This window comes from Euleptes europaea, chromosome 2, assembly GCF_029931775.1.
Source record: "Euleptes europaea isolate rEulEur1 chromosome 2, rEulEur1.hap1, whole genome shotgun sequence".
NCBI lineage: Eukaryota > Metazoa > Chordata > Lepidosauria > Squamata > Sphaerodactylidae > Euleptes > Euleptes europaea.
Window position 1 is genome coordinate 74,902,273 of NC_079313.1, and position 60,948 is coordinate 74,963,220.

The 60,948-nt window shown below is 42.3% G+C and overlaps 2 protein-coding genes across 2 annotated transcripts; both read left to right on the plus strand.

Annotated features, from left to right (window-relative positions):
- Nucleotides 1-14,670: 14,670 nt before the first annotated feature.
- On the plus strand, nucleotides 14,671-31,321 carry LOC130473598 (cytochrome P450 4A11-like). The gene is made up of 12 exons (XM_056845157.1): nucleotides 14,671-14,856; nucleotides 15,610-15,754; nucleotides 17,003-17,051; nucleotides 18,194-18,317; nucleotides 20,439-20,569; nucleotides 20,660-20,814; nucleotides 23,243-23,349; nucleotides 24,859-25,049; nucleotides 26,731-26,864; nucleotides 27,943-28,007; nucleotides 29,423-29,505; nucleotides 31,153-31,321. The coding sequence occupies exons 1-12, from the start codon at nucleotides 14,671-14,673 to the stop codon at nucleotides 31,319-31,321; spliced, it is 1,539 nt and encodes a 512-aa protein (XP_056701135.1).
- Nucleotides 31,322-39,486: 8,165 nt separating this feature from the next.
- Nucleotides 39,487-60,741, plus strand: LOC130473968 (cytochrome P450 4A25-like). Its single transcript, XM_056845628.1, has 12 exons — nucleotides 39,487-39,672; nucleotides 42,076-42,217; nucleotides 46,641-46,685; nucleotides 47,956-48,083; nucleotides 48,770-48,900; nucleotides 49,001-49,155; nucleotides 53,594-53,700; nucleotides 54,141-54,331; nucleotides 55,550-55,683; nucleotides 56,908-56,972; nucleotides 59,571-59,653; nucleotides 60,561-60,741. Exons 1-12 carry the CDS (start codon nucleotides 39,487-39,489, stop codon nucleotides 60,733-60,735), a joined length of 1,542 nt encoding a protein of 513 aa, XP_056701606.1. The 3' UTR covers nucleotides 60,736-60,741.
- The last annotated feature ends 207 nt before the right edge of the window (nucleotides 60,742-60,948 follow it).

Consider the following 60,948-nt stretch of genomic DNA (forward strand, 5'->3'; position numbering starts at 1 on the left):
GTCTCATCTCCTCCTCTTGCTTAAAATCTTATTTTTTATTCTCTTCTTTGTTTCTCAGTGTTGGATGACACAAAGAACTTGAATAGAAATCAGACAGCTGAGAATGTTTATTTATCCTTTCCTATGATTGTACTACTAATTGCTGTAGTACTACTTGTTGATAGCACTAATACTGCTCCACATATTACTGAGAAGAGCCTAAAGAAGTGAAAATATTTGCAGTTCCTCTTTTTGTCTCAGTAACATGCTGAGGAGAAACCTGTGCATCTCCCTGGCAGATTTGTGTACCCCAATGCAAGGATTATGAGCAAGATGAAAAAAGGTTCTCCTTCAAGAAAGTGCAGAAAACAGAAGTGCTTCAAAAGTGATGACAACAGCTTGTTGCTAATGTTCATCTAAAGAAGTACTTCAACTTGAATAAATAGTTCCCTACCATATCTACCTTCAAATATACCCACAGAAGCCTACCACCATTCATTACATTATTTTAATTACTTCAAAGTCTCTGGTGCCTTTTTGACACAAGATATTGATGGAGAGATGAGAATGGCATTGACGTTCATAGGGCATTTGATACATAGAGTGGTCAAGATAATCAGAGGCAGCTTCAAGATAATCAGAGGCAGCTTCAAAGCACTACTGCACACAGGAAGATCTAGTGATTGTGCATGAATGCAGATCTACCCCTGAAATGTTGACAACACAGCAGGACTGAAGTTGGACAACGAAACCCTTTGTCATTGTCAAGTGTAAAGACCTGTTGGTTTTTAAGACCAGTTCTTCAAATTACCAATATTTACTACTTTGCCAATTTTTGGCATATCCTTGGAAGCCCATTATTGTAATCACCGTACTTTTTATGAAAAAAGGCCAAGAATTGGGTAGACTAATGGAATTCTGATTTGTTTACTTGAATAGGAAACAACTGTGTATTATTACAAATAACTATCAAAAAACCCCACCCTTTTGACAGTGGTTGGCGGTGGGGTCAATCACAGTCCCCAAAGTGTGAAGAATTAGATGCACAACACTAACCATCCTCTATTCCCCCCCATTGTCTTTTTAGACTTTCTGATTGCAATCAACATTCACAGTCTTCACAGAAACCCAGCTATATGGCAAGACCCTGAGGTAACTACTTTCTCTTAAGTAAGGGGAGAGGTGCTCTCATATAACTTAACTGAAGGATTTCTCTATAACTTCTATATATGTTAAAGTTCTATATGGCTTCAATGTGTACATGGACCTCTGAGTGATAGGAGAATACTCCATTTGCTTTAATTTACAAAAATGCTGGTGGATGCAACAGAGCTATCTAAACTGGAAACTTGACCCATTACATTGAAAATGATGTTTCTTTTTATTGTTTCTACAGGATGCTAGATATTGTTTAGCTCATCTATGACCACCTTGGTGACCCTTATGAGGGCAGAAAGATGGGATACAAAATTTGTAAATAATAATACATAATGAAATAATAACCCAGTGACACAATTTTCAAAGTTTGGATTTTAAAGCAGCAGAGCTCAGGAATGAATAAATACTGATATTCCAATACTTGAGGAAAATAGTATAAGCTATTACTACATCTGGCGAGCCCTGTGGCGCAGAGTGGTAAGCTGCAGTACTGCAGTCAAAAGCTCTGCTCACGACCTGTGTTCGATCCCGACGGAAGTTGGTTTCAGGTAGCCGGCTCAAGGTTGACTCAGCCTTCCATTCTTCCGAGGTCGGTAAGATGAGTACCCAGCTTGCTGGAGATAAAGGGAAGATGACTGGGGAAGGCACTGGCAAACCACCCTGTAAACAAAGTCTGCCTTGGAAACGTCGGGATGTGATGTCACCCCATGGGTCAGGAATGACCTGATGCTTGCACAGGGGACCTTTACCTTTTATTACTACATCTTACTGTTAATTACTACTAATGCTGTTTACTGGTATTAAATAACACTGCCAGCTATTATTAATTATGTATATACCCATGAACTCTCTTACTTCAGGTTTTTGATCCTACACGGTTTTCAGCAGAGAACTCATCCCAAAGGCATCCTCATGCATTCATTCCATTTGCAGCTGGATCAAGGTGACTATGTTAGTTTTTAAAAAGAAAGATTCAGGCAAGATGTTGCTGGTCTCTTTTCAGCATTCATTTCATAGTCCTGTGAAACAGTAGGAGCAAAAGGGAAGGAAATTCCACGAGCAACAAGTTTCTCTGTCCAAACAATCCCAGAAAAACGTGCCATTAACACACAGCTTCCTATGGTAGGTAGAAGGCCGAGTTTCAGTACACAGGGTCATGCACTAGTCAATGCTTAACTGAGCTATTTATTCATGGCCTAAACATGGAAGCACAAGGTACAGATCTCTGTGAACAAAGGTTTATTTAACAGTTGGAGGAAACATGCTGACACTTTAAAACACATCCACAAATCCCTTGGCTTATTGATAATATAGTTAATATGTAACAAACAGTTCATATTCACCTATTTTGGACAACATCACATGTCCAGAGAATATCAAAATAGTTCATTTTCCTTAGTGTCATGAAGAGTAAGGAGCTAAAAGTCACGGCAGCACTGTGGCAATTGCTTTGCTTCTCAACTCATGTCACTCTTCCAGAGTTTTCCTGCAGGACACCCTGTCACGGCTCAATGTCATTAAAGGGTCTACACTCTTAGAATGTACCACTTACTAAGAAGTGGAGCTATCTTATTCAGCGAGACCTCACAGACAGGAGTCAATGATAATTCCTACGACCGTAGGCTTTCTACTGAAGAGTGCCAGAAAATTTATGAACAAGGGACTTCCTTTAAATAACATTTATTTCACATAAAATATATATGCATGTGAATATTTACACTCTCAAAACATGTCATAAAATACATTATGATATATTCAAGCAGTTTCATACCATCTTTATAAGCAATTTCTCTATGTAAGGTTTTCTAACCTTAAACCTGTAATGCACTCTATTCAGGAATAAATCATTTTACAGAAAGCCTGTCAAAATATGATTAGCATAAGGAGAGAAATTCATAGTTAAAAACATCTTACAACCTTAGATTATTTCTAAACTTCCCCTAGCTTATATTCAGTATATTGCAAACCTTTTCTGTAAGAACATAGGATCTTTTCTCAAAATATGATTAATATAATGGGAGAGAAGATATGATTAGTAAAAACATCTTAAAATCATTTCAGGTATTATGGCATTATTTCAGGACAAAAGACATGCTTTTACCTTGTCATGTCATCTGTAAATCATCTTAACTTTATAGGTACTGAATTTATATTCAGGATATTCATATATCTCAATATGTGTTAGCTTACCCAATGCTGTGTGCAGAGGATGGGATATTATAAGCTTTGTATTTAATCTATTCTATGTTTATGGACTTCTGATCATTGTTAAGATCAGGAATGCTACATACATATGCTGAAAGTATGTATGCAGAGCTTATGTTATTTATATATATATATATATAATAGTTATATATATATATATATAGTTATATATATAGTTATATATATAGTTATATAGTTATATATAATTCATTATGTGTAAGCTTAAGGCTGTATTAGTGTTCTTATGGAAGACTCAGTTATTCTCTGGCTTTGCCAATCTCAGATAATATGTTTACTTGATTAAGAGTCTCCATGAATAAGCCTGATAGGTTTTGTATATGTTTTATGTAAGCATTGCTTTATATGTGCCTTAAGCTTCATTACAGAGAACAGAGATTCTCCTTTCCCCCCAGGAACATCTCTGGCATCTTACCCTGAGTGTAGAAGCTTCCCCTGTTATGTTGGGGAAACGTCTGACTCTTTACCCTGAGAGAGTTCTCTGGTTGCTTAGAGGAATCTCTAAGAGTATCTAAGAATCCTGTTTCTGGTTCTGAGTACTGAAGAGACCAATTCTGTAACTTGGGTTTCACAATTTCCATGTTTCTCAAGGAAAGCCAAGTCAGACTGTTCAGATCATTCAGTGAGAACCCATCAGTTCCTGCTAGAATTAATGAGATGTCAGTGTTTCCAAACTGTTTAGACCCCACAGTAAGGTTAGTAGGAATTTTAAGAGCCTCCATTATATGGAATAGTCCACAAGCATTCATTTCAGACATCCAGCCTTAGCAGGTCATCTTGAAATGAATGTCTTTTAAGGAGAGTCCTTCCCATTCTCACAAAGAACTTGTGAAATGGTATAGTTCCATATCACGCAAGATATGAAATAATAGAATGAGCCATGGCCAGACATGCTGCCCTCCAGTAACTCATTTCTTATGTCTCACGCAAGAGATGGAGAAAGATATAGGAAGTGAGATCAGACAGCTTAAGCCATCTTCCGTCAACTCCCAGCTTTCCTAGTTTTACATCTTGGCGGATGTTTGGGAGGGCTAGTAGCCAGGCAGCTTTCAGCTGCCCTCTACTAACTCTCTACCTTCTGGCAGTTTGGTCCTGACTTATATTCTCTCAAACCAGTGGTTATCTGAGCTGAGAGGCCAGAAACTTCTTTGTCCTGGGCGGCTATGTTCCTGCAACTGGTCACTTATAGTGTTGTGTCATCTTTAATTGGTTTGTGAACAAAGGTACCACCATGTTCTTGGCATTAAGTCACTAGTTCACCAGTGCAAGGTCACCATCTGTCATACTGTTTGCAGACTTGTCTGAATCACTTAGATGACATTATCCCCTCCTCACGGCAGCTTATCAGAGGGGCTAAAACTCCGGGGCAGTTATGACCTTCTTGTTAGTGCCAAGAAAAGAGCCAAGCGCTTCGGATAAGTGATTCTGATATTATTCCAGACACAAACATTTAAGCTGGCAATATTGTATATCTTAACCTTGTAGCCGTGCAGTTTTATTTATCTTCCAGAATTGTTTTAACCAGCCAGCCAGCATGACCTTTACCCCACTTTACTACATCAATTCTATTCAGAGAAGCCTCAATATGCTTTCACTCAAATGGATTCATAGGGAAATCACATGTTCAGGCTTTATTTAATGCTCTGGCCGGCGACAACCCCCCCCCCACATTTTTCTCCCACTCCTCATTGGGGTGGGACATTGTCAGCTGCTGCAAATGGTAAGCCTAGTGGCCACACAAGGCCAACTCACCTTGGCTGCAAGGCCACAAATGCAGGGTTGCAAAGATTATGGCTGGTGCCAGGCCAGTGCATGATCTCCATCCTGTCCAAGGGAGCTTGTCAGGTGGTCGTGCATGGTCAAAGGGTCTAATTAAAATGCTCAGTTTAGGGCAGATGTAAGGAGAAGTTCTGAACCCATTTCCCCCAAAAAAGCAGAAGTCTTATAACAGTGGCCATATAAACACAGACTTCAGGCCCAACCACACTTCCTAAATTGGGCTTTTCTAAATCAGCCATATGGCTAAGGACAACTCTCACCTAAGGGAGATCAGCATTGGGGGTGGGGGATCCAGTTGCCATCCAGCTTGAATTTGGCACTATACGCTCCAACTAACCCACCCGTATCTTGGTAGCATAAAACTGTGCATGTACTAGCAGCACTTAAAATGGGAGAGGGAAACATACTGGTGCTTGGCATTTTAAATCCAGTGAGTTCGATATGATGGGCAGCTTGGCTGATGATCATGATAGGATTAAGGCCAGATGAGCTTTGGCCATTATGCCAGCCCCTCGTCCATCACCATTATCTATTCCTGGATCTGTGCTGACTTCTCCAGGTCTCTCCAAGGTAGAACGTTTGTGAAAGGGCTGACACTAAAAATCTTAGGATTGTATCTGAGTGAACAGGAATGCTTGACAATGCAAACTTCCATGGGTCTGCGATGTGATATAGTGGGAATTACTGAACAACCCATTTACTGTTTCCTTATGGCAGTTGCAGCCTGATTAATTATACTTGGTATAGCCACTTCCACCAGCCAGTGCCATCTCTCAGATGGTTCCATAGTACACTACATTTGTGAATCGCTGAGTTTAGCAAAAGAGAGTTTGGGGCTACACTTCAAATTCTCCAAGAACCATGTTGGGAAATTCCTGGAGGTTTGGAGATAGAGCATGGGGTGGGAAGAGTTTGGGAAAAGATCTCAGTGGCATATAATGCCATACAGCCTACCCTCCAAAGCAGCCATTTTCTTCAGGGGAGTGGATCTCTGGAGATCCACTGTAATTGTGGGAGATCTCCATGCCCCACCAGGAGGCTGGCAATCCTTGTGGCGAGCAGCATGCTCAAAAAAGCCATCAAGTTCATTTATATCACCACTCCTTAATTTTCTTGGGTGACATCTTATTGGGAATGACAAAGGGAAGGGAGAACCAACCAAGCTGCCACCTTAGGTGTAAAACAAAGTGAAAATTTTGCCATGAGCTTTGCCTAAATTCCTGCTTTCTTTTTTTGTGGGATCCAAACTCTCCCTCACTCCTGTTCCTTGCATGAGTGCTTCCTCCAGGGAAAAATCTAACCTGCTAGTTGACACTCTCTTTTCTGTCCTGGCTCTCTGCATCCCCACCTGCATAAGTGAAACAGGTGGTGACCAGATATAGGGATTTCTGGGTCATAGCACTTCACCATAGGAATGCCCTTCCCTTGAGACAAGCCTGATGCCTAATTTTCTGTAGGCATTTGGCCAACACATTTCTGCTTACCTAGGCTTTTAATTATTTAATCTCTGTTAGCTAACCTGCTTTATCAATATCAATATCAATTTATGTGGTGTTATGCCCTAGCTTGCTTTTCTAGCCTGATTGTATTAACTTGGGTTGATTTATTTATGTTGTTGACTTGGACTTAGGAGATGACAAAAGGAAACAAGTGCCCTGTGTAGCTAGGCAGCTCTTCCCCCAACAGGCACCCCCATAATTAAAATACCCAGGAGAATCCTCCTTGGTACTTTTATGGCTCACTCAGTACTCAAACCCAGAGCTCACAGAGCCCACACCCCAACCAAAGTCAATATGGGGTGGGACAAAATTATTATCTGTCTCTATACCTTCCTCAGGAATCCACTACTGTTTTCTGATGCAACTACGTACAACAATCAACATTAAGCTGTTTGGATATAAACAGAGGTTCCTTTTGCAATTACAAAAAACGATGATTTCCAATAACATCTTTCTTTCCCTTTCTTCATAGGAATTGCATTGGGCAGCAGTTTGCCATGAATGAGATGAAAATAGCTCTTGCTCTGATACTGCTTCACTTTGAAATCTTGCCTGACCCAGCAAATCTGCCCATTCCCATCCCTCAGCTTGTCCTGAAATCTGAAAATGGGATACACCTCTTCTTAAAGAAACTCAAATGATAAACAGAGAATTTTAAGTGAAGAAGGTCCTTTCAAAGTTGGGCACAAAAATATGACTGTTGGAATGTAATGCCCATCCCTGAAGAGAACTCTTGGACTTCTGCCTTTATTACTGCTGATAATTCTGCTGTATACTGAACATGTTTAGAGTGACAACCTGGCTACAAATGATTTTGTACCACTGACAGGGTAATTCTTACAGTCACTGGCATATAACCTACTAGAGATGTGAATTCAGAGATTTCTGGTCTGAAAATATATCTGAAAAATACCATACTAATATTTTTCAATATATTTGAGTCTCACAAATATATCCATGATTTTTTAAGATACCAAAAAATGGGTCCCAAAAAATTCCAGACATATTCGGTGTTGACCAGGAAAATTAAGAGTTGGTGTTTGCAGGCTCCCAGGACTGTTCTTTTTATTTCCCCTCACCCTACTGTGTTTCTGTGTCTCCCGGGGCTTGGTAGTGGTCTGCCACTTTTGGTAAGATTCTGTGTGCTTTTGTTTTTTGCTGGAGTTGGTTTTTGTTGGGTTCACAGGTTTTTGTGGATTCTTGCATTTTACTCTGAGATCTTTGTGCTTTACATAGGTCAAGATTTTCAGGTTTTACATTTTTCACAGGTTTTTTCCTCCATTGGAAACAATGGAAGATGGCTAGGGGCACCTTGTTCAGGGGCCCATAGAACTGGATTCCTGGGTCCAATTGACTTTAAATTTGGGGTTATTTGGAAGACAGGCACCAGTAGCTCCTTTGAAATTTTGATGCCAGTATTTTAAAAAACAGCCTCCTGGAAAGATTATAGGCAATAATGGAGCCAAAAATTATCAGAAACAAGGAAACCCCACAGACCCAAATACCAGTATGGGACCCAGGAAATGGAATACCGATATTTGTTGGCTCCAATATTTTTGGACCTCAAAATACTGATTTTTTCCCACCTGCACACCACTATAACTGACCACTCTGCTCAGAAAAGTCCAAAAGCCTTCCTCCAACATGTGACTCTTTTGCCAGAGAAAGAGCCGCATAAGCTGTAGGAAGGCTTCTTAGGCTGGAGGAGAGCTTCAGAGATTGCTGACTGGAGTGGTAGGTTACATACACATGACCAGATGTTGTCTTTTTGTCCTTGTAGTTATCTGGCCAATGGAAGTGTTCACCACAAACCAAAACCACAGTCTATCATGCCTTCATTCAGATTATTTTGGAAAGGCTAGCAGTGGCTTGCCATATGATATCCTGCACTCATGACAAAAAGATCAACCACAACACATGCTTTTCTATAGTAGCTCCCACTGTATGAAATGGCCCCCCTGAGGAAGTGAGCAGGGTGCCATATCTACAGGGTTTCAGGAGGAACTGCATAACCATTTGATTCAGAAAGACTTTTAATGGGCTATAAGCTGAAGGTGTTTACGGAGGAGGGTTAGTTGGGGTTTTATTGTACTTTGTAAGGTTATATTTGTAAACTGCCCTACAGAGACCCACAAAGGAAAAACAGGGTATGCAATAAATACACACACACATGTAGGACACACACACAAATATATACATTTATACATCTATATAGATCTCAATTATTATTAGAGACCATGTTGATCATTATGGTTGCAATGTGTAGATATCAATATTAGACAGTAGGTTGCATATTATTATACTGGTTGCAATGTATAGATACAGAGATTAGACAGTAGGTTGGATATGAAGAATTACTTGGTTTTAAAGCTGGTTTTAATGATAGCATAGAAACATTGTTTGTTAAGCTCAGCAATGGGCATCAATATTTTTATATGATCTATATTATTTATCTTATTTAAAATTATATTGTATTAAAAGGTTGTAGAACAAATGTTTATATTTTTGTCCAACTAAAGAATAAGGTATTTTTGTAGATTTAAAGAATAGCATCAGACTATATAGAATGTATTAGTTCCTCTCTATTGGAATTTCATGAGGATCTTGTAGACATGGAGTAGGAAGATTGTATGATGTATGTGAGTTGTATGTATTTTATTAAAAAGAAAACAAAGTTTTATTTAAAAAAGATATAATTAAAGTGATTTATTAAAATTGTGTAAGAATATTTCTAAAAGAACAGTGAGCAGTGCAGATTAAAATAACAAAGGCTAAATCAAAAGGACTAATTACACAGTAATAACATTAGTTCCGATTACTAGATGTTACCCTTCCAGCTGAAAGCCTCCAGCATTCAAGGTTCACTCTTCCCAAGGGTCAGCATGGGCAGACATCATGTCTGACCCATAAAGTAGGTATGAAATCAAAAGGTCCAAGGTTGGATCAAGGAGCCATGAATAAGGCAGCAAGAGCAAAACTTGACTGAAAATGCTTAACATTATAGTCAAGGATCTGAGTTGGCCTGGGCCCATTTGACCAATCAGATCCATAGCTGGTGATGTCAACTATGTGACACTGTTACTAGCCATGTGGCCCAGGGGGGTGTCAGAGTGAGATGAAATTGTGGGGCTTTCTGCAGCTAAGCCCTCCCTGTTCTCACAGGTATCGATGCTCATGATTTAATCCTCGCTAATTGGCTGGAATGTGGCTCCACTGTTCGTGGCCTTGGAGACTAGAGGAGAGTCAGGATAGAAACTGCCTCCTCCCAGCACCTGGATTCTTATCTCATTTGCAAAAGGTCACAGCTTGCTGAATCTCAAGCAACAGCACAGTTATTTCCCAACATAAACTTTTCTATTGTAGCCCTGAAGCTTAAACCAATGTGTAAGAGAACAAGAAATTGCACTAAGGGACTCAGTTTCTTGACAGTAACCTCATATTCTTACTGGAAGTTCTTACTGGAAGTGACAAACCCTGGCTCTAGGAATTCTGGTGATTCCTACGGCTACCCCCAGAATTGATAAAGTAAGATGAATAGGAACTTGCTCAAGTGCAAGTTGGCCATGGAGTCTTCTCTAGTTCTGTCAATATGTGAGCAGCTGCTCTGTACCCCGACACCTTACAGTGCCTTCTGGTACACCAGAAGAAAGTCCTAATACACTGCCTGGTCTATTGATGGATCATTTGGCCCAGTTTTGCAGATGAATCCAAATTTGCAGATGACCCCAAATTGGGAGGAGCAGTGAACACACCAGAAGATATAGAATTCAACGAGATCTGAACACACTGGAAAAGTGGGTGGATGTGATGAAGATGCAATTCAACAAGGATAAGTGCTGAGTTCTACATCTGGGTAACAAAAATAAGGAACATGCATACTGGATTGGAGATACACTTCTGGGTAGCAACGTGTGTGACAAGATCTTGGGGTAGAGATGGACCATAAGTTAAATATGGGCAGCCAGTGTAATGCAGCAACAAAAAAAGCTATTGCGATCTGGGGGTGCATCAAAGTTGCAAGATGTCATAGTTTCACTGTACACTGCATTGGTCAAGCCATGCCTAGAGTATTGTGTGCAGTTCTGGAGGCCTCACTTAAAAAGGATGTGGACAGAATGGAGCGGGTGCAAAAGAGAGCTACGAGGATGATCAGAGACCAAGTCCTATGAGGAAAGGCTGAGGGAGCTGGGAATGTTTAGTCTGGAGAGGAGGAGGTTGAGGGGGACATGATTGCTCTCTTTAAGTATTTAAAGGGCTGTTACTTAGAGGAGGGCAGGGAGCTGTTCCTGTTGGCAGTAGAGGATAGGACTTGCAATAATGGGTTTAAATTGCGGGCGGTTATTAGGAAAAGCTTTTTACAGTAAGAGTTGTTTGACAGTGGAATCACTGGCAGTCTTTAAGCAGAGGCTGGATAAACACTTGTCAGGACTCAGGGATGCTCTAAGTTGATCCTGCATTAAGCAGGGGGTTGGACTAGATGGCCTGTATGGCCCCTTCCAACCCTATTATTCTATCCTATGACATTGAGCTGGTGGCAACCTAGTGATGTTCTGGGTGAAGGTGGGGAGACCAGTGTTAGGCAGGGGGAGGGTGGTAGCAGAGCTACCACCAGGCTCTACTCCACACCAAGGTTCTCGATGTAGACAGAGGTAATACTGGTTGGAAAGGACATGCACGTGTTCTTCTGGTTCTATTTATTCTCTCGCACACATGCTCCTAGAGTGTCATTTTTATGAGGATCTAAGATCAAGTTATATTATTCCTCTTCTAACAGATTGTACTAATATCAGTGTCTGAGTTAATACTCTATTACCGTATTTTTCGCTCCATAAGAAGCACTTTTTTCCTTCTCAAAAGTGAGGGGAAATGTGGGTGCGTCTTATAGAGCGAATGTGCGCACAGAGCCGGCTGGGCGCGCTGGGAGGCAGCCGGGGAAAGCTGCCTCGCGCCGTTCCAGCGCGCCCAGCCGGCTCTGTGCGCCCGCCCAGCCCGCTCTGTGCGCTTGCTCGCCTCCCAGCTGGGAAGCAGAGGGGGGGCGGCTTGGCGCACCCGCCCGCCTCCTCCCCGCCCGCTCTGAGCGCTTGGCGCGCCTCTCCCGCCCGGCTCCTCCCAGCTCGCTCTGAGCTCTTGGAGCGCCTGCCCGCCTCCTCCCCGCCCGCTCTGAGCGCTTGGCGCGCCCGCGCGCCCGCTTCCTGCCTGCGTTTTTAGAGGAGGAAAACAAGATTTTTTCTTGTTTTCCTCCTCTAAAAACTAGGTGCGTCTTATGGAGCGGTGCGTCCTATGGAGCAAAAAATACGGTAAGTGACAGTGACCCTAAGGTTGCATTGGCAGTAGCAAAATTTATCTCAGTCATCTGTGTCTGAGTTAATACTCTATTAAGTGACAGTGATCCTAAGGTTGCATTGGCAGTAGCAAAATTTATCTCAGTCCTTATATCCCTTAAACACTAGGTTTAGAATCATGCTGCTCAAGACTGATGAATCAAGGAGCTTCTAAGGGAGAAAGAAAAGGAAAGGTTGGGAAGGTGGAAGTCTTGAAGGTCATTTTCTCCCAACTTTTGATGGAGGTCTACTGACCCTTGCTAAGTCAGTTAGAAGTCTTGGGGTTATACTGGAACCAGCTTTATTACTGGAGAAGCAAGTAAATGCAGCTGCAAAAAAAAAAAATTCTGACAAGTTAGCCTAGCTTGTAAGATGCCCCCTTACCTTGACATGGCTGACCTGGCCACCTGGATTCATACCACAGTAACATTGAGACAAGACTACTGTAATGCACTGTATGTTAGTCTTCCCTCAAAATCAGCTTGGAAAATCCCACTAGTCCAGACTGCCACAATTCAACTATGGGTGGGAGCATGCATATTACATCCAATCTGCAGAGACTCAGTTGAGTGCCCATTTGTTACTGAGCTCAGTTTAAGGTATTGGTTATCACATACAAAACTCTTCATAGTCTTGTTCCCTCTTATCTGCAGGACCCCCCCCCCCTCTCAACAACTGCCCAAACATATTCTCCGCTGCAACTATTAAAATATGTCATACTCTGGCAGGATAAGAGTAACAGAAATACTTTATTACTCAAAATATTAAGGGGGTCACACCAAGTTATACAATCTTTATGTAAATTTTATTCATACATGTAATATGTAATTTTTAGGCTTAGATTATTTGTAGTAGCAGTAGTAGCTGTTGTGGTTTTCTTATTATCTGTTGTGGCTGTTTTTTCTGCTGGTCAGTGACCATATTAATAAAATATTATTATTATTAACTGCCCAAATATGTGCTTTCTCTGTCGTGGCCCCCACTTTATGGCCCCCACCTGCCTGAGGAGGCCAGGAAGTGTTGGAAGTGAAGGACTTTGCTCCCAGCCTCAGACTCTAAAGGGGTCTATAGAGATACATAGATAGGTCAGAACCTGTGCATTCCTTCCTTTCTACTGCTCTGAAGCTATCCCTTTGATATGTAGACTGCTACTCTCAGGGTATCTTCCTTCCTTTGGGATACCTTCTCTCACACGGTCTATCTCTCCAGCTTGCTGCCATGAGAGCAGGACATGATGTGATGCCCTTTCTCACTCACTCAGTCCCTACCACCCTATACACCTTCTGTCACACAGGTTTAGGATTCCAGATAGGTCAAGCCGTCATAGTTCACCACCTGTCTTGCTTCTTTTAAAGTATAGAGAGAGACATGTCCATTTAAGACAGCCATTTAAGATATATAAAACTTCTTCAAGATTAAATTTTGGGACATGTGAAGAAACTAAGGGAAGCACAATATTCCATTTGATAAAAATGGCTCACTTTTTATGGGCACTGAGAAAATGCAGAAAGTGTAAATGAAGGATACCCAAGAGATTCATATACAAGAAAGCACACAAAATCATGAATATTTAATAAATAATATTAGTAAAAACTAATCTTGTGATCTTTTGGCCTATGATTCACAGTTAGGGGATGAATATGTGAGGAGTATGCAACAATACACAGTTTCATTCCTGCCTTCTTTAAAGGCCTAACGCACTAAGCATAAACAACGTTTAAACAAACGTCTTATCTTTGTCTGATCGCACTCTATGGTCCTGGAAATGATTTGAAAGAGCCAAACGTCCGTGCTTTCAACATATAGCACGATGTTTCCACTTCCTCCGTTTCAGGGTCGTTTCCCCCTGAGGAGCGTATACCTTTAAAACGCTGCATGTCTCTCCGCCCCTCTGTAGTCAGCTGTGTAGCCCTCCTCCCCTCCCAATCCCCCCACACAGCAATAAAGGGAATAAAATTGCGTTGCATTTAGCAGGGCTGCGTTTCCTAAAGTTGCACACACACGCTTCTCTACCCCACTCCTCTGAAGCTTTCCCTGGAATTAACACTTCGAGCTCAAAACAGCCACAGCAAACCCTGTGGTTTGGTCTGGGGAATTTCACCATTCACACACACGCCTGAGCCCAAGAACCGGCTGCCTTGGAGCCCTTTGAAATTGAGAAGGACTTCCCTCCCCCGGCTTTGTTAGCACAGCAAGAGAGAGAGAGAGAAATTCATGGGTAAAGGAAAGTATTGACACTCTAAAGCCGATCATGCTCCTGCCTCTCTCAAGGGAATGGGGAAGGGCGGAATGTTTTACAGCAACAATACAATGCTGGAATGCTGGCTCTTTGTACCAAGCACCCCTTTTCCTTGCGCAGGGTGGCCAAACCGTGCAGTTCGAGCATGGCGATAATGTGTAGTAGGTAAAAGGTGCGTTAAGGCTCTTAGTTAAATATTTGCTGGCAACCCTTTTATTTGAAATAGGGCATAGGTTGAATGGATGATAAAGTGAGCTCTTTCCCCAGACTTTGCCCCCAGCCAGGTATTTTGAGCTAACTTGATGGGGAGACTCACTGCAAGTGAGCACCCACCTGAGAGAAGGTGTGGGGTTACCCATCTCACTGGCAATTGACTGCAGCATCTGTTTATGGAGAGATAAAAGAAGGAAGGAAGCTGACACATGGTGAACAGGATCGCTGTGTTCTTCGGCACTTTGCAAGCCCCACCATCATGACATTCATGACAGAGAAAATGGCAGGCACGCCTTACCATCTCTTGCTCCTGAGTCTTGGGTTCTCTTTGGTTTATGTGCTGATGAAAGCAATCCAATTGTATTACAAGAGACAAACACAGCTCAAGGCCCTTGAGAGTTTCCCAGGCCCTCCAAGCCATTGGCTGTATGGCAACATCCACCAGGTAAGGGAAAGGAGGGGAAAGGATATACTGGATGTGGGTGAATTTTGAGTATCACAGGAAGCTTAATTCTTGAATAAGTTGGAATAACTTGGTGATGTTATATGACAGCAAACATTGTGGGTTCCATAAACGTGGATTTATTTAATTATTAACAAGACTTAGAAGAAATTATCTAAATAATCTAAGCAGAGCTTAAGAAATTCTGCAGTAGCACTAAGCGACCTCCTCCAGTCATGCTGTTTTGTGGCGCTTGACCGAGTGGAAAAGTGGCATAAAATGTTTTAAATAAATAAATCTATATTGATTCAGAAATTGGTCCTAATACATCCATATCAGTGTGGTGCAGTGGTTAGAGTGTAGGACTAGGATCTGTGAGACCCAAGTTGGAATCTTCACTCTGCCATGGAAGCTCGCTAGATGACTTTGGGCCAGTTACTTTCTCTCTGCCTTGCCTACAGTATAGGATTGTTGTTGTAAGATAAAATGGAGGAGGGGAGAATGATGTTGTAAGCTACTTTCTGTTCCCATTAGGGGGGGAAAACATGGTATGCATATCAAAATAAATAAATAAATATTTGGAGCCAACATGATGCAACCCAGAGTTTTCTTGTTTGTACCCTTGGTGCTTCCTGTAGGAGGGACATGCACAGATGAAAGTTCTGAGTAGTCCTCTAGGTTAGGCTGAAGGCATGCTATAGAGACATGAATGAAATGTAATGAATGAATGTAATGAAAATAAAATTCCTCTTACAGATCACCAGCTCCAGAGAAGAACTGAACATAATGTTGGATTGGGCAGAGAAGTACCCCTATGCTTATCCACAATGGCTTGGGGGATTTTCATGTATCTTAATCAGCAACCATCCTGACTATGCCAAAACATTCTTTGGCAGAGGAGGTAAGTTATTTCATTTTGGCATGATCAGTAGTTGTGTTTAGTTAGAAACGTGTAATGATATGTTCATAAAACATTTTCTTAGCTTTATTTCATGCCTATGGGCATTTCTGCATGTAAGGCTTAAATCATAAAAGTTTTTCTTGTATTGTTTATATCAACATCTCACCATTTTTCATCTGGGAAACAGTTAATCCTCTGGCTTTATATATTAACTGCAGCATACTACACTTTAATTCCAATGCATTAAATTCATTAAATCTACTGTAATATGGAGGTACATTTTTTCAGTATGTGTGGCTCGGTTCAATAGGAATCGGTAATATTCTGAGCAAGATTTAATGATCTTATTTTGGATATATTGAAGGTAAAGGATGTTAACCTATGTATACATATTTAGTTTCAGGCCCCATTGAATTCAGTGGAACTTGTGTGTGTGCTGTCAAGTCACTGCTGACTTATGGCGACCCCATACGGTTTTCAAGGCAAGGGATGTTCAGAGGTGGTTTGCCATTCTCTGCCACTGCATCGGCTGAGAAAGTTCTGAGAGAACTGTGACTGGCCCAAGGCCACCCAGCAGGCTTCATATGGAGGAGTGGGGAATCAAACTTGGTTCTTCAGATTAGAGTCCAAAGCAAACAGTTATCATCTTATATATATCTGATAAAAAGCTATACCGTTGCTATTTCTACACTGCACATGGAAGAAAAAACACTTGCAGCAATAACCCAATGAGGCTTTCTTGTGGTTCAACTATAGGGTTGTGCATATCGATAAATCTGAACCGATAAATCCGCCCCCTAGTATATAGCAACCATCCAATCATTAAACATTTCAATCACCCACCAACCTCTTCTTTCTTACTCTAGAGGACTACATTTTATCTTACAGCAGCATACATTTAAAACCCTAGATTAAATAAACCACTCACAAAATATTTACAGAGCAAAACGCCATAATAACGATTCCAAATTTTTAAACAATATATATGTCTAACCACATCATATATCTTTAGGAGGCACGTGAATGGGTGTATGGGTTCCAGATATGTCACACAGGGCAGAAAGGTTTATAGCTTCTTGTGGCATCACAGAAGAAGAAAAATGCACCATCTCTGCTATGGCTCACACAAATGATATTGGTTGTTCGAACATAAAATGTCTCATAATGTGGCTCTATATGGCCCACAATGATGATGTTCACTTTTAATGTAGATTTTATTTTGTAGCATTTTTTATTTTCACTTTGTAGATCCCAAGGATAGACTCACCTGTGAGAGCTTGATTCCTTGGATTGGTAAGTGTGCAAGTTTTTTGTGTGTGAACAAATTCTTTATTCAGCATTTTTATGTTCAAAGTTCAGGACAACTATTGTAATTAGAGGTGTGCATTAAAATGTTATTTTTCAGATCTGGATATATTGGAGTGAAAAAAATCAGCATTGCCTATTTTGGGGGTTCCAAATACTGGTATAGTATTTGGATCTCCCCCCCCCCCACCCCCAGGAATCCGATATTATCTGGCTCCATTATATCCCATTGAGAAACTATTGGGGGGTGAGGGCTGAAGGGCTGTTTTTTAAGATAATGGCACCAAAATTGTTTCATAGCTGCTGGTGCCTTCCCACAGAATAACTCCCAAGTTTCAGGAAGATTGGGTCAAGGGGTTCAATTCTGTGGGCCCCTAAACTAGGTGACCCCATCCAACCTCCATTGTTTCCAATGGGGGAAAATTCTTGTTTTCTCCAGGGCAAAAGCAAAGAGCCATGCCTGCAGCAACCTCTAATCAATGCCTACCATGCAAGAAATAACAGCAAACCCAACAGAACCAATGTAAAACCCAGGAATCCCACGACAACCACAATCCAAGGTGGCAAGCCCTGCATAACTAATGTCAAACCAGAGAATCCCAGCAGAACAAATTCAAGGGGGGGCACTTTTGCAAGCCCAACAGAACCAATGTCAAACTACAGAGGCCCAGCAGGACCCAGGCCAATGTGGCAGTGCAAACCCAACAAAACCAATGCCAAACCAGAGAATCGCAAAAGAACAAAGTACCCAGCCCGTCAACTTTCTCAATGGGCCTCATCAAGAACCTCAGTGTGGAGCAGCACCTGGTGGTAGCTGACTCAGTGACTCTCACCCTGCCTAACACTGGTCTCCCCACCTCCACCCAGAACATCACTGTGTTGCCCCCAATGCAATGTCAGTACACTGCACAGTTTTTGAAGCACTACAGAAATCTGAGAAATTGATTCACCGTAGTTGGATGCTGGCTTTTCACCTTCATATATCTTCAAAAGCATCTTGAACAAGAGACAATAGCCCCTTGATTTCAGATGTATACACAGTCTTACCTCTGCTGGAGCATGTCTAATAATGAAACATTTGCAGTGACTTGCTACAATCCAACTAATCCTTTTGCTATTTGCATGCATAGGGAGAGGACTGCTTGTCTTAAATGGACCCAAGTGGCACCAGCACAGGCGGTTGCTGACACCCGCCTTCCACTATGATATTTTGAAGCCTTATGTGGCAAAGATTGCAGACTCAACCAAGGTGATGCTGGTAAGCAACCTATGCCCTTATTGTGAGATCAGTGGAAATGGGGAGAAGTGATCTCCTAAATCTCAGCTCTACTAATGCATTTTTTGCTTTAAATCCTATGCAGAGTCACTCCAGACTAGGTGTATTGAAATGAATGGTTTTAGGCTGGAGTAGCTTTGTATTAAGCCTGAATTCTCATGAGAAGATAAAAGTCATTGGAAAGGACAACAATGCTCGGAAAAGTTGGAGGCAGCAGAAAAAGAGGAAGACACAACATGACCTGGATTTACTCTATAAAGGAAGCCATGGTGCTCGGTTTTCAAGACCTGAGCAAGGCTGTTAATGATAGGACATTTGGAGGTCATTAATTCATGGGGTTGTCACAAGTCAAAAATTATTTGATGGCACTTAACACATAGGCAATTTTTGCATGGTAATTAGCAATGCATTCCAGGCTGAATTGCCCTGCAGATGTTTTTGAATTTTGCATGGTGATCCGTCATCCCAGAAGTGACTGTGAAGCCAGCACAGACCTGCTTCGCATTACAAAAGAGCCCACTTAACACAACCTTTTGTCTTTGCTCTGTCCCCCCCATGCGAAGAATAACCAGAGGGAACCATGCAAAACAACACTGGCTCATTAGCTATGCACATGCTAATGGCTGTGCAAACAAACGAAGGAGCAGGTGAGTTGGGGGTGGGTGAAATTTCTCTTTTTGTGTCGGGACCATGAATAGGCATTTTTAAGGTCAAATTTTTAAAAAGAGCTTTGAACGAGCTTCAAAATTGACCATGCATAAATGGCCATACACAACTTTGTACAGGATTGTACTGTAAATGTAACAATAAAATTATTGAAGTCTATTTTTTATGCACGTCTTGCTTGGACCAGTTGATCAAGTGTCATCAGAAGAGTCACATCTCTTTGTTCATGAAATGTTGGGGATCCAGGCCATATGTTTCCTAATGCTTTTCCTGGAGCCCTTCTCAAAGCTGTATGTGACCCTCCTGTCACTTGGCCACTAATAGAGCAGTCTCTCGTTGTCCCAAGCTTCCCAAAATTCAGCTGCAACTCGAGATTTCTTTCACAACTTCTGCATAAGAATGGTCAGAAGCAATATGAGCACAAAAATCCTCAACTTTATGCAGCAATAATGTAGTATAAAGTAAACTGGAAATCCTGTTAGGAATAGCATGAGATTAACAGATAGCACCCCAACAATGCAGTTGTTGACAGAGAACGCACAAGGTGCAGATCCTGCATCACTGTTTATTCTACCTATGGCATGGTGCGTATTTCACATAAAATTGGTACACATTAAAGATGCTCAAAAGTTCTCCACAAACATGCTTAGAGTATGGACTTGGCTTTCTTGTAATTCCTGGAAATACTAAAAGGAAAATTATAACTGACGTCCAAATACTTTTGATCATAATTTTAAAATAAGTGTAGGAATGTGCATCAGGAAAAAAACAGCCTTTTTCAGATCTAGATTTCTGGGAGGACATAATTACCTGTTTTCCCGGGTGTTTGGGTCCCAAATACCAGTTTGGTATCCGGATTCTGGGGTGTTTTTTGGGGGGGGGGATTCTGATATTATTCAGGTTCATTTTTCCTCTATGGGGAATCTTTCTGGGTGGATGGAGGGACAGTTTTTCAATCAAATGACACTGAAATTGCTGCAGATCTGATATTGCCAGTCCCCTAAAGAACCCCCAAGACCAACCACTTCAATTCTATGGGACTCTGAACAAGTACCCCTTGCCATCCTCCATTGTTTCTTATGGGGAAAATGCCATGCTTTCTCCAGGGCAAAGAATCACCAAACACACAAGAGTAAGCAACCACTGGCTTGTCGAAGGCTTTCACGGTCAGAGTTCATTGGTTCTTGTGGGTTATCCGGGCTGTGCTATCCGGGCTTTCCTAAAGGAAAGAAAATGCCAAGACCACGGTTACACAGCCCGGATAACCCACAAGAACCAACCACTGGCTTCCTTATGTAAACAGAACCCCAAGATTTAACCTGATATTGTGATTTAAAAACACACAGTTTTCTCATCACTGTTTCATCTTTCAAGAGCCAAAGCTTTGCATTCTGGTCATGACAGTAACATACCTTCTCTTCATGTTTCCTACTTTAGGATAAATGGGAAAAGCTGATAGCACAGGATCCTACAAAGTCTCTGGAGATGTTTGACCACATCAGCTTAATGACTCTGGACAGCATAATGAAATGCGCATTCAGTTACAAGAGCAACTGCCAGACTGACAGGTCAGTTTTGGCCAAGTCTAATAATATGGATGTTCTTGGTAGCATTTGACCTATTTGGACAACTGAAGTGTTTCACTTCTTTTCTTCCAGAGATCTAGATTATTATGTCAAAGCTGTGTCAGATCTGAATTACTTAGCATTTAAGAGAATCACTTCGGGAGTGCTGCAAAATGATCTGCTCTATTTATGTACTCCATCTGGGCGACACTTTAAGGAAAGTTGCAGGTTGGCACATCATCATACAGGTACTCAAAAAGTAAAACAATCTCCATCAGCTCCAATATAAGCTTCAAAGAGATCAATATCTGTGTTCAAATGTGTGATTTTGCAAAGATGCATAGCTATGGAGTGGCACACTGAGACTGATTCTGGCTTGGATCCTATGCTGGGCAAGCAGAGCTGTGCTGCATAATCAATTTTACTGCTTTCCCTTTCCTGCTGCAGCTTTCTATGCCTCCCCTAATTGGGCCTTTGTAGGCAGTGAACTCCCAGAGGCACCATGGGGGCAGAATCGGAAGGATGCAGTGAGAACTGGCGATCAGTGAAAATCTACCTCTCTACCTCTTCCATGAATAGAAAGGGACATTAGGATTTAAGCCTATGTCTTGTTAAAAGACCTCTTCGCATAAGGCTTCCCATAAATCACATTCTTCTTAAAGATGTGTAGTCTCCAAATTCCTGCACAGCAATAATTCACATTTTGCATGAAGTGTGCAATTGTAAGGCTGATATAAATTGTGCAATTTAAACTTATGATCGTATTTTACTTGTTTTGCATAAACAATACAGGTTCTGCTAGTCATGGTGAGGGAACATGAAACATGCAATGATAAAGCAGCCTCAATAGACTCCCCCATGTTACCCAGATAAGTGATTTACAGTGCCATCCTAAGCACAGTTAAACTAGAACTGCTGAAGTCAACAAGCTTGGAAAGATGTAGCTCTGCTTTGGATGGCATCCTTAACCAACTAGCCAAGACCATGTTGCCAATCCTGGAGGAGATGTTATTCCCACCCTTATTCCTTTAACTGCCCTGCCCTGGATAGCCCAGGCTAGCCCTATCTCATCAGATCTTGGAAGCTAAGCAGGGTTGGCCCTGGTTAGTACTTGCATGGGAGACCATGAAGGAAGTCCACGGTTACTACATAGAGGCAGGCAATGGGCAAACCGCCTCTATTCCTGTCTTGCCTTGAAAACTCTACAAGGTAGCCATAAATCAGCTGTGAATTGATAGCACTTCACACACACACATGCCCTTAACCAACTGTTCTTCCCTCTGCTGCCACTAGAGGTCAGAAAGTAGTTGATTTAACTTTCCTTTAAAACATAAGGTATTCCACATCTGTCTAAACCCTTCCTCAGATTATGGAAAAGGAATTAAGTCCAAAATATATAAAGAATTATTTTTAAATCCCCAATGCCATTAATGAATTCCTGCCTTATCTGTAATTGTAAGATAAGTTGGAAAATGTTTTAAATACTAAGCCCTCTGTCAACTTCATGTGTTTTTTTGTTTTATTGTTATATTGTTTTTATATTTGTTTTTTGTAAAAAAAAATTGTTGTTATTGTCGTTTATTTGGGTGGTGGTTTTCTGTTTGGAAAATTAATAAAATGTTTTAAAACTTTCCTTTAAAACAAACAGATCCCCCCTTTGCTTCTTACCTGTTTCCTCTGAACATAAGTTGAACTCTGACAGCCAAATTTGTCTTAGCTGTTGCATAAATCTAAATTTTGGCTGGATTTTAGGATATAAGCTGCATTGAGTCACATTGATGGAAGAAAAGCAGGATATAAACATTTTGAATAAATAAAACCAACAGCCACAAGATTTTCAGCATGTAAATGTCTTGGATTATCCTGATTAAAGGGCTTGTCTGCGTTCTAGTTTTCCTCACTTGTGTGGCTGTTGCTTTGGGGTTTTTTTCTGTTCTGCATGTGTTTTGCTCAGTCCAGAGGCTGATTACATCAATTTATGTCCAGCATGTCTCCCTGCAGATTTAAACTGCAGGTTTTTATGCTGAACATAAAGCAGTGCAATATTGAATTGACCACTAGAGGGAACAAAACATATGCAGAATAGAAAAATATCCCTGAAGCAGTAGGAACGCACAAGCGAAGAAAATGAGAATGTGGAAAAGCTCATAGTCTCTTCTTTCTAGAGAAACCAAACATAAATGCTAACATAACAGCGACAAAATAAAGTAGTAAGTAACTCTACCATACATAGTTTCATCCTTTGCATCTGTGGAAGAGAACTGAATATTAGAGGCTAAAGGATTCTTTAAACCTGCAAGAGGTTTTGGGGGTGTAAGTTCCTCCCCAAAGTTCTGGATTTTTTGCTGGCAACTCTGTTCATCCAATTCAGACAGCTGTTTACGACACAAAGAAGATATTTCAAAATCAAGTTGGGATGAGATAAGCATGAGATTTTGTGAGTCTGAGGGCACTTCCTCAGATGCAATGAAGAATTTTTACAGGAGATCTTGGTGGTAAAGTAACTGTATTTGAACATGCTCTAATTTCTGTGTCTTAAAATGTTTGCTACCTGTCCTACACTCAAGGGGCAATGTCATATGGACACCTAAGTAAATAAATGTAAAGAAATAAAGTTGATATATCTTGGTGCTGTAACTGCCCCTTGTAACTAGCAAATGGCAATGTCTTGCACAGAAAAAGTAATTGAAGAGCGGAAGAAGTCCCTCCAGAATGAAAGAGAGCTTGAAAAGATCCAGCAGAAGCGACACTTGGATTTTTTGGACATTCTTCTTTGTGCCAAGGTAAGAATCAAATTAAGTGATATAAGCCCCACCCCAGCACACCCTATATTTGGGATTACACAAGTGCCAACACTCCAAATCACCAAGCAGATTAAGTTTGTTTTGCAACTTGGTTTCTGCTAGTGAGATAATTAATGTTAAATAACAACATATATAAATGCAATGTATAGTCTAAGAGGAAGTTATCTGGGGTTCTGCGGAGGCTGGGGAGATGCTCATCTAGAGTGACCATCTTGCCAATGAGGTGAGTGACCTTCTTCCCTGCCTGCTGTTCCTCCCCCTCCCCGCATTTACATTTGAACCCAATCAACCTTGTAAAAAACCTGCTGCTATTAGGCAAACATTACAGCTCCCCCTAAATGTGTTCTCCTATTTGTATATGAGAAATGTCTCAACCCCCTTCCCTCCTGTTGCCCTAGAAATCAGCCCAAAGACAGGGAAAGGATCGAGAACTTTTTTGCTTTTTTAACTGCTGCTATTTAGAATTCCCTAATATTCCTGAGCCCTGACCTGGATGGCCCAGGCTAGCCTGATCTCGTCAGATCTCAGAAGCTAAGCAGGGTCAGCCCTGGTTAGTATTTGGTTGGGAGACCACCACGGAATACCAGGGTTGCTGTGCAGAGGAAGGCACTGGCAAACCACCTCTGTTAGTCTCTTGCCATGAAAACCCCAAAAGGGGTTGCCATAAGTCAGCTGCGACTTGAAGGCACTTTACACACACAAAAAATATTCCTGAATGAAGCCAATTTTTTAGGCTCTTTTCGTGAACAAAATAGCCATCTAACTGTTCAGATTCTCTAATGTTTATTCAGCTTTAAAATATCCCCAAAACAGTGATAAGATATTTTGGGGGTATTTTTGGGTTAGATATACCAAATGCATATCCCTAGTGGTAGTGTCTCTAAATGGGTTGGGTCACAGAACTATGATAGAAAAAGCTACAAAGAGAGCCAGCATGGTGTAGTGGTTAAGAACTGTGAGTGAACCGGGTTTGCTTCCTCATTCCCACACATGAAGCCGGCGGGGTGACTGTGGGCTAGTCACAGTTCTCTTAGAGCTCTCTCAGCCTCATCTCCTTGCAAGGTGTCTGTTGTAGGGAAAGGAAGGGAAGGAGATTGTAAGCCAGTTTAATTCTCCGTAAAAAGGTAGAGAAATTAGCATATAAATGCTAATAAGCACACAGAAGCAGTAGAGGGAAGGGGGAAATACACATTGTCCTCTCCTTGCAATCAGCGAAACCAAAAAGCTGGCAAAGTCATGTGGCTTTTCTCACTTCCCAGATACTGGAGCCATGCTTTAGCCATGGTAGTGCAAGTCACTTCTTGTGGTACTGCAGCTGAAGCCAATTCATAGGACCAGGTGTAACACTTTATGTTTCTGATATCTTTGATATGATGTAATTTCACATGAGCTTTGTTGGGATTTATTTTGGTTAAAAAGTCACCCAATCATTCTAATATGTATTACTTGTCTTTAACCAAATTATTTTCCTTCCCTCTCCTTTGTCAGGATGAAAATGGAGTTGGCTTGTCTGATGAAGATCTCCATGCTGAGGTGGACACTTTCATGTTTGCGGGCCATGACACCACGGCCAGTGGGATCTCCTGGCTCCTATATTCCATGGCTCAGCACCCAGAACACCAACAGAGATGCAGGGAAAAAATCCAGGAAATTCTGGAGGATCGTGAGGATATTCAATGGTGAGATCAATCTAGCTTGGCTTTGTCTATTTCTTTAGTGGGTTAAACTCAAAGCCAAATTCTGGGAGACTCATGAACAAGTATTCTGATATTTTAAGGAACAGAAAAGCAGCTACAGGAAGCTGACTGTATCAGAGAAAGAACATTTGGGGGAGGGCAGCTGCTGTTGAACTCTTCAAGGTTTCTCAGATCAAAACTGTCCTCCCCAGGATACTTTTCTTCCCACAGGAAAAAGATATAGGATTCCCACAGATTTTGCCCCTCTCCTGTAGGCTGGAAAGCAGCTTGAAAAGGAGAGAAGACATTTTGAGTCTAAAAAACTGCAGAAAGGGAAAGGGTTGAGCAGTCTCACTTGTGTTGCTTCCACTCATGACAGGGTGAAAGCAACTTTCATTTCTTACCAGTACTAGCCCTGTTCACAGGTTATAGTGAACACACGTACATTCTGCCGGCATGCATATGGATACATCTGTTTGTAAGAAACAGCCAAAGTGTGTTAACTTGAAATGAAACCAGGGAACCATAAATGTGCAGTCTCATTCACTCCGGTATACATGCATTGAATGTACCATGAAAATTACTTAATGCAAATCTAAAGAAAACTCAAGGGTACATTGTACCAGGATTGTATGTGCATTCACTGTAACTATGAACATGGCTACTTTCTCTCTCATGGTACTTTCCATCTGTCAGACACCTGACAAAGAGCTATGCCTCTTGTAAGCTGATATCCCAAATAATCTTGTTGGTCTCTAATGTGCTACTGGGCTCAAATCTAGCTTATTAGATGTAGAATCATGAGGCTGTTGGCGTTCTCCTTGTTTATGTGATATCTTTTAACTAACATATCCTAATCTTGATCATATATTCAGATGTATATGATCTACTTGACTTTAGTGGTACTTGGTTCCAGGCAAGTATGTTTATGATCTGCTACCTTTGGGCTGAACTACACATTACATTTGATGTGACTACCACAGGGACTTACAGTTAGACAAGTTCCCTGTGGGAACTCAGATTTCAAGTGTGTGGGGCCTGATTTCATATCAGGACTGGCATGGAGAAAAGGACCTCCTGCATTTCCCATGAGCCATTTGCCTGACCTGAATTGGTCCTGGGGGCCAATATTTGATAGGCTATATATACAACTGCCAATAAACCCAATAGTGCCATGGGGCACTCCAGATCAGGAAAACAATGGGAGGGGAAAGAAGTCTCATGTGCCATGGGCTCCATCTGAATTGGGGTCCAGTGCACCAGAGAAGTGAGTTCCCATGAGGAACATTCAGTTGACATCTGGCTGTAAGTCCCCATGATGGACACATTTGTGTCAAAATTAATGTGTAATTTGGCCCTCAGGGTTTAAAGCTAATTAATCACAGACATTGGAAATAATTCCTTCTAAATTCCATCATGATTACAAAATAGCCATGCCTGTTTAAAAAATGGACCAGCACAAAGTCACCAAAATAATTACTATAGTAAGATATCACGTTTCTCAAATCATTAATTGCACTTGTGATTTTTATTCCATTATTTGATAAAGTAGTAGAAGAGAATTCAGAACTAATGACTGGACTTTAAATAAGAGACCGTTTGACTTTGATCCAGATGTTGTACAGCTGATGGAGCTTGCTGATTCACTAGCAGAAAGATGAATTACTTTCTCTACAACTTTCAGGGATGATCTTAGCAAGATGACATACATCACCATGTGCATCAAGGAGAGTCTACGCCTGTATCCTCCAGTTCCAGGAGTGTCCCGACAGCTGAGCAAACCCATCACTTTTTTTGATGGACGTACTTTGCCTAAAGGTTTGCATAGTCTCATCTCCTCCTCTTGCTTAAAATCTTATTTTTTATTCTCTTCTTTGTTTCTCAGTGTTGGATGACACAAAGAACCTGAACAGAAATCATACAGCTGACAATGTTTAACTTTTCCTGTGATTGTACTACTAATTGTTGAGAGCCAGCATGGCGTAGTGGTTAAAAGCGGTGGACTCTAATCTGGTAAACTAGGTTGGTTTCCCCACTCCTCCACCTGAAGCTTTCTGGGTGACCTTGGGCTAGTCACAGTTATCTCAAATATAGGGTTGTGTATATCGATATACCCTAACCAAAAATGAACCCGAAATTAGCTGTTTCGGCAATATTTGGGTTTTGGGTTAACTGAATACCAAAACCTGGGAACCTGCCCAAAGCCAAATAGGTGATTCCCGAAAAAGCCTAATAATTATTTGGCATTTTCAGATTTGGTTATTCGCTTTCTGCAGTCTCCACTTTGTGGCCCTTGTTGCATTTTAAGGAGAGCGATCTCTTTTCTTCATAATCCTGCCCCCTGGCTGGAGGGAGTGAGCAGGCATTTTGGTGTGGTCAGTTGGATGGCTCACTGGAGCTTCCCATATGGCCGATGGCAGCAATGCATTTAGCATTGCTGCAAAGCCAGCTGGTGCAGTCTACCTGGATTGCAACACAGGACAACCTAGAGAGAGGGAAAGAGGAGGGCCAGGAATTCTTAGTGGCCAATAAGGTAAGGATGACAGTGTTCTTTCACCAATCACAGAAGGTGTTTTTTGGCTGGAATTATTTTCAGACTTTTTCTGTGCTTGGCCAAAGACTATAAAAGCAGGTCTGGTTTCCAGACCAGGCCATTCCTCCCAGAGGTTTGAGAGAGTTTGGTGGCAAAGCTTGGTTTTAACTCCTGCTGTCTGATTCTCCCTCCCATGCATTATTACAAATGATTTACAAAAATCCCCACCCTTGTGGGTGGGAGTGGCCTCAAACACAATCCCCGAAGTGTGGGGAATTAGATGCACAACACTTTGAGTTCTTCCCTTCAGCCTCTTGCACAGATCTAACCATCCTCTATTCCTTTCCCCCCATTGTTTTTTAGACTTTCTGATTGCAATCAACATTCACGGTCTTCACAGAAACCCAGCTATCTGGCAAGACCCTGAGGTAACTACTTTCTCTTAAGTAAGGGGAGAGGTGCTCTCATATAACTTAACTGAAGGATTTCTCTATAACTTGAAGTTCTATATGGCTTCAATGTGTACATGGACCTCTGAGTGATAGGGGAATACTCCATTTGCTTTAATTTACAAAAATGCTGGTGGATGCAACAGAGCCATCTAAACTGGAAACCTGACCCATCACATTGAAAATAATGTTTCTTTTTACTGTTCCTACAGGATGCTAGATATAGCATCCTGTATAATAATTTATTAATATAGTCACTGACCAGCAGAAAAGACAACAACAACAAATGACCTAAACCTAAAAATTACATATTGCATGTGTAAATAAAATTTATGCAAACATCACATAACTTGGCATATCCCCCTTAATATTTTAAATAATAAAATATTTCAGTTACTCTAATCCTACCAGGGTACAGCATATTTTGATAGCTGCAGCACATAATTTAGCAGTCAGGAGTGAGAACTTTGGTTTTTCATTTATTAAGAGCTTGTTAGCCAGAAACATATCTGGTTGGCCAGGGAAAATGTTAAACAAATGGGAAAGAAACCTTGTGCGGACTTCTTGGTTGAACAAACAGCGAATCAAAACATTTTCTAAGGTTTCAATATCCCCTGACCCACAAGAGCAAAATCTTTCTGCCATAGGGACCTTCCTATACCTTCCTTCTACCACTGTCGATGGTAAAACCTGGCACCTAGCAAGGGTGAAAGCTTTCCTATGATTGATAAGCTCTAATTGGGAAAGATAGGCTGCAGGGGAGCCTATCTTTTTCAGGTGATAGGAAAGGCGATGATCTCCTGAGATCTGCCTAACATTCGATATCATTCACCCTTTGCTTCAGAAGGCATATTGCCTGATCTTTGCCCTGAGCCAACAGGGAGAGTGGGGAGAAGCCCAGCCGTTCCGTTTTGTTGTTGTAAACTGCCTTAAGCCATAAGGACTGGAAATTATCAGAGGTGACAGCCCTTGAAGGTTAAGATTTAGTTTGAGCCACAGGGTAATGAAAGCAAGACATATCTTTGCCTCTAGCTCTGCTGCATAGTCACTGTGGACTCTCCTTGAACCAGAAGCATGCAGGACTACTGATGCTAGATATGGTTTAGCTCATCTATGGTCACCTTGGTGGCCCTTATGAGGGCAAAAAGATGGAATACAAATTTTGTAAATAATACGTAATGAAATAATTACACAGTGACACAGAATTCAAAGTTTAGATTTTAAAGCAACAGAGCTCAGGAATGAATAAATACTGATATTCCAATACTTGAAGAAAATAGTATAAGCTATTACTACAGCTTACTGTTAATTACTACTAATGCTGTTTACTGGTATTAAATAACACTGCCAGCTATTATTAATTATGCATACACCCATGAACTCTCTTACTTCAGGTTTTTGATCCTACACGGTTTTCAGCAGAGAACTCATCCCAAAGGCATCCTCATGCATTCATTCCATTTGCAGCTGGATCAAGGTGACTATGAATCTTTCTTTTTAAAAACTAACAGACAAGATATTGCTGGTCTCTTTTCAGCATGACTGAATTCATTTCAGAGTCCTAGGAAACAGTTGGAGCTAAAGGGAAGGAGATGCCACTAACAAGTTTCTCTGTCCAAACAATTCCAGGAAAATATTAACACACAGCTTCATATGGTAGGTAGAAGGCCTAGTTTCAGTACACAGGGTCATGCACTAGTCAATGCTTAACTGGGCTATTTATTCAGGCCTTAAACATGGAAACACAAGGGTCAGATCTCTGTGAAAAACTAAGGTTTATTTAACAGTTGGAAGAAACATGCTGACACTTTAAGACACATTTACAAATCCCTTGATGTATTGCTAGTATAGTTAATACATAACAAAGACAGTTCATACTCACCCACTTTGGACAACATCACATGCCCAGAGAATATCAAAATAGTTCATTTGTTTTCCTCAGTGTCATGAAGAGTAAGGTGCTTGCTTCTCAACTCATGTCACTCTGCGAGAGTTTTCTTGAAGGACAGCCCCCCCCCCATTTTTCTCTCACTCCTCATAGGGGTGGGACATTGCCAGCTGCTGCAAATGGTAAGCCTTGTGGCCACACAAGACCAGGTCACCTTGGCTGCAAGGCCACAAATGCAGGGTGGCAAAGATTATGGCTGGTGCCAGACCAGTGCATAATCTCCATCCTGTCCAAGGCAGCTTGTCAGGTGGTCATGCATGGTCAAAGGGTCTAATTAAAAGGCCCAGCTTTAGGGAAGATGTAAGGAGAAGTTCTGAACCCATTTTCCCCAAGAAAGAACAAATCTTACAACAGTGGCCATATAAACATGGATTTCAGGCCCAACCAAGTTTTCTAAATTGGGTTTATCTAAATCAGCCATATGGCTAAGAAGGACAACTCTCACCTATGGGAGCTCAGCATGGGGGCGGGGGGACCCAGTTGCCATCCTGCTTGAACTTGGCACTATAAGCTCCAACTCTCCCACCCTTCGCTTGGTAGCATAAAACTGTGCGTGTACTAGCAGCACTTAAAATGGGGGAGGGAAGCATAGTGCTGTTTGGCATTTTAAATCCAGTGAGTTAGATATGAAGGGCATGTTTGCTGATGACCATGAGGATGGAGTCAATATCAGCTTTGGCCATTATGCATGACATATTTATGTTATTGATTTGGATTTTTATTGGTTTCTTTTTACTGTCATGGTTGGTTTTAATTGTAGTTTTCTTGGTTTTGTTTAATTGTTGTGAGATGCCTCCAGCAAAGCTAGGACTTTTCTAAATAAAGACATAAAATTAATTTAGGAGATGACTAAAGGTAACAAGTGCCCTCTCTTGCTAGGCAGCCACCCCTAGGCCTCCTCATAATTAAAATACCCAGTAGAATCCTCCTTGGTACTTTTATGGCTCACTGAGGATTCCAACCCAGAGCTCACAGAGCCCACATCCCAACCAAAGTCAATACAGGGTGACAGAATTACTATTTGTATCTATACCTGCCTCAGGCATCCACCACTGTTCTCTGATGCAACTGCATATAACAATTGACATTAAGCTGTTTGGATATAAACTGAAGGCCCTTTTGCAATTACAAAAAACGGTGATTTCCAATAACTTCTTTCTTTCCCTTTCTCCATAGGAATTGCATTGGACAGCAGTTTGCCATGAATGAGATGAAAATCGCTCTTGCTCTGATACTGCTTCGCTTTGAAATCTTGCCTGACCCAGCAAATCTGCCCATTCCCATTCCTCAGCTCATCCTCAAATCCGACAATGGGATACACCTCTTCTTAAAGAAACTCAAATGATAAACAGAGAACTTTATATGAAGAGGGTCCTTCCAAAGTTGGGCACAAAATATGACTGTTGGAATATAATGCCCATTAGGGCTGTTGAATTAAAAAAAATTCGGTATAGTTCGGATTCGGCTGAATTCGGCCCGTTTAGATTCGGGATATGCCGAAGTCCGAACTCCCCCGCTTCGGGTCCGTGCAATTCGGCGGGAATTCAAAGTTCGGGAAAAAAATTCGGCCGAATAAAGCCATTAAAAACACAACCGCGCCTTTCCGCGGCTCTGGGGGGGCATTTTTGGGGGTAGTGGTCCCAAACTTTCAGAGGAGCTTCAAAGGACCCTTCTTGCCAGACCCCCCAAGTTTTGTAAAGATTGGGTCAGGGGGGCTGAGATATGGGCCCCGAAAGGGGTCCCCCCCACCCTTAATGTGCATCTCTGGGCAGAGCTTGCCGCCCACGCACAAAGCTCCCAGCCCCGACAAACAGCTGATGAGAGCAAGGGCGGGGGAGGTGCTAAGAACTTTGAAAGCAATACAACTGCAAAGCAACACCTTTGCAAACATGCAAAGGGCGGGGCAGGTGTGAAGAATTTTGCAAAACAATACAACTGCAAAGCAACACAAGCACGCAATGCAACAGTGCAAAGCAACACAATACAACTGCAAAGCAACACAAGCCTGCAATGCAACAGTGCAAAGCAACACAACTGTTGCTTTGCAACAGTGCAAAGCAACACCTGACACCTGGGAGTTTGCAAACCATGGAAAGGGACAGAGGCAGCTAGCTATGCATAATGAGCAGGAGGGGGTGGAATTTCTCCTTTTGCATTGGACTTGGGACCAGGCAGATGCATTCTTTAAGTCACCATTTGAAAACCAGTTTTGAGCAAGCATCAAAATAACCTAACTGATCTTATGAATGAGGGAAAACCTGAAGACATAAAAATGAAGCCCCCCCCTCAAACCAGGGAGAGAGAGACTGAAGGGGGAACACACACCCCAGGCAGAACCGGCAAAAGCCCCCTTTGGCTTCCCCCCACCCACAGAAACTGCTCCCTCCCCACACACACACAGACTCTGCTTTCCCCCCCACACACACACAGAGAAAATAAAAATTACAGATTAAAGCCCCCAAAGGGGTCTTACTGTGGCTGTCTTCTGTTCCATCAGGAGCGGCTGGGAGGCTGGGTAATCCAATATGATTCCATTTGTATCCAATATGAGATCCATATGTATGCATCTCTCGAGGGTGATCCATTCTTCCCAACAGAGAAAAGGGGAAAGCCCATATCTTGGGGGGCCCTGACCCAATGTTTACAAAACTTGGGTGGTCTCTTATGAAGCCTTGTCTGAAGCTCCGCTGAAAGTTTGGGATCGGCACACCCAAAAATGCGCCCCCTGCAGCCACGGAAAGAGAAAAGGGGGGGAGCCGATATTTCTGCCCCACTGAACCCATCTTTACAAAACTTGGGTGGTCTCTTAAGAAGGATTGTCTGAAGCTATGATAAAAGTTTGGGGGCTGCACCCCCAAAAAAGCGCCCCCTGCAGCCACGGAAATGGAAAAGGGGGGAGAGGAAAAAGGGGTGGAGCCCATATCTCGGGACACCCTGACTCAATGTTTACAAAACTTGGGGGGTCTCTTAAGAAGCCTTGTCTGATGCTCCGCTGAAAGTTTGGGGTCTGCACACCCAAAAATGCGCCCCCTGCAGCCATGGAAAGAAAAAGGGGGGAGCCCATATCTCGGGACCCCCTGACCCAATGTTTACAAAACTTGGGTGGTCTCTTAAGAAGGCTTGTCTGAATATCCCCTGAAAGTTTGGGGTTTGTACCCCAAAAAATGCGCCCCCTGCAGCCACGGAAAGGAGCGAATGTGCACAAGCACCCCCGCACACACACACGAAGATTTCCCTCTCTCTATCTCTCTCTCACTGGCCGGGCCGCACATCAGCTGATTCCTCCAGTACTCAATCCTGACTGATTGGCTAGAAGAAGACCCAGCTTGGCCACCGATTGGCCGGGGGAGGAGAATGCTGCTTACTGGAGGTTATGCTGCTTACTGACGGCCGAATTTGCCGGATTTATTCGTGAACTCCCGAACTCGCTGAATTCGGCCCCCCCGGTTGCCCACCATTTTTGAGTTTGGTTCGTCCCGAACTAAAAACCATCGAATCGAGGGAAATTCGGCTGATTTTCAGTTCGGGCCGAACCGAATCAACAGCCCTAATGCCCATCCCTGAAGAGAACTCTTGGACTTCTGCCTTTATTTCTACTGCTGATAGTTCTGCAGTATACTGAACATGTTTAAAGTGAAAGCCTGGCTAGAAATGGTTTTTGTACCACTGTCAGGGTAATCACTGGTATGTAATCTACTAGGGATGTGCATTCAGATATTTCTGGTCTGAAAATATATCCGAAAAATACCTTGAGTTTCGCAAATATATCCATGATTTTTCAGGATACTGCAAAATGGGTCCTGAAAAATCCTGGAGATATTCAGTATTAGCCAGGAATATTGGAAGCTGGTGTTTACAGGCTCCCAGGATCCCCCCCCCCAAATTGTGTTTCTGTGTCTCCCAGGGCTTGGTATTGGCTTGCCAGGCTGCTTTAGGTAAGATTCTGTCAGTTTCAAGTGTTTTTGTTGTTTGCTGGAATTGGTTTGTGTTGGGTTCACAGGTTTTTGTGGATTCTTGCAGTTTATGTTGAGATTCTTGTGTTTTACATCTTTTCGCCGTTTTTTTCCTCCATGTGAAAAAATGGAGGACTGCTAGGGGCACCTTGTTCAGGAGTCCATAGAATTGCATCCCTGGGTCCAACTGACTTTAAATTTGGGGTTATTTATAGGAAAGGCACCAGCAGCTTTCCTGAAATTTGGTGCCACTACTTTTAAAAACAGCCTCCTGGAAAGATTTCCCATAAGGGAATAATGGAGATGAAAAATATCAGAAACAAGGAAAAAACCTGGATCTGAATACTGGTATAGGACCAGGAGATGGAATATCAATATTTTGGACCCAAAAATGCTGATGTTTTTCCCCTGCGCACCTCTATAACTGACCACTCTGCTTAGAAAAAGCCTTCCTCCAACATGTGACTCTTCGGCTGGAGAAAGAGCCACATAAGCTGTAGGAAGGCTCTTTCAGCTAGAGAAGAGCTTCAGAGTTTGCTGACTGGATTGTGGACAACTGGCCAATGGAAGTGTTCACCACAAACCAAAGCCACAGTCTATCATGCCTTCATTCAGATTACTTAGCAGTGATATGCCATATGACATCTTGCACTCATGACAGAAAGATCAACCACAACACATGCTTTTCTACAGCACCTCCCACCGTATGGAATGGGCCCCCTGAGGAAGTGAGCAGGGTGCCATATCTACACGGTTTTAGGAGCCACTGTACAACCATTTGATACACTAAGGCTTTTAATGGGGTACAAGCTCAAGGTGGTTTTTTTTGGGGGGGAGGATTAGTTGGGTTTTTATTGTTCTTTGTACATTTTAAAGTTAGATTTGTAAGCTGTCCTACAGAGACCCCCAAAGGAAAAGCAGGGTTTGTTATATATATTAGGTTCTTTTCATGATAGGACCTATCATGGGAGAGATTGTATGCTAAGGACAATAGCTTCAGCTTAGTCATTTTAGCTTCCAGACAGTTCAGGGTTGATTTGATCTACAACCCACTTATTTGTCTTTTTGGCTGTCCACGGTATCCGTAAAACTCTCCTCCAACACCACATTTCAAAGGAATCTACTTTCTTCCTGTCAGCTTTCTACATTGTCCACCTTTCACACCAATACACTGTAATAGGGAATACAATGGTATGAATTATCTTGATTTTATTTTATATAATTTATTTGATCACATGTATGTTTTTTAAAATGATCCTCATGCTTCTTAAATTGAAATGAACCCAAAATAAAGTTGACCACTGCATCACAACCACCCAGCAGAAATTGTACCTTATTCGCTACAGGCATGTATATATCAGGAATTAACAGATTAATCAGCTATGTTCTTAATTGCTTATATCTGCTACAATAAAATAAGACATGCTTCATGGTCTCAATAGAACCCATTCCATATCCACATAGAAACTCGGAGTAGGGCTTTTTAGAATAGCACCCACTCAAAATGACTGTGGGTAGTATATTGAATCTGGCTAAAAAGAAGGCTCTTCGGTAAACTGAGATGGCTAAAAATCAATTTATGGACAACAAGAATTTGAACATGTAAACCCGAAAAAAGCAGGAGAGCACACTCAGCGGGCATAGAGAGCAGTGCTGAAGTTCAGCATCTGACATTTAGCACCTACATACCCAAACCAAAGATTAACACACAAGTCCTTGGAAGGCTCCCCTCAGGAAGAGCAAAGAGAAATGTTAATCAATAACTGAAAATTAAAGACCACACTTTTGCCTCCAGGGAACTCAGCTCTGATAGCAATCTCTGCCATGCAATATGGAGTACCCAGTAACTTTCTTAAAAACCTATGCAGAATAGCATCAAGATGCTCACGTACTAAAGCATCCCACAAAGGAACACCATAAAGAATCTGGGCAGCTATTTTGGCTTCAAAGATGTTAATAGCGAAAGGAATATCTTGTCCACCTCTGGAGAAGAAAAACGCTGAATTCCTTTAGACAATCTTAAGGCCTTTTGCTTTCATAAAGTCTAGATGATTACTCCAGGTCAGATTAGATTGAAATTTCAAACGTAAATAGCTGTAGCTGTTTGTTTTCTGCAATTCCTTGCCATATAGTCACCAAGCATAGGAGGTGAGTTGGGGGTTCTTAGCAAATACTACATTTTAGGCTTATCACAGTTGACGGTTAAACCCCCCGTTGCAACAATAATATCCAAATGCTTAAACAGACGATGCAATCTGACAGGGGAGCGAGCTATTAACAAAGTATCATCAGCATACATAGGAGTAGAAATAGAGGCGTTTGCTAACACAGGCACATGTGAGTTTGACAGCCTAAGCCTGTCAGGAAGATCATTTATATAAAAATCAAACAGGGAGGGCACCAAAACACACCCTTGCCTAACCCCTCTATGCAATTGAAGTGAGTCAGACAGCAATCCCTGCTTGTTGATTTGTGCTTCAGATGTTTCATATAATGAGCAAATGAGCAAAAGTAGGGGAGCATCAATACCATAGCTGCTATATTTCTGCCATTGTCTATTTCTTGGGACTGAGTCAACGGCCATCTTTAAGTCCATAAAAACAACAAATTGATCCATTAGAAGGTATTGTATATTTTTTTATATGATGGGACAGTATAAATCAATGGTCCAATGTAGAATAACCCGATCAAAAGACCACTTTTGGCCAGTATGGAGTTTTCTGTCATCCAACTAGATAACAGATAAATAACAGGTAAATAGATAAATAACAGATAAATGACAGATAGGAAGCAAACAACTTACCCACTACAGAAAGAAGACTAATTGGGGGATTATTCCCCAGTTGAGACTCATAGCCTTTCTTATAGATTGGAACTATAATTGCCTGTTTCCAGTTTTCAGGAATTCAAAACTCATTTATTCTCATGAAGGCCTTGGCTAGTATAGGGGACCACCATTTGATCTTATTGCAGAAAAGATCTGGAGGTAAAAAATCAGGACCAGAGGGCTTTCCTAACTTCAATTTATTGATCAATTTTTCTATTTCTAGCGCAGTCACTTTGGGGCAAGATGGTAAATTTTGGGTGCGAAATTGAGATAGAACAGCTATTGGGTGGGATTGCGTAAAAAGTTCCCACTCAAAGTACTGAACCCATGTTTGAGAAGAAACAGAACTCCCCATTGAGTGTTGATGACCGGCATTAGAGAACAAGGACCAAAATCATTTTGTGTCCCCCCCCCCCCCCCAAAGGCATCAATAAGAAGATCCCACTGCTTGGATATACTGCTTTGGATATACTGCTTTTAAAAGTTTTATTAAGTTTATCTTCTTTTAAGCTGGAGTAACAATCTCAAGTGCTCATAGTTTCCAGAGGACCTTAAATTTCTACTAGATCTTTGGATAGTCTTCCTTAACTGACTCCATTTCTGTGCTTGAAATAGCTCTACTGATACCCATTTATTCATGGTGATTTGTTTCTCCCAATTGCTCTCAGTGCAGCTTTCACTTCACTTTCTAAAAAAAGGCTGAATGTGTATCTTTATTCTCTACAGCAATACACACACACCAGGTAATTCTGCTGTGCCATGTGCCTTGAACACTCTGCTCATCTAATATTCCAATTTCAATTTCAATACCTTTATTGGCCTATTCCATCAGGAAGGCTTCCACTCTACTGACTTTCCACAAACTGTGCAAAACTGCATTATTCTAGAGGGCTTTTCTGCGCAGGTAATAGGGTTGCACTACACAAAATGGTTCACAAATTTACTTGGATAAACGATTAGGGACAGTAGTCTATACTACTGCGTATAGGTTACTCATAATCAAAACGAAGCACCAGAGCAGCCGGAGGGGTGACCACAAGTGAAACAGCCCTGCATAAATGGCCTTTGTTACCCAATCGACGTAAACATGTATGTACCTTAACTATGGATGCATCCCCCTTATACATGTCAAGTGCACATGAATACCTGTGCCCAGGGCAATTATTTATTGGAACCTTCTGCCAGGTTTATATCAGGATCCAAGATTTAGAGATAATGGCTCATATCAGGGTGCTGGTTCTCAGAAACGTCCAGATGTAGGTTCAAATTTGAAAGTTTATTAATAAAACAAATCAAATAGCATAGAGAATTAGCAAATTGAACACTAAGTTTGAAAAACATGAGCACACATGCACATTAAATAAAGTATATAAACCCTAAGCAAATGTTACTAGTCTAAAAAAAAAAAAAAGGAAAGGCCAGAGGAAGTAACTATACAAGCCTGGCCAGATAGTACAGATAGTATACTCCTGTAAGGTTCACTGGAAGAAAAGAGAAAGCAGCGTCAGAGAAAGCAAAGTGAGAAACAGAGTGAGGTCTTCAGGGATACCTGCATTGGATGGCAGGGCCAACACAGAGTCATGCAAACATTGCCACAGCATGCTCCCACACAGGGGTTGGAGCCAGTTGCTGAAGCCCAATATCAAGGTGGGACTCAATGGCTAGAATAAAGTGCTGGGGTTCCTGTCCTATCTTTATACCCAAAAGGTGTTGATATAGAAGGAGGAATAGGATGCTCCTCAAAACGGGTGGGATCGGAGCCAGAAGTTTCAAACATATTGGAATGGATTGCCCAAATGGAGCTGTATTGTTACCATTTTTTGTAAAAAATCAAATTCGGGGGGAAAACATAGTGAAAGGAATAAAAATATCTACCTGAGAGATGGATGTGCTTACATGTCATAGTTAAGTCTTTGGCAGATCCTGTTGTGCTGCTTATGCAAATTGCAATGCAAAAATCTAAGACACTGCTATTATTTTAGAATGATGGGTGGGAGGATATAAAGGTAGATGTGTCCTTTCTGAAGCAACCTGCCAATTGCTGTCCTTTGATTGCTTTGAAATAGAAGAAATGCTTCAGTGCACTGAGTTCCCTGTTGCCTCCCAAATTAGGTGGCTGCATACTTTTTTAATATTCCAAAACTCAGGCAAGTTTTATTCAGTGTCTTATCACTGTATTACAAGTTTAAATATGGGTGTTTCCTTTATTGGCCCCAGGCCTTTTTCTCATCAAATTAGTTCAGAGGAGGATCAGAGGTGCATGCCGAATATATTAGGTGCTATGGAACACAGGCAGGATGGTGCTGCTGCAGTTGTCTTGTTTGGGGGCTTCCTAGAGGCACCTGGTTGGCCACTGTGTGAACAGACTGCTGGACTTGATGGGCCTTGGTCTGATACAGCATGGCTTTTCTTATGTTCTTATGTTAGTTTTCCCTGCACCTAAATATTGGTGTCAGCATACTAGTGTAAGCAATGTTGGATGCAATACAACTGAAAAACCTGTAAATGTTTAAATGCAGGGTATTTTCTTCTGTTCTGGAAGGATTAACAAGTGGTAACCTTTGTCCCTCTGCTCTATTTAACCCATCTCCTGGGTGACTAAGCAAGTAGGTGAACACATTCCACCACAGAATACTGACTTAGAAGGAGGGGTGAAAGGCATGTTGGCTCCTGTTCCTGAACACAGAAAAAAGCCAACGTAAAAGCTATTCGGAAAGAGCTTGCCATATCATGGCTTCCATGCTGGAGAAAATAATGACTGCCTCACCCCACATTCTGCATTTACTTATTGGATTCATCTTCATCTTTGTGCTGTTGAACGCCATTAAGTTATATTGGAGGAGAAGGGAGCTGCAGAAGACCTTCAAGATGTTTCCTGGTCCTCGCAGCCACTGGTTCTATGGCCACAACAAGGAGGTAAGGAAGGTCCCTTTGGGACAGAGAAAAGGAGGAAGTTTCACTGGAACATAACAACTAAGGTGAAAAGAAAGGCAGGAGGCCTTTTGCTGTATCTATTTTGTCACTAAACATTTCCTCACTATATACTATGGTTATGAACCTATTTGGATGAGTTGGTGCTGACTTCTTCAGTGGAAGCTGAATCTTTCACATTTACCAATTGTGTGCTGAATTCTTAAAAAATCTGTTAAGTTTAGAACTTGGGAATTGCAATGAAAATAAACATGTTTGTGAGAACAATACATTAATGCATCCCTCCTGGGTTATAGGAAAAGTGTCTTTTATTTTAATGACAGAATTTATGGTGATATCAGAATCCATGGAAACAGCCAACCAATCTGAATGGATATCTGCCATGATGCAAATTCCTTGTTTGTTTAACATACAACAGAACTACCTCTGCTAAACGCTGGCAAATGGGATCACCTTGGATCTTTGCACTAGCTCAGTATCTCATTTAAACTCCCCAGCAGCCTCTACCTAGGAAAACTGTGACTCAGTTGTGTAATGTGTAGTGCCGGCCCCTGGGCCAAGCCCAATTGCATGGTAAAAAAAAACCTCAATGACTTGAGGCACCTCACTTTCCTCTCTATGCCCCTCCCCACACTATTTCCTCTCTCCCTCCTTCTGACATCCCCCATATCCTCTCCCCTTTCTCTATCTCCTTCTCTCCTTCTCAGTCATTCACCAAACCTACCTTTTATCTGCCTCCCATCTTCAGCTATATTTATTTACTTCATTTATACCACACCTTTTCTCACAGTGGGGACCAAAGCAGCTTACGTTATTCTCCTCTCCTCTATATCTTCACAACAACCCTGTGAGGTAGCTTAGGCTGAAAGTATGTGACTGGTGGAAAATCACCCAGTGAGCTTCCACAGCAAGATGAGGATTTGAACCTGGGTTTCCCAGACCCTATTCTGAAGCTCTAACTGCTACACTACACTGGCTTTCATAGAATGGCTGCTAATTTACAGTAATAAGTAGCCAGGCCTAGTTGAGTCATGCAAGTCAGGTGGTATCAACTCACCCAGCGGTTGCTGCCAGGCCTAGGGTTGCCAACCTCCAGGTGGGACCTGGAAATCTCCCAGAATTACAACTGAATTCCAAACAAGAGATCTGTCTCCTTTGAGAAAATGACTGCTTTGGAGAGTGGACTCTATGGCACTGTATTTAGCTGAGGCCTCTTCCCTCCCAAACTCTGCCCTCCCAAACCCTGCCCTCTTTAGATTCCACCACAAAATATCCAAGAATTTCCCAACCTGAAACTGGCAAACCTAGTCAGGCCTGGCCCCAATATGTCCTTCCTCAAAGGCCTAAATAGGACTGGAAAGGATCGTTCCCTTTCTCCATGCCTTTTTACTCACAGAAACCCAGCCTGGAATAGTGTGGTTGCCTAGCAACAGCCTCAGAGGGAATCCGTTCCTTAAAGCTACAGGTGCTCCTTTTATTATTTTTCAATTTTATAAACACCCCCAATGGTGTTTTTTTTTTTTTTTTAACATTTCACATTTTTCTGCAAACCTGGGGCCCTTTTGAGGTTTGTGGAAAGCTCTGTCTTGCTGTTCACAACTCTAGCAAATTCCATATTAGGTTGTAATGGTTCTTTCTCCACTACTCCACCTGACCTAGAAGGCTATTAATAGAATTGTACAGTGATATAATTTTCAACCCTCTCTGCCTCTATTCTTCAGCCATCCTTTCTGTGACACTTAATTCCTCCATCACCTACACCCTTACAAAATTAATATAACTGTGCCTTTATTTTATATAAATGTTACAACCATGGTTACAATGATATCTGTAACCATTTCTGCTATTCTTTTTCCTGTTTGCATATTGAGAGGTTCTCATGGTTTTCCCCCCTCCATTTTTGCATTGCACAAGAAGCATTGGAATCATAAACATGAAGAAACTGGTGGTGCTGATAAGATCTTCTTTCTCCTTTGTGGGAACAATTTCTCCATTTGGGGAAGACCTACCAGCCATATGCAAATGGATCAATTGTACTGACATTTTGAAAATTTGTTTCCAGATAACTTCTTCCAAAAAAACACCTACTGTGCATTTACACTCATAATCTTAACCCCATCTTTGGTAACGGTACCTCTTGGAAAATGGAGAATGTGACAAAACTGTAAGAGTTATGATATCACATCCTTTTAATAATGGAGTATACAGTGATTGATCCTTGTGGGCTTGAATATGAATCTATACACTGAACAGGAGATCCTCTTGCAAAACCATATTCTAAAAAAATCACTGCATTTCCGTGATCCAAGTATTTATTTTTAAAAAATATGCTTTACAACTTTAACGTGTGAGGTGCTTTATTACACGTTTTCATATTTTCTGTCGTAGCTCCAACGAGGACAAGAATTCAGTAAGTCCTTGGAATGGGCAGAAAAATATCCCTATGCCTTTCCTAGATGGTTTGGTGGCTTTGCAGCTGGCTTACTAATCAACCACCCTGATTATGCTAAAGCTGTGTTTGCTCGACAAGGTAAACATTATCTATCATTTAATGATCAGCCTTTAGTTGTTGAATAGCTACTTCTGCAGAGTTGTTTAATTAGTTAAAATATTTGTATTCCTCATAAAAAACACTTTCAGCCAGATGGGTTCTGAGGAGGCTAATGTAAAAGATTAGAATAATAAAAAAACACAACAATAATTAGCAGCAGCTAAACAACAATAGTAGCAAATATCAGTAATCTCCTGTCATTAATGAAGGCTAAGAACCATCGTCAATAAATAACTCATTGGGGGGTCTACACATAGACACATACATAGATCTTGTGGATTGTGTGAATCACAGTGTGATTCTTTCCTATTTCCCCCCATCCTCCAGCAGCCTCCAAGATGCTAATGATAATGCTGAACATTGCAGGATGTGTGTAGCCAACAAGCCATGCAACCCAGGAGGCTGCAGTGAAGAAGCACAATAAGAGAATAGCTTCACCTTCCTTTTCCAATGAACATTATGTTGGCATAGAAGTAGGGCTGCGCATAACAAAATACTGCAGCTGAAGATAGACATGGAAATCACTGTTTTGAGTCATTACCATGTTTTTCTGGAACAGTATTAGGAATCCAAGATTTTTAGTGAAATGAAACTACCCTCCCGGAAAAAAATCAGTATTGTTTTGGAGTCTGGGAGCTGCTAGTTGGCTACAATATGTGCTTGTGTTTTTCCTTGATTCTACTGGTTTCTTGAGAAATGGCATTTCTCACTTCCAATTGGATCCTTGCAAGGGAGAAGCCAGAGTGCTTCCAGCCAATCACCTTTAGAGACAAGTAATCAAGACACGGTTATCTTTCCCACCCTCCTTTACAAGGGGGGGCAGAGTGCCCCAAGTGTAAGGGCACTTGGCTGGGTAAATAGAGAGCTTAGGCAGGATGCGCTAAAACAAATGATAAGAATGCCCATTGCAAAGAACAGGAGATGCCTGAAGGCCCATTGGATATAATTGGAGTCACAAATGCAAGTCAACTTGCATAGGCTCCATTGAAATACATTACAGCAGTGATTCCCAAATTTTGGGGAGGGCACTGTCCCCTTGATTCCATAAACTCTTCCCCAGTGCCCCCTACCCCAAACCTATAAAAGCATTACTCAGAACAGCAGTTTACACAACCCACTAAGGAAGACAATAACAATAAAATCCAAAACAGAAACAATTAATTGTACATTTATTCAAAAACAAATTAAAACTTTAAAATTTAATTTATTCACCAAAATTGATGATCTGGATTCAGTGATCCTAGCTTTTCAAAGTCTGATAGTGATTTAGCAAGAATCTTACACACCACATTTAGTAACTACTTCACTATTCAGACATGTTTGGTCATTCCAGTCCTAGAGCACTCCTGCTACTCCCAAGGACTGTCATTCCACTCCAGGGGCTGTCACTTCAGTCCCAGATTACTGATTCCAGTCCTGATTACACTTGGGGGGCTGTCATTCCATACCCAGTGCAGCTTATCTGTACCCTGGGGACCATCATAAAGAACATAAGAAAGGCCATGCTGGATCGGACCAAGGTCCATCAAGTCCAGCAGTCTGTTCACACAGTGGCCAACTAGGTGCCTCTAGGAAGCCTGGAAAGAATAGGTATGCATCATGACTAGTATCCATTTTGACTAGAAGCCATGGATAGCCCTCTCCTCCATTAACATGTCTACTCCCCTTTTAAAGCCTTCCAAGTTGGCAGCCATTACCACATACTGGGGCAGGGAGTTCCACAATTTAACTATGCATTGTGGGAAGAAATACTTAATTTATTTGTTTTGAATCTCTCACCTTCCAGCTTCAGCAGATGACCCTGCATTCTAGTATTATGAGAGCGAGAGAAAAGCTTCTCCTTGTCCACTTTCTCTATACCATGCATAATTTTATAGACCTCTATCATGTCCCCCTTAACTACCATATTTTTCGCTCCATAGGACGCACCTGACCATAAGACGCACCTAGTTTTTAGAGGAGGAAAACAAGAAAAAATCTTGTTATCCTCCTCTAAAAACTTGTCTTATGGAGTGAATGCATCGGCCCCGACAGCCAGCTAGGAGGCGGGCGGGGTGCACAGAATTGGCTGGGCGCATGCACTCCGGCTTGCGCCGTCCCGATGTGCACGCGCCCAGCCAGCTCTGGGCACCCCGCCCGCCTCCCAGCTGGCTGTCGGGGCGGGGAACGCTGGCTCACGCTGACCTGACGCGCACATGCCCAGCCGGCTCTGTGCCCCCAGCCCGCCTCCCAGCTGGCCGTCGGGGCGGGGAACGCCGGTTCGCACCGTCCCGATGCGCACGCGCCCAGCCGGCTCTGTGCGGCCCCGCCTGCCTCCCAGCTGGTTGTCGGGGTGGGGAACGCCGGCTCGCGCCGTTCTGACGTGCACGCGCCCAGCCGGCATTCACTCCATAAGACGCACAGACATTTCCCCTCACTTTTGAGGAGGAAAAAAGTGTGTCTTATGGAGCGAAAAATACGGTACCTTCTTTCCAAGCTAAACAGCCCTAAGTGTTTTAACTGCTCCCTAGTTGATCTAGCCCCCTGAACATTTTGGTTGCTCTTTTCTGCACCTTCTCAAGCTCTGCAATATCCTTTTTTAGGTGTGGTGGTGACCAGAACTGTACACAGTATTCCAAGTGTGGTCTCACCATTAGGGTTCCCAACTGCCTGGTTATGGTGGGCAATCTACCACTCTTTGTTGTTGTCGCCCGCCAACTCTCAGCTGGTCGACAGGTGGAAGTAGTCAGGGAAGAGAGAGGGCATGACTTGCATCATCTACACAATGACATCACTTACTGTATAAGCGGAAGTGCCAGGGTGAGGCTTTTCCTGCCTCAGTCTCCAGGCAGGCAGTTTTGCACACACACACACACACTCTGCTACTCAGTTGTTTGGTGGAGGTGCGGGCTTTCCCTTTCATTCTGCTGCATCTCTGCGGCTTCTCTGGCTACCCTAGCAGTGCGAGCCTTATCTGCCTTTCCTCCCGGGGAAAGCTGCTTGGGAAGCAGGGGCATCGGGCCGAGCGGCAGAGAAGGCTCGTACTGCTGGGGTGGCCTGGGAAGCTGCGGAGATGAGGCAGAGCTAAAGAGAAAGCCCACGCCACCGCCAAACAGCTGAGCAGTGGGGGGGGGTATCTCTGCCGCTCTACCCAATGACCCTGGTTTCCCAAAGTTAAGCCTGCATCCAAAGATACAACAAAATATTTCTTGGGGCACATCCCTACATAGAAGTGGTGCCAGTGTGGTTTATTTATCTATTTATAACATTTATAAGGCATATTTCTTTCTTATAAGAACTTAAGGCACCTTACAATGTAAATAACAATAAAATACAGTCAAATACATTAAGTACATAAAAACCATAAGTTAAAATTAATAAAACTGCTGATAGGCAGAAGAACTAACCAAATGCCATCATGAATAAACTATCTTCAGCTGCAAATTAAACCCCAGAACAGCTATGGGGAGTTCCATATGTGAATCATAACCACAGAGTACTTAGAAACCATCATTGGTACAAAATGCAGCTACTAGAACTGGAACTCATTGTATAGAACATAGAACCAGGTTACTGCTCTATTTGCATTGATAGTTTCTGGCCTGGTGCCAAGATATGAAAGACAATCATATGAGCCTACCCAAACTCTTGGATCAAATCAATGACCCCCCCCCCCATGTCCTTCTACGCTGAGGTATAGTGGGCAGAGAAGGCTTTTTCCATTTGTGCCATTCAGACTATTGAATGTTCTCTCAAGGTGGTAGACCCCAACTCTTCTAGCTTTTCAACACACTGTAAAACTTTGGAGGGCATTTGGTATAGGCAGAATTTTTGGTTTCCATTGATTACCTGGTCCTTGATTGTTTGGGTTCTTCCTTATTTTATTGATATACTGCACAAATTTGCCTTTGTATCATGTTGCGAGCTGTCTTGACAGGATCTTTTTAACAGAAAGGTGGAATAAAACAGTATTAAATAAATATTGATGTGACCTGCTCCATGTGTGAGAGCATTGCCCCTATCCTAGCCCCTCCTGCAGAACTGATTATTTTGTCTAAGTTGGTTGCATCTGAAAAGGATTTCATGGAATTGGTCTTTGGCATTATCTTTTGATCCTGACTCTTGAGATCAAAGTCTAGGTTTATTAATGGCGGTAACTTCAAAGTGCTTGTGAGCTTATTAATTATGGGTTCAAGGCCAAAGAAAGTGTCTCTTATTTCACAAACTTGGCAAAAGCACCATCACAAACTTTTAAAGAGCTTATTGGGTATGTTGCGCTTTATTTTGATGTGGCCTCAATAAAATCAGTCAAGTTCAAATTTAAAATAAACAAAGTTTAGATTATTCACTGCAGGCAGCTTTGCCGTTGCCCCAGTATTGTCCTTTGCTTTATTTTAAAATTTCTCTTTGTTACATTTTTCAGACCCTAAGAATATGGTTACCTACAGGTTCTTCATTCCCTGGATTGGTAAGTAAAAAAATGATTCACCATTTTAAAATATATATTAGACCATAAATGTATTGTTGTTACCTAGGGAACAGAGGTGGCAAGCACAGATGCCCAACCTAACCTTCTCCAGACCTTTTCTTTTTTTGCTGCCAAGTTACAGCAGACTTGTGGCAACCTCATAAGGTTTTTAAGGCAAGAAAAGTATGTGCTTGGTGCAGTATTTTTTATCACATTACAGAAAGACCTTTCAAGTAAAGGAAGTTGATTTTTATTAAAGTACGAAAAGTGGTCAGAAAAAGGAAAGAAAATTGAACTGAGACAAAAAATCATAGCAATTCTCTTATTTAGCATATGTTACTTCTCAGAAGTTATTAAAAGCAATTTTTGCTTCAGAGGTTACTATATAGTATTTAAGCATAAGCATTCCTTAACTAACTTTGTAAGTTTATTTACACTTTTTTTAATTCAAAAAAATACAGATTTCCACCAATTTCCTTCTCATGACTTGGGACAGCCCCCCCCCCCACCAGTACTGGTGAGGATTGCCACAAAAAAGCCCTATTGTTACCGATCTTCAATTGGTTTATTAGAACCTATCTGTGTGTATGTACAGTAAGGTTGCCAACCTCCAGTTGGGGCCTGGAGATCTCCCAGAAGTACAATTGATCTCCAGACTACAGAGATCAGTTCCTCTGGAGAAAATGGCTGTTTTGGAGAATGGGCTGTATGGTCACTCAAAAGCCCTAATGGGCAAAAACCCCACCTGGCTCTGCCCACTTTCTAAAGAACAGTTGGAGGGTGCTTGGAAAGATGGGACCCCTGCATTTCAAGTATCTTTCTCTGTCACGGCCCCAGACACTCTAATCCCCTCAGTACATTTAAGTATCTACATGAAAATGCCCATATTAGGAATGCCTCTCTCCTCTAAAATCCCAAGCATTCCAAGAAGAAGAAGAAGAAGAAGAAGAAGAAGAGGAGGAGGAGGAGGAGGAGGAGTTGGCTTTTATACCCCATTTTTCTCTAAGTTTAAGGAGTCTCAAAGTGACTTGGAATCGCCTTCCCTTCCCCTCCCCAACAACAGGCACCTTGTGAGGTAGGTAGGGCTGAGAGAGTTCTGAGAGAACTGTGACTAGCTCAAGGTCACTCAGCAGGATTTATGTGGAGGAGTAGTTCTTCAGATTAGAGCCCGCCGCTCTTACCCACTATACCACACTGGCTCTCCTAGGGTAGTCAGTTTGTGTAAGCTCTGCAGTGTTCTGAAAGTTCTCTTGCTGTTTTGTGCCCCCAGGCAAAGGACTGCTGCTCCTACATGGACCAAAGTGGTTTCAACATCGTCGATTGTTGACTCCAGGGTTCCATTACGACGTTTTGAAACCTTATATACCACTGATTGCTGATTCAGCCAAAGTGATGTTGGTAGGCATTGGTGCTGATGTTGCTATTTTAATTCTTATCTCTGAATAAAGAAAATTAGGATCAGGGGGAATAGTGTAAAATATTACATTTCTGCAATACTAAAATGCACCTGAACTCAGATTTCAAAATAGTGAAACAACTGGAAATTCCTATGTTCAATGAAGATGAAATGTTTAGTGTGCTTATAAGCCAGCCCTCTCCCAATCCACTCGCCTTGCACAAATTCACATAGTTCATTGAGGTAGCAGTTAGCAAGTTTATCTCTGTTGAAAGATGTGTTCATGTGATAAGAATGTTACAAACCCATGATAGCCCTTCCATAAAAGGTAAAGGTCCCCTGTGCAAGCACTGGGTCATTCCTGACCCATGGGGTGACATCACATCCCGACGTTTCCTAGGCAGACTTTGTTTACGGGGTGGTTTGCCAGTGCCTTCCCCAGTCATCTTCCCTTTACCCCCAGCAAGCTGGATACTCATTTTACAGACCTCAGAAGGATGGAAGGCTGAGTCAACCTTGAGCCGGCTAGCTGAAACTGACTTCCTTCGGGATCGAACTCAGGTCATGAGCAGAGCTTGGTCTGCAATACTGCAGCTTACCACTCTGCACCACGGGGCTCACTCCTTCCATAAAACCTTGCCATCGTTTCTGGAAAGCTAAGTCTCCTTATCTGTGTTTTCCATTCTAGGATAAATGGGAGAATTTGCTTGCCAAGGATGCCATGATGTCACTAGAGATGTTTGAACATGTCAGCTTGATGAGCCTGGACAGCATCATGAAATGTGCATTCAGTTACCAAAGCAATTGCCAGACTCACAGGTTTGTATTGTCTAAGCTTGATAAGATTTTTTTCTCTTTCAGTTGTGTCCATTTTCATTTAAATGAAACATTTTTTAAAAGGGCTTCCTTTTCCCTTCAGACAGTTAGATTATTATGTCAAAGCTGTGTATGACCTGACCTATCTGACCTCTCAGAGAACCCGCACACTCTTGCATCGGAATGATCTCATCTATTGGTGCAGCTCAAATGGGCGTCATTTCCGGGAAGCCTGCAAACTGGCCCATCAACATACAGGTACTGCCCCACACCCCATTCACAGAAAGAAAAAATACTAAAAAGCACCACACTGTGTAACTGTAATGGACAGGACATGTCAGTCAATGAAAAAATCCTTAGGACAGTATTGCAAAATAGGAAACACGGTTATTGGGACATAATTTAACTAACATGAATTAAATAAATGTTCAAAAACAGTCTCCAAAGAAGCATACATGAGTAATAATTAACGTGTGCTAAAAGCACTTCCACTCAAAATCCACCATAAGTCCATCAAAAGGAGAGGCAAGACAGGCATCTGGTATACTGTCCTGTTTTAAAATGTATCTTCATCAAAAAGGAAGAAGAAGAAGAAGAAGCGCAGACTGGAAGATGACCACATTAATTTTCAATTGGTGAATTTCCTAATGGATTAAAATAAATAGACAGTATATATTATAGATATACTTGTGAACCAGAAAGTCTCTGTAGGAAACAGCTGCAATAAATATATAACTAATCACAAGCCAATTATTATGAAGAAGGTGACCCAAAAAGGAATTGCATTTTATAACACAGTCCCTTGTATTAAGAGGGCTATACTTATAGGGCATTAACGCATGGCCGTTTTGTCCGGCGATTGTCTTGCAAATGTAGCGAATAGCTGAAGGCAACGCACATGCTTCCCTCCCTCCCTCAGGATCACCCCACCTCCTTCCGGCACTTCTGCAGGATTTTCAAGTCCTGCTTTAACCTGATTTTAAAGTTTCAACTTGCTGCAGCCATGGATAGACACTGGTGCGTTTGTGCACCTGAGACAACTTCCCTGCCAGGTAGAAGCCACTGTCTGGCCCAGGCAGAGGCAGCAGCAGCACCTCTCCCCTGACCCTGATCCTGTTCCTCTCTCTTTCCTTCCCCCTGACCCCATGACTCTCTCTTTCCTTCCCCCCTCTCCCATGCCCTCCTCTGCCTCCCCCCAGCACTAGCTGGGGGTTTAAGCACACCTTAATGAAGCCTGCACTCTGGAGCCTCACCATCAGAAGCAGTGGTGCAACAACAGTGGCTTCTTCTGACGCCAATGCTGCACACTACCTCGGAGATGGCAGTGAGTAGAAGCACAGTGGAAGCTCCAGAAGGAGCCACTGCTGCACCTCCGCTTCTGATGCTTTTCTGAGGGAAAGAGCAAGGTGCGGGGTCAGGGGTGGGCAGTGGCTTCTCTGGGCTTGGAAGACACCCCTTTTCCATTTGTTTGTTTCATTTGTTTGTCCCTGTTCATGTCCCTATGTGTTCAATTTTTTGAACAAGGGAAAAGAAATCATGGGACAGAGCAGGGGCAAACAAATAAGAACTTAGCCATAGTAGACAGAAAGTATACCACCATTCCCAAATAGTAAGTAAAACACCACCTAGGAAGTTCTAACTCTCCCAAATAATCAAAGCATTTAACAGTTTCTGGGGGGAAAGTGAAAATCCGAATGAACAAACGTTTGAAACTAAGATAAGCAAAGTGATGAAGTAGGATAAAAGTAGGGCTGTTGAAAAAATTTTTTGGTATAGTTCGGCTTCGGCAAAATTCGGCCCGCTTTTATTCGGGCTGTGCCAAAGTCCGAACTCCCCCATTTTGGATCCCCGGAAATTCAGGGGGATCCGGAGTTTGGGGGAAAATTCGCCCCCCATGCGCCTTCAGGGTGCTTCCCTGAAGGCGCGCGGGGGGGCCTTTAAACAGATCTGCGCCTCCCAGCTGGGAGGCGCAGATCTGTTTAAAGGGCCCCCCACGAGCCTTCAGGGAAGCCCCCTGAAGGCGTGCGGGGGGCCCTTTAAACAAGCCCCTCTGCGCTGTCTGCGCAGGCAGTGCAGAGGGTTTCCAGACCCCCCCCCCCAGCCTTGCCGGGACTCCCAGCAGGGCTGGCGGGGGGCTTTAAATAGATTTGTGCCTCCCGGCCGGGAGGCACAGATCTATTTAAAGGGCCCGCTGCGTGCCTCCAGGGAAGCTCCCTGGAGGCGCGTGCGGGGGGGGGGGAACAGATCTGCGCCTTCCAGCTGCAAGGCGCAGATCTGTTTAAAGGGGCAAAATTCACTGAATTTATTCGGGAACACCCCAAACTCAGCAAATTCGGCTCCCCGGTTTCCCCACTTTTTGAGTTCAGTTCGTCCGAACTGAAAAACCGCCGGATTGCGGGAAATTCGGCTGTTTTTCGGTTCAGACCGAACCGAATCAACAGCCCTAGATAAAAGAGTAAATAACAAATAGGGGAAAGTGGTCTAAAGTTTACACCCCTGGTGTAGTGATTATGAGTGTCTAACTAGTATCTGGGAGACCCAGGTTCGAATCCCTATGAATGCCATGGAAGCTTGCTGGGTGACCTTGGGCAGGTCACACTCTCTCAGTCCAATTCTACCTCACAGGATTGTTGTGAGGATTAAATGGAGCAGAAAGCTTTATGCCACTTTGAGTCCCCATTGGGGTGAAAGACAAGGTACTAATTAAATAAATAAAATGTTGATTTTGCCCATTTGCAGGGTAGCACCTGCAGGAGGCCCTGCTCCAATGAGTGAAGCTGCTTTGGCAGAGCATGAAGGAGAGGCAGGTCCCTTAGATATGACGGTCTAAGGCCATGAATAGTCAATACCTGGATGAAGCCCAGTAACTGATGGGCAGGCAGTGAAGTGACTGAAGAGTTGGAATAATATGCATACTCCCCTCTAGCTCCTGATAATAACAGAGCTGTGGTATTCTGCATCAACTACAGCCTCCAAGTTCACTTTGAGGGGAGACCTATGTAAAGTGCATTACAGTAGTTTAGTCTTGATGTTAACATGGTGTGGATCTAGGGGACTCAGATCAGGTGAGTCAAGATAGTGGGTCATCTTCTGGGCTCAACTAAGTTGGTAGAAATAATTTTTGCAGCTGTAGGAACTTGCTTCTTCAGCAGTAATGTTGGATCCAGTATAACCCCTAAGCTCTTGACTGAGGGGGTTACCGCACTTTGTATTCCCAGCAATGTATTAAGAGTTTGAAAACGTTATAAAAAACACAGCTTTAAAAGGGTTTTTGGATACCACGGCTTATAAATGGTTGGAAGACGTCTTCACAGCTGAAGGGGCCAAACAAAGTGCAAACAGTATTTTTTATAACGCTTTCAAACTCTTAATACATTGGTGGGAATACATAGAAAGTGCGAACAGTATTTTTTATAATGTTTTCAAACTCTTAATACATTGCTGGGAATACAAGTGCTGTAACTCCCTGAGTCAACAAGGGTTAGTTAAACCCCATCAAAGACAGGAAACACAGTGCCCTTCAAGATCACTGCTGTCCCAACCAGCATTACCTCTGTCTTGTCCAAATTTCATTTCAGTTTGTTCACTCTTAACTATTTAACTGCAATGGACAGGCATTATTAATTCAGGATCAGGATATGGAGATATAGCGCTCGGTGTCATCAGCACATAGATGACAGCCATCCCCAAAACATTGAATAATTTGTTCTAAGGGCTTTATATAGAGGTTGAAGAGAATGGGGAATAAGACTGCTCCCTGTGGAACCCCACAGGACAGATCACACACTGCCAACCTTTTGAGTCTGGTCTGTGAGGAATGATTTGAACCAGTCCAGTGCACATCCTTGATACCTACTTCTATCTCCAACTGTCTCAATAAGATGGCATGGTCCTCTGTGTCAAAGGCTGTAGATAAGTTCAGTAGGGGCAACAAAGATGCATGACCTTTGTCAATGTTAAGACAGAGGTCATCATCCAACACCACCAAGGCTGTCTCTGTCCCATAGCCTGTACGAAGCCAGACTGAAAAGGGTCCAGAGCAGATGAGATATCCGAGAAAACCTGGAGTTGGGTCAGCTACTGCTCTCTCAATCACTTTACCCAGAAAGGCCACATCGTTTTTTTGTAGGGATAATTTTTAAAGTCATGGATGGATAACAGCTTCTTTGAGTACCTGAGGGAAGGTGCCCTGAATTTGTGATTAATTTATGATGGCCACTAGGGGCTTGTTGATGTGGTCCTTATATGCTTTTCACAGCCAGGATGGGCAAAGGTATTGTTATCGGTATTTATTGTTGTATTACTCTGGGTGTTACTAAACTGCCTGGGAATTCATTGCATTTGGAGTGTGGGAAATAAATATCTTAATCATTCCAGATTTGCATCCTTCCAGCATTTGGATCCTTCCAGCATTCCTGCTGGCACGAGATGGAAGAGATGCCGCCTTTAACCACTTCCTGAAAATACTAGAAACTGTGGGACCCATGTGGCCAAAAAAGCCACATGAGGTAGGAGTCGGACTGTAGTCAAGAAAGGAACTTGGCAAGATTGCCCCACCTCCTTTTATGCCAGCAGAAAAACTGACAGAATCCAATCCAATGTTATAACTTTGTCTGATTGTTGGTACAGAATTGTCCTTGCAGAAGTCTATAGTTGCCATGTCAATAAATATCTTCTCCCCTAATACATGTAACAGAAAAAGTCATACAAGACAGAAGGAGATCCCTCAAAGAGGAGGGAGAGCTTGAAAAGATCCAGAAGAAACGTTACTTGGATTTTCTGGATATTCTTCTTTGTGCCAAGGTAAGAAACTTTAATCTGGCGCCTTTGCTGTGTGCTGTCAGCCATTAACTAAATAGCCTTTAATGCTAGCTATCCCACCGTTCACCGTTGGTGAATGCAGCACTTCTCGCCTTTGTTTTTAAATCAGATGCCTGCCACACACACACTTTCCTCTAACAGTTTGTCTAGGGTCTAACAGCTGCCATTACATTTAGGAAATATATATTCACTTGGTGACAGACTTGCAATATTTAGCCATAATTCTTTCTAAACGCCATTGTGTGTATTTCAATTAGGCATTGCTCCCTGGGCCAACAACATGTTAACTTGCCCTGCTATTTGATCTATCTTTACTTTTAAAAGGAGGCCTTTTATCTTGTCTTGAACTTTTAATCTAGAAAATGGCTTTATCTCTGAATCAGTTTTGATTAATCTAATAGCAAAGCTTCTTGCTTCATCAGGATGAAAAAGGAGCTGGATTATCTGATGAAGATTTGTGTGCTGAGGTAGACACCTTCATGTTTGAAGGCCATGATACCACAACCAGTGGTATTTCCTGGATCTTACATGCAATGGCTCAGAATCCAGAACATCAGCAAAGGTGTAGGGAGGAAATAAAGGACACTTTGGGCGAACGAGACACAGTTCAGTGGTAAGAGTTCTAACCTGATGTTTCTGAATAATTTGTTTTGAATGTTAAAGAATTATTTTAAAGGGAGAGCATGGAGACTTTATAGTTTTAGAATTAGAAGTTCAAGGACCATCCCATCATTTCCTTTATGCTAATCTGCCCCCTAGAAACACTAGCAGTGATCTCTGACAGAATTCCTAATACAATTTAATTGCAATCCAATATGTGCTTATTTCCAAATAAACAGAATTTAGCTATTACTGAATTTTCCCTACTTTGACTCATCCCAATATTACCAAAGTTTGTCCCTTTCCAGGATGTTATTGTTTTTCAATTAATCTTTGTCCTCTCACCCTCCAACCATAGCAAGACTACACTTTGAGGGGGGGGGGTTGTTTGTTTTTTTAGTTACAGAGAAATCTGTTCATATGCTACCAAGTTTTGATATATAACTAAATGTTTTTTGTTGGTAATAAAAGGCTTATACACTTCAGATTCTAACAGTGCAATCCTAAGGGGAGGGACTTTGGAGGCGGCATGATCCTGGTGTAAATACCACTTGCACTGTCCAGATGGGCATTTATGCCAGCGCAGGGCCACTTCCACTGGTGACGGGGAGTGGTAGGGTATCGCCATGCATGGGCATGGCTGCATCCTCGGCAGCAATGTCCCTCCACCACAGGGGCTCACACTGGCACCAAACGGGGTGTTCCCAGGGGTGGGGCCTACTCTAGTTAGCTTTCTGAGCCCTTTCACCCCAGGAACGCCCTTTTTTGCAGGCACGAACTTGTGCCAGCAAAAATGATGGCGCAGCCAAGTGAAACTGCATAGAGCAGTTTCACGGGGCTTGGGGGAGCTTGCATTTTTTCCGCTTGCAACCGTGGCATGGCAAACCGTTCAGGAGGTGGATCGTCTGTGTTGTGGCTGGGCCATCCCTGGCCACACCTCAGCTACCCCCCCCCTTTTGGATTGCGCTGTAATAATATCTCGAGATTATGTGTAGGAAATACAGTTTCACTATCTGTGGATCCTTTTATTATAATTGCCATCATAGAACTGGCCCACAGAATACTTGTCACAGAAAGAAAAAGAGAATCAAAATTCCCAACACCCGGTGACATATTTTAGACTCATAAACAGCTTGCTTCATGCCCGTATGTTGCATAGTGGTTGGCAGTGCTGTCATAAATGTAAGTAAAGGAGTTTCTTAATCTTCACTCTTTCACTTGGTTCTCTTAGGGAAGACCTGGGGAAGATGACTTACACCACCATGTGTATTAAGGAGGCTCTTCGTCTTTATCCTCCAGTCCCTGGTGTGGCCCGAGAACTTAGTAAACCCATAACTTTTTGTGATGGACGCACCTTGCCTGAAGGTTAGTTTAGACTGGTCCTTTGCGGAAGTGAAGTTCTATCTTTCAGCTCAGTTCTTGTCTGGGGTGAATAAACTGTTTGGAGCATGAAGCATTTTGGGTTAAAGTTAGGCACTTCTAGGTTTCATTTACTTCAGTGGGAGAAAGTTAAGCATGTGCTTAATTATCCAGGTGAAATAAATGAATATATTGGCCTGTATTCAACTATATTCTGAAGACTTAAGAGGAAGCAGTGACCTGCTGATTCCCCCATTAACTGCAGACCCCCATTGTGCTGGTGTGAGGGTCTGCTGATTGCTAGGAACAAAGTTTGTGTGTGGGAGGGGGACAGTAGACCACACTAAGAGAGGGGAATCAGTGAAAATCAGCAAGCAAGAAAAAAAGAACGTTGTTAGCTACTTCAGACATAGTAAAGAGTAATATATTAACTTTAAGTGGACCTTGCCTTTTAAAAACATGCATAACAGTCCGACACAGTTTATTACACATGCATAGATTCCAAAACAATGTTGTGTAGCTTTTTGCTTAAAATTTAAAGTTTATTTTTTTATACTGCAAAATCTAAAGGCTTTGAAATGGTCCGTTTCTGTGCCAAAGTGGTTATTCAAAGTGTCTATTGAATATACAAAGCCGAGGCTTCTTCATATATCAGTATTTGTTCTGATTCTACATGATCTTAGAAAGAGAAAGGTGTTCCGAACACCTCTTACCTTTTCCTCGAGCTATACACTATGAACCCAAGAACTATTACCCTCTCAGTCTCAGCAAGTTCAAGCCCCCATTAGAATTTACTTGAAGTTGGGATTTTTTTTCTTCCAGTGTGCATTACCTCGCACTGACCTCCACTGGACTTCATTTGCCACATTGTTGCCCACTTACCCAATTTGTAGAGATCATCCTAGAGCTCTTCACAGTCAGCCTTGGGTTTCACTATCCTGAATACTTTTAGTAGCTATCCTACATAGAGTAAAATTTCAGGTTGTTGAGCTAGTCCTAATTCACAATTTTACATGTTACGTGTAAGATTGCTGGGTGCCCATGTATATTGTTCTTTCGCAGTTAAATATTTCATTTAAGAATGCTATTTGTAAAAAAAAACTGATTGAGACTGGACCTGCAGCCCTATGCACTTGTGGTTGTGGGAGGATTCCTTAGCTACAGGATAGCTCCTAGATTGCTAGAGTCCTTGGATATTGATGTTAACTTGGTTATCACTTTATTTTGTAGGTTCCACAGTGATAATTAGCATCCATAATATCCATCGGAACCCAAGCATATGGGAAGATCCAGAGGTAATCTGTTTCCGTGTAATAAGATGTAAATATAGCCAAGGTATCTGCATGTTTTAATTAAAGATGAAGATATTCCTCAGTGAATGGTGCATAAAGTCACAGCTACTGGACATGCTGCACATAATCTGAGACTTTTTTATTCTGAAATAGTTTATATTAAATCAGGATATAAAATCCTGTTTCCTCTGTTTCTCAAAAAATATCTTGAAATGGGTTTTTAAAGTGGGTGTGTAAAGTGTCATCAAGTAACAGCTGACATGGTGACACCAGCAAGGGGCTTTCAGGGCAAGTGAGAAGCAGAAGGCATTTATCATTGCCTTCTTCTGCAGAGTCTTCCTTGGTGGTCTCCCTTCCAAAGTACAGGTCCAGCTTAGCTTCTGAAATCTGACGAGATTGGTCTAAACCATGCTGCCTTCCCTCACTGAAAGGGATTTGGGAGTCATTTAAAGCAAGCAAATCAACAAATTTGTCCTGATGCAGTGAAAGAGTTATCTCTGCATAATGCCTTTGTATCTGTTATGAACTAGGCTTAGGGCTGGGGGAAGGGGGGTGGGCAGCCTGTGGGCCTTGAGAAGGGGCTTTCTTCCATGAAGATCTGGGGCTTCAGTGGCCCTGCAGTTCCCAGTCACCTTCTGGGCTTTAAGGTTGGATGGAGGAAAGCTCAGAGAATGGAGGTTTTCACTCCCTGAAGCTGGGCAGCAGTGAGGCTGCTTTTGGAGGTGGTTGATCCCTCATTCTTTGGTAGTCTACTGGGACCAGGTACTGAAACACAAGGCAGTTGTGGTAGGATACGTTGTTGTTTTCCAGCCTGTTAAGGCCAACTCTGGCTTGTGAAATCCCTGGAGATTTGGGGGTGGAGCTTGGGGCAGGCAGGTAGGGTTACCAACCTCCAGGTGGTGGCTGAAGGTCTCCCGCTATTACAACTGATAGCCAGGTGTCAGAAATCAGTTCCCCTGGAAAAAATGGCCATTTGGCAATTGGACTCTGTGTCATTGAAGTCCCTCTCCAAACCCCGCCCTCCTCAGGCATCACCCCCCAAATCTCCATGTATTTCCCAACCCGGAACTGGCAACCCTAAAGGCAGGGCTTGGGGAGTGGAGATACCTCAGCAGAGTATAATGCCATACAGTTAGGGTTGCCAATCTCCAGGTACTAGCTGGAGATCTCCTGCTATTACAACTGATCTCCAGCTGATAGAGATCAGTTCACCTGGAGAAAATGGCCTCTTTGGCAATTGGACTCTATGGCATTGAAGTCCCTCCCCTCCCCAAACCCTGCCCTCCTCAGGCTCCTCCCCAAAAACCTCCCATCAGTGGCAAAGAGGGACCTGGCAACCCTACATACAGTCCATCCTCTAAAGAAGCAATTTTTCTCCAGGGTAAATGATCTGTGTTGTCTGGAGATCAGTTATAATACCAGGAGACCTCCCGATCCCACCTGAAAGTTGGTAACCCTAGGCCAGCTTCTTTTTTGTGTGAGTTTTGCCTTGTGTGGTTGTAGTGTCCTTGTATTGATTCTGCCCCATTTTTATGTGTTTTCTCCTTTATGCTTAACTGCTGAAGTATTTGTTTAATAAATCATTTCTTGTTCACTCTGCCTGGTTCTTCATGCCTCAACCTTGGCCATACATCAGGGTATACACTGATCAAAGAGGGAGTTACCTGAGGGCATGGAAGGTGCTGTGGGCCCTCTCGAGTAAACCCTGAGGTCAGAGTGGTGGCAGTCAGTTAAGACCCTTGCTTGCTCCAGGCCTGAAGGGGGCAGGGGGAAAGGAAGAAATGGGTGAGGAGGGAAGGATCCTTGGACAATTTGCCCTTTGTGGCAAACCTGTATGGCCCTGCCCCTTTCTGCAACAACATGGTAGCTAGAATCCAGCAACCAGAGCTGCAGGTGTGGCTTCAGTCACAATCAGAAGAATGTTCACCACTCAACAGAGGGTTAATATTGTTAGCCATAACATCTGCTACCTGGTGGAAAGATGTGATGGCACAAACACCCACCTTTCCCTATGCATAGTTTGGATCTAGGATTGCCAGGTTCCCCCTCTCCTCCGGCAGGAGGCTATTCGGCTGATATCAGTAATGTGTGTGTGTGTTTAGAACTGGAAGTGCCATCTCGCAAGGGGCCCTATACCTGTTAGTTTGAGTGGTAAAGCAGCCCTTTACCACTCAAACTAAGAGTTTGAGTGATATAAGGCCCCTTGTGAGGCGGCACTTCCGGTTGTAAACCGGAAGTGATGTGCGCGCGGTATGTACGTTTACCCACCGACCCTCAGGTGGTCGGCGAGCAGAGGGGTAAATTGCCGGGGGGTTGCCCACCACAAGTGGGCACCTGGCAACCCTATTTGGATCCAATATAGTTTATTTTGTTTATCTCTTCAACTTATTGTCAAACATAGCTTTGCAACTACAAGAACTAGTTTACTTTAAGAAAAAAAGAAAGCATGGGAATATTAAGGTTATAACAAGAGCTGCAAGTATCCCATATACATATGGCCTAGAGCTTGTATGTTACCTATAAGTGCATCAAGATTTTTTTTTAAGTGAAGCAAGATATCAATAGCTACTAACAGAAGATCTTTGCATTGTCTTCCTCTAGGTGTTCAATCCCACAAGGTTCTCAATAGAGAACTCTTCCCGGCGACATTCCCATGCTTTCGTGCCTTTTTCAGCTGGACCAAGGTGAGCACATTTTTAATGTGTTCTGATGAAAATCTTCCTTTGCATGCAGAAGGCAAGAGGCACTGGGCCTGTGCATAGAAGACTAAAAGAAGGAGAACAAAACATATTTGGTGAGGGAGCAGGAAGAGAAGAAGGCTAGCTTGGTTTATGGTGATGGACTGTGCTATCAATGCCTGAATCAATATCTAGACCAAATGTATTCTTAGGGCCAAGTCTAGGACAATGACAATTTGATAGGAGATTTATCTCCAAATATCCCAAAGTTATGTAAACTGGCTGCATGCACATCATTCCAAGGTTAAAAGTCAGTACTGTCTACTCAGACTACTTACCTAGTCTCTTTAACTGGAGATGCCAGGGACTGAACCTGGGACCTTCTGCATGCCAAGCAGATGCTCTACCACTGAGCCACAGCCTGAGTATTCTCTGTTGTGACTTTCATCTTGTGGAATAAGCTGCTTGAGTAGGGCAGGAAGCCTCCAACATTTTTATCATTCTGCAGTATGTATAAAACAGTAATATTCAGGATGACGTTTTTATAAAGGAAATGGGTTGTAGTATAATGGAATGGCTCAGGAGCTTGTTTTTATGAAGGTAATAGGATTGTAATCTATTGCACTATTTATTGTATGTACTATCTTGCTCTTTCTACATTGCCTTTTACTTTTGTAATCCATTCTCTATATTGTTCATGGTATGTCATTTCCTATCCTTTTTTTTTTTTTTGCATTGTTTTCTATTCTGCAACCCTAGTCCTCATTGCTTATTGGATTTTTAATGCTGCCTTTAGGGAAAAAAAGTTTTGTAATCTACCTGGAGGCTCAGAAAGAAAGGCAGACTATAATACAGGAAATAAGTAAATAAAACCATGCATAATTCTTCAGGGCTTCTCTCTTTCCTCCCTCAGGAACTGCATCGGACAGCAGTTTACCATGAATGAAATTAAAGTGGTTGTTGCCCAAATCCTGCTCCGGTTTGAAATCTTGCCTGATCCAGCAAAGCTTCCTGTTCTTATTCCTCAGATTGTCTTGAAGTCTGAAAATGGGATACATATAAAGCTAAAAAAACGCGATGGACAGTAAAGGACAGAACAGAAATTTTGCTTTCACAGTGATATGAATGTGACCGTTCCCTTTAATTTCCATGCAAGACACAGAGGAATTTTTAAAATTTTAATTTTTAATGCAATATGATTCTTTAAATCCCCTGCTCATTGGTGAAAGGAGGTGAAAATCTTCCTTTTTCCAAAAGTTTTAATACCCTATACCAGCATTTATTGATAAACTTCCGACTGA

What these genes read in the sequence shown, in the direction of transcription:
- LOC130473968 (XM_056845628.1), top strand. Translation starts at nt 39,487, where the DNA reads ATGGCTTCCATGCTGGAGAAAATAATGACTGCCTCACCCCACATTCTG. An exon ending in GAACGAGACACAGTTCAGTG is followed by an intron (nt 54,332 to 55,549) that starts GTAAGAGTTCTA and finishes TGGTTCTCTTAG; the next exon opens with GGAAGACCTGGGGAAGATGA. An exon ending in TGGACGCACCTTGCCTGAAG is followed by an intron (nt 55,684 to 56,907) that starts GTTAGTTTAGAC and finishes TTTATTTTGTAG; the next exon opens with GTTCCACAGTGATAATTAGC.
- LOC130473598 (XM_056845157.1), top strand. Translation starts at nt 14,671, where the DNA reads ATGACATTCATGACAGAGAAAATGGCAGGCACGCCTTACCATCTCTTG. An exon ending in TTGATTCCTTGGATTGGTAA is followed by an intron (nt 17,052 to 18,193) that starts GTGTGCAAGTTT and finishes ATGCATAGGGAG; the next exon opens with AGGACTGCTTGTCTTAAATG. An exon ending in GATCGTGAGGATATTCAATG is followed by an intron (nt 25,050 to 26,730) that starts GTGAGATCAATC and finishes TACAACTTTCAG; the next exon opens with GGATGATCTTAGCAAGATGA.